Consider the following 71,470-nt stretch of genomic DNA (forward strand, 5'->3'; position numbering starts at 1 on the left):
ACCTCTCTGGGGCAGTCTCCACTATGAGGTGGGTATTCTCTGGGGCAGTCTCCACTGTGAGGTGGGACCTCTCGGGGGCATTCTCCACTCTGAGGTGGGACCTCTCTGCGGCAGTCTCCACTGTGAGGTGACCTCCTTGGGTCTCTCTCCACTGTGAGGTGGGACCTCTCTGGGTCTGTGTCCACTGTGAGGTGGGACCTCTCTGGGTCTGTGTCCACTGTGAGGTGGGACCTCTCTGGGGCAGTCTCCACTGTGAGGTGGGACCTCTCTGGGGCAGTCTCCACTGTGAGGTGGGACCTCTCTGGGGCTATGTCCACTGTGAGGTGGGACCTCTCTGGGTCTGTGTCCACTCTGAGGTGGGACCTCTCTGGGGCAGTCTCCACTATGAGGTGGGACCTCTCTGGGGAAGTCTCCACTGTGAGGTGGGACCTCTCTGGGGAAGTCTCCACTGTGAGGTGGGACCTCTCTGGGGCTATGTCCATTGTGAGGTGGGACCTCTCTGGGGCAGTCTCCACTATGAGGTGCGACCTCTATGGGGAAGTCTCCACTGTGAGGTGGGACCTCTCTGGGGCATTCTCCACTCTGAGGTGGGACCTCTCTGGGGCAGTCTCCAATGTGAGGTGACCTCCTTGTGTCTGTCTCCACTGTGAGGTGGGACCTCTCTTGGTCTGTGTCCACTGTGAGGTGGGACCTCTCTGGGTCTGTGTCCACTGTGAGGTGGGACCTCTCTGGGGCAGTCTCCACTGTGAGGTGGGACCTTTCTGGGGCTATGTCCACTGTGACGTGGGACCTCTCTTGGGAAGTCTCCACTGTGAGGTGGGACCTCTCTGGGGCATTCTCCACTCTGAGGTGGGACCTCTCTGGGGTATGTCCACTGTGAGGTGGGACCTCTCTGGGGCAGTCTCCACTGTGAGGTGACCTCCTTGGGTCTGTCTCCACTGTGAGGTGGGACCTCTCTGGGTCTGTGTCCACTGTGAGGTGGGACCTCTCTGGGTCTGTGTCCACTCTGAGGTGGGACCTCTCTGGGGCAGTCTCCACTCTGAGGTGGGACTTCTCTGGGGCAGTCTCCACTGTGAGGTGGGACCTCTCTGGGGCTATGTCCACTGTGAGGTGGGACCTCTCTGGGGCAGTCTCCACTATGAGGTGGGACCTCTCTGGGGCAGTCTCCACTATGAGGTGGGACCTCACTGGGGAAGTCTCCACCGTGAGGTGGGACCTCTCTGGGGAAGTCTCCACCGTGAGGTGGGACCTCTCTCGGGCTATGTCCACTCTGAGGTGGGACTTCTCTGGGGCAGTCTCCACTATGAGGTGGGACTTCTCTGGGGAAGTCTCCACTCTGAAGTGGGACCTCTCTGGGGCATTCTCCACTCTGAGGTGGGACCTCTCTGGGGCAGTCTCCACTCTGAGGTGGGACCTCTCTGGGGCTATGTCCACTCTGAGGTGGGACCTCTCTGGGGCAGTCTCCACTGTGAGGTGGGACCTCTCTGGGGCAGTCTCCACTCTGAGGTGGGACCTCTCTGGGGCAGGCTCCACTGCTAGGTGGGACCTCTCTGGGGCTATGTCCACTGTAAGGTGGGACCTTTTTGGGGCAGTCTCCACTATGAGGTGGGACCTCTCTGGGGAAGTCTCCACTCTGAGGTGGGACCTCTCTGGGGCAGTCTCCACTGTGAGGTGGGACCTCTCTGGGGCTATGTCCACTGTGAGGTGGGACCTCTCTGGGTCTGTGTCCACTCTGAGGTGGGACCTCTCTGGGGCAGTTTCCGCTATGAGGTGGGACCTCTCTGGGGAAGTCTCCACTGTGAGGTGGGACCTCTCTGGGGCAGTCCCCACTGTGAGGTGGGACCTCTCTGGGACTATGTCCACTGTGAGGTGGGACCTCTCTGGAGAAATCTCCACTGTGAGCTGGGACCTCTCTGGGGCATTCTCCACTCTGAGGTGGGACCTCTCTGGGGCATTCTCCACTCTGAGGTGGGACTTCTCTGGGGCTATGTCCACTGTGAGGTGGGACCTCTCTGGGTCTGTGTCCACTCTGAGGTGGGACATCTCTGGGGCAGTCTCCACTGTGAGGTGGGACCTCTCTGGGTCTATGTTCACTGTGAGGTGGGACCTCTCTGGGTCTGTGTCCACTCTGAGGTGGGACCTCTCTGGGGAAGTCTCCACTGTGAGGTGGGACCTCTCTGGGGCATTCTCCACTCTGAGGTGGGACCTCTCTGGGGCAGTCTCCACTGTGAGGTGGGACCTCTCTGGGGCTATGTCAACTGTGAGGTGGGACCTCTCTGGGGAAGTCTCCACTGTGAGGTGGGACCACTCTGGGGCATTCTCCACTCTGAGGTGGGACCTATCTGGGGCAGTCTCCACTGTGAGGTGACCTCCTTGGGTTTGTCTCCACTGTGAGGTGGGAACTCTCTGGGTCTGTGTCCACTGTGAGGTGGAACCTCTCCGGGTCTGTGTCCACTGTGAGGTGGGACCTCTCTGGGGCAGTCTCCACTGTGAGGTGGGACCTCTCTGGGGCAGTCTCCACTATGAGGTGGGACCTCTCTGGGTCTATGTCCACTGTGAGGTGGGACCTCTCTGGGTCTGTGTCCACTCTGAGGTGGGACCTCTCTGGGGCAGTCTCCACTATAAGGTGGGACCTCTCTGTGGAAGTCTCCACTGTGAGGTGGGACCTCTCTCGGGCAGTCTCCACTGTGAGGTGGGACCTTTCTGGGGCTATGTCCACTGTGAGGTGGGACCTCTCTTGGGAAGTCTCCACTGTGAGGTGGGACCTCTCTGGGGCATTCTCCACTCTGAGGTGGAACCTCTCTGGGGCTATGTCCACTGTGAGGTGGGACCTCTCTGGGGCAGTCTCCACTATGAGGTGGGACCTCTCTGGGGAAGTCTCCACTCTGAGGTGGGACCTCTCTGGGGCATTCTCCACACTGAGGTGGGACCTCTCTGGGGCAGTCTCCACTATGAGGTGGGACCTCTCTGGGGCTATGTCCACTGTGAAGTGGGACCTCTCTGGGGCAGTCTCCACTGTGACGTGGGACCTCTCTGGGTCTATGTCCACTGTGAGGTGGGACCTCTCTGGGGCATTCTCCACTCTGAGGAGGGACCTCTCTGGGGCATTCTCCACTCTGAGGTGGGACCTCTCTGGGGCTATGTCCACTGTGAGGTGGGACCTCTCTGGGTCTGTGTCCACTCTGAGGTGGGACATCTCTGGGGCAGTCTCCACTGTGAGGTGGGACCTCTCTGGGGCTATGTTCACTGTGAGGTGGGCCCTCTCTGGGTCTGTGTCCACTCTGAGGTGGGACCTCTATGGGGCAGTCTCCACTATGAGGTGGGACCTCTCTGGGGAAGTCTCCACTGTGAGGTGGGACCTCTCTGGGGCATTCTCCACTCTGAGGTGGGACCTCTCTGGGGCAGTCTCCACTATGAGGTGGGACCTCTCTGGGGAAGTCTCCACTGTGAGGTGGGACCTCTCTGGGGCAGTCCCCACTGTGAGGTGGGACCTCTCTGGGACTATGTCCACTGTGAGGTGGGACCTCTCTGGAGAAATCTCCACTGTGAGGTGGGACCTCTCTGGGGCATTCTCCACTCTGAGGTGGGACCTCTCTGGGGCTATGTCCACTGTGAGGTGGGACCTCTCTGGGGCAGTCTCCACTATGAGGTGGGTCCTCTCTGGTGCAGTCTCCACTGTGAGGTGGGACCTCTCGGGGGCATTCTCCACTCTGAGGTGGGACCTCTCTTCGGCAGTCTCCACTGTGAGGTGACCTCCTTGGGTCTCTCTCCACTGTGAGGTGGGACCTCTCTGGGTCTGTGTCCACTGTGAGGTGGGACCTCTCTGGGTCTGTGTCCACTGTGAGGTGGGACCTCTCTGGGGCAGTCTCCACTCTGAGGTGGGACCTCTCTGGGGCAGTCTCCACTGTGAGGTGGGACCTCTCTGGGGATATGTCCACTGTGAGGTGGGACCTCTCTGGGTCTGTGTCCACTATGAGGTGGGACCTCTCTGGGGCAGTCTCCACTATGAGGTGGGACCTCTCTGGGGAAGTCTCCACTGTGAGGTGGGACCTCTCTGGGGAAGTCTCCACCGTGAGGTGGGACCTCTCTGGGGCTATGTCCACTGTGAGGTGGGACCTCTCTGGGGCAGTCTCCACTATGAGGTGGGACCTCTCTGGGGAAGTCTCCACTCTGAGGTGGGACCTCTCTGGGGCATTCTCCACTCTGAGGTGGGACCTCTCTGGGGCAGTCTCCACTCTGAGGTGGGACCTCTCTGGGGCTATGTCCACTGTGAAGTGGGACCTCTCTGGGGCAGTCTCCACTATGAGGTGGGACCTCTCTGGGGAAGTCTCCACTGTGAGGTGGGACTTCTCTGAGGCATTCTCCACTCTGAGGTGGGACCTCTCTGGGGCAGTCTCCACTGTGAGGTGGGACCTCTCTGGGTCTATGTCCACTGTGAGGTGGGACCTCTCTGGGGCATTCTCCACTCTGAGGAGGGACCTCTCTGGGGCATTCTCCACTCTGAGGTGGGACCTCTCTGGGGCTATCTCCACTGTGAGGTGGGACCTCTCTGGGTCTGTGTCCACTCTGAGGTGGGACATCTCTGGGGCAGTCTCCACTGTGAGGTGGGACCTCTCTGGGGCTATGTCCACTGTGAGGTGGGACCTCTCTGGGTCTGTGTCCACTCTGAGGTGGGACCTCTGTGGGGCAGTCTCCACTATGAGGTGGGACCTCTCTGGGGAAGTCTCCACTGTGAGGTGGGACCTCTCTGGGGCATTCTCCACTCTGAGGTGGGACCTCTCTGGGGCAGTCTCCACTGTGAGGTGGGACCTCTCTGGGGCTATGTCCACTGTGAGGTGGGACCTCTCTGGGGCAGTCTCCACTGTGAGGTGGGACCTCTCTGGGGCAGTCTCCACTCTGAGGTGGGACCTCTCTGGGGCAGTCTCCACTGTGAGGTGGGACCTCTCTGGGGCATTCTCCACTCTGAGGTGGGACCTCGCTGAGGTAGTGTCCACTGTGAGGTGGGACCTCTCTGGGGCTATGTCCACTGTGAGGTGGTACCTCTCTAGGGAAGTCTCCACTGTGAGGTGGGACCTCTCTGGGGAAGTCTCCACTGTGAGGTGGGACCTCTCTGGGGCATTCTCCACTCTGAGGTGGGACCTCTGTGGGGCAGTCTCCACTGTGAGGTGGGACCTCTCTGGGGCTATGTCCAGTGTGAGGTGGGACCTCTCTGGGACTGTGTCCACTCTGAGGTGGGACCTCTCTGGGGCAGTCTCCACTATGAGGTGGGACCTCTCTGGGGAAGTCTCCACTGTGAGGTGGGACCTCTCTCGGGCAGTCTCCACTGTGAGGTGGGACCTTTCTGGGGCTATGTCCACTGTGAGGTGGGACCTCTCTTGGGAAGTCTCCACTGTGAGGTGGGACCTCTATGGGGCATTCTCCACTCTGAGGTGGGACCTCTCTGGGGTATGTCCACTGTGAGGTGGGACCTCTCTGGGGCAGTCTCCACTGTGAGGTGACCTCCTTGGGTCTGTCTCCACTGTGAGGTGGGACCTCTCTGGGTCTGTGTCCACTGTGAGGTGGGACCTCTCTGGGTCTGTGTCCACTGTGAGGTGGGACCTCTCTGGGGCAGTCTCCACTCTGAGGTGGGACTTCTCTGGGGCAGTCTCCACTGTGAGGTGGGACCTCTCTGGGGCTATGTCCACTGTGAGGTGGGACCTCTCTGGGGCAGTCTCCACTATGAGGTGGGACCTCTCTGGGGCAGTCTCCACTATGAGGTGGGACCTGTCTGGGGAAGTCTCCACCGTGAGGTGGGACCTCTCTGGGGAAGTCTCCACCGTGAGGTGGGACCTCTCTCGGGCTATGTCCACTCTGAGGTGGGACCTCTCTGGAGCAGTCTCCACTATGAGGTGGGACTTCTCTGGGGAAGTCTCCACTCTGAAGTGGGACCTCTCTGGGGCATTCTCCACTCTGAGGTGGGACCTCTCTGGGGCAGTCTCCACTCTGAGGTGGGACCTCTCTGGGGCTATGTCCACTCTGAGGTGGGACCTCTCTGGGGCAGTCTCCACTGTGAGGTGGGACCTCTCTGGGGCAGTCTCCACTCTGAGGTGGGACCTCTCTGGGGCAGTCTCCACTGTGAGGTGGGACCTCTCTGGGGCTATGTCCACTGTGAGGTGGGACCTTTTTTGGGCAGTCTCCACTATGAGGTGGGACCTCTCTGGGGAAGTCTCCACTCTGAGGTGGGACCTCTCTGGGGCAGTCTCCACTGTCAGGTGGGACCTCTCTGGGGCTATGTCCACTGTGAGGTGGGACCTCTCTGGGTCTGTGTCCACTCTGAGGTGGGACCTCTCTGGGGCAGTCTCCACTATGAGGGGGGACCTCTCTGGGGAAGTCTCCACTGTGAGGTGGGACCTCTCTGGGGCAGTCCCCACTGTGAGGTGGGACCTCTCTGGGACTATGTCCACTGTGAGGTGGGACCTCTATGGAGAAATCTCCACTGTGAGGTGGGACCTCTCTGGGGCATTCTCCACTCTGAGGTGGGACCTCTCTGGGGCTATGTCCACTGTGAGGTGGGACCTCTCTGGGGCAGTCTCCACTATGAGGTGGGTCCTCTCTGGGGCAGTCTCCACTGTGAGGTGGGACCTCTCGGGGGCATTCTCCACTCTGAGGTGGGACCTCTCTGGGGCAGTCTCCACTGTGAGGTGACCTCCTTGGGTCTCTCTCCACTGTGAGGTGGGACCTCTCTGGGTCTGTGTCCACTGTGAGGTGGGACCTCTCTGGGTCTGTGTCCACTGTGAGGTGGGACCTCTCTGGGGCAGTCTCCACTGTGAGGTGGGACCTCTCGGGGGCATTCTCCACTCTGAGGTGGGACCTCTCTGGGGCAGTCTCCACTGTGAGGTGACCTCCTTGGGTCTCTCTCCACTGTGAGGTGGGACCTCTCTGGGTCTGTGTCCACTGTGAGGTGGGACCTCTCTGGGTCTGTGTCCACTCTGAGCTTGGACCTCTCTGGGGCAGTCTCCACTATGAGGTGGGACCTCTTTGGGGAAGTCTCCACTGTGAGGTGGGACCTCTCTGGGGAAGTCTCCACTGTGAGGTGGGACCTCTCTGGGGCTATGTCCATTGTGAGGTTGGACCTCTCTGGGGCAGTCTCCACTATGAGGTGCGACCTCTATGGGGAAGTCTCCACTGTGAGGTGGGACCTCTCTGGGGCTATGTCCACTGTGAGGTGGGACCTCTCTGGGTCTGTGTCCACTCTGAGCTGGGACCTCTCTGGGGCAGTCTCCACTATGAGGTGGGACCTCTCTGGGGAAGTCTCCACTGTGAGGTGGGACCTCTCTGGGGAAGTCTCCACTGTGAGGTGCGACCTCTCTGGGGCAGTCTCCACTGTGAGGTGGGACCTCTCTGGGGCATTCTCCACTCTGAGGTGGGACCTCTCTGGGGCTATGTCCATTGTGAGGTTGGACCTCTCTGGGGCAGTCTCCACTATGAGGTGCGACCTCTATGGGGAAGTCTCCACTGTGAGGTGGGACCTCTCTGGGGCATTCTCCACTCTGAGGTGGGACCTCTCTGGGGCAGTCTCCATTGTGAGGTGACCTCCTTGGGTCTGTCTCCACTGTGAGGTGGGACCTCTCTGGGTCTGTGTCCACTGTGAGGTGGGACCTCTCTGGGTCTGTGTCCACTGTGAGGTGGGACCTCTCTGGGGCAGTCTCCACTCTGAGGTGGGACCTCTCTGGGGCAGTCTCCACTGTGAGGTGGGACCTCTCTGGGGCTATGTCCACTGTGAATTGGGACCTCTCTGGGTCTCTGTCCACTCTGAGGTGGGACCTCTCTGGGGCAGTCTCCACTATGAGGTGGGACCTCTCTGGGGAAGTCTCCACTGTGAGGTGGGACCTCTCTGGGGAAGTCTCCACCGTGAGGTGGGACCTCTCTTGGGCTATGTCCACTGTGAGGTGGGACCTCTCTGGGGCAGTCTCCACTATGAGGTGGGACCTCTCTGGGGAAGTCTCCACTCTGAGGTGGGACCTCTCTGGGGCATTCTCCACTCTGAGGTGGGACCTCTCTGGGGCAGTCTCCACTCTGAGGTGGGACCTCTCTGGGGCTATGTCCACTGTGAAGTGGGACCTCTCTGGGGCAGTCTCCACTATGAGGTGGGACCTCTCTGGGGAAGTCTCCACTGTGAGGTGGGACTTCTCTGAGGCATTCTCCACTCTGAGGTGGGACCTCTCTGGGGCAGTCTCCACTGTGACGTGGGACCTCTCTGGGTCTATGTCCACTGTGAGGTGGGACCTCTCTGGGGCATTCTCCACTCTGAGGAGGGACCTCTCTGGGGCATTCTCCACTCTGAGGTGGGACCACTCTGGGGCTATGTCCACTGTGAGGTGGGACCTCTCTGGGTCTGTGTCCACTCTGAGGTGGGACATCTCTGGGGCAGTCTCCACTGTGAGGTGGGACCTCTCTGGGGCTATGTCCACTGTGAGGTGGGACCTCTCTGGGTCTGTGTCCACTCTGAGGTGGGTCCTCTCTGGGGCAGTCTCCACTGTGAGGTGGGACCACTCGGGGGCATTCTCCACTCTGAGGTGGGACCTCTCTGGGGCAGTCTCCACTGTGAGGTGACCTCCTTGGGTCTCTCTCCACTGTGAGGTGGGACCTCTCTGGGTCTGTGTCCACTGTGAGGTGGGACCTCTCTGGGTCTGTGTTCACTGTGAGGTGGGACCTCTCTGGGGCAGTCTCCACTGTGAGGTGGGACCTCTCTGGGGCAGTCTCCACTGTGAGGTGGGACCTCTCTGGGGCTATGTCCACTGTGAGGTGGGACCTCTCTGGGTCTGTGTCCACTCTGAGCTGGGACCTCTCTGGGGCAGTCTCCACTATGAGGTGGGACCTCTCTGGGGAAGTCTCCACTGTGAGGTGGGACCTCTCTGGGGAAGTCTCCACTGTGAGGTGGGACCTCCCTGGGGCTATGTCCATTGTGAGGTTGGACCTCTCTGGGGCAGTCTCCACTATGAGGTGCGACCTCTATGGGGAAGTCTCCACTGTGAGGTGGGACCTCTCTTGGTCTGTGTCCACTGTGAGGTGGGACCTCTCTGGGGCAGTCTCCATTGTGAGGTGACCTCCTTGGGTCTGTCTCCACTGTGAGGTGGGACCTCTCTGGGTCTGTGTCCACTGTGAGGTGGGACCTCTCTGGGTCTGTGTCCACTGTGAGGTGGGACCTCTCTGGGGCAGTCTCCACTCTGAGGTGGGACCTCTCTGGGGCAGTCTCCACTGTGAGGTGGGACCTCTCTGGGGCTATGTCCACTGTGAGGTGGGACCTCTCTGGGTCTGTGTCCACTCTGAGGTGGGACCTCTCTGGGGCAGTCTCCACTATGAGGTGGGACCTCTCTGGGGAAGTCTCCACTGTGAGGTGGGACCTCTCTGGGGAAGTCTCCACCGTGAGGTGGGACCTCTCTGGGGCTATGTCCACTGTGAGGTGGGACCTCTCTGGGGCAGTCTCCACTATGAGGTGGGACCTCTCTGGGGAAGTCTCCACTCTGAGGTGGGACCTCTCTGGGCATCTCCACTCTGAGGTGGGACCTCTCTGGGGCAGTCTCCACTCTGAGGTGGGACCTCTCTGGGGCATTCTCCACTCTGAGGTGGGACCTCTCTGGGGCAGTCTCCACTCTGAGGTGGGACCTCTCTGGGGCTATGTCCACTGTGAAGTGGGACCTCTCTGGGGCAGTCTCCACTATGAGGTGGGACCTCTCTGGGGAAGTCTCCACTGTGAGGTGGGACTTCTCTGAGGCATTCTCCACTCTGAGGTGGGACCTCTCTGGGGCAGTCTCCACTGTGACGTGGGACCTCTCTGGGTCTATGTCCACTGTGAGGTGGGACCTCTCTGGGGCATTCTCCACTCTGAGGAGGGACCTCTCTGGGGCATTCTCCACTCTGAGGTGGGACCACTCTGGGGCTATGTCCACTGTGAGGTGGGACCTCTCTGGGTCTGTGTCCACTCTGAGGTGGGACATCTCTGGGGCACTCTCCACTGTGAGGTGGGACCTCTCTGGGGCTATGTCCACTGTGAGGTGGGACCTCTCTGGGTCTGTGTCCACTCTGAGGTGGGACCTCTCTGGGGCAGTCTCCACTATGAGGTGGGACCTCTCTGGGGAAGTCTCCACTGTGAGGTGGGACCTCTCTGGGGCATTCTCCACTCTGAGGTGGGACCTCTCTGGGGCAGTCTCCACTGTGAGGTGGGACCTCTCTGGGGCTATGTCCACTGTGAGGTGGGACCTCTCTGGGGCAGTCTCCACTGTGAGGTGGGACCTCTCTGGGGCAGTCTCCACTCTGAGGTGGGACCTCTCTGGGGCAGTCTCCACTGTGAGGTGGGACCTCTCTGGGGCATTCTCCACTCTGAGGTGGGACCTCTCTGGGGCAGTGTCCACTGTGAGGTGGGACCTCTCTGGGGCTATGTCCACTGTGAGGTGGGACCTCTCTGGGGCAGTCTCCACTATGAGGTGGGACCTCTCTGGGGAAGTCTCCACTGTGAGGTGGGACCTCTCTGGGGCATTCTCCACTCTGAGGTGGGACCTCTCTCGGGCAGTCTCCACTGTGAGGTGAGACCTCTCTGGGGCTATGTCCACTGTGAGGTGGGACCTCTCTGGGACTGTGTCCACTGTGAGGTGGGACCTCTCTGGGGCAGTCTCCACTATGAGGTGGGACCTCTCTGGGGAAGTCTCCACTGTGAGGTGAGACCTCTCTCGGGCAGTCTCCACTGTGAGGTGGGACCTTTCTAGGGCTATGTCCACTGTGAGGTGGGACCTCTCTTGGGAAGTCTCCACTGTGAGGTGGGACCTCTCTGGGGCATTCTCCACTCTGAGGTGGGACCTCTCTGGGGTATGTCCACTGTGAGGTGGGACCTCTCTGGGGCAGTCTCCACTGTGAGGTGACCTCCTTGGGTCTGTCTCCACTGTGAGGTGGGACCTCTCTGGGTCTGTGTCCACTGTGAGGTGGGACCTCTCTGGGTCTGTGTCCACTGTGAGGTGGGACCTCTCTGGGGCAGTCTCCACTCTGAGGTGGGACTTCTCTGGGGCAGTCTCCACTGTGAGGTGGGACCTCTCTGGGGCTATGTCCACTGTGAGGTGGGACCTCTCTGGGGCAGTCTCCACTATGAGGGGGGACCTCTCTGGGGCAGTCTCCACTATGAGGTGGGACCTCTCTGGGGAAGTCTCCACCGTGAGGTGGGACCTCTCTGGGGAAGTCTCCACCGTGAGGTGGGACCTCTCTCGGGCTATGTCCACTCTGAGGTGGGACCTCTCTGGGGCAGTCTCCACTATGAGGTGGGACTTCTCTGGGGAAGTCTCCACTCTGAAGTGGGACCTCTCTGGGGCATTCTCCACTCTGAGGTGGGACCTCTCTGGGGCAGTCTCCACTCTGAGGTGGGACCTCTCTGGGGCTATGTCCACTGTGAAGTGGGACCTCTCTGGGGCAGTCTCCACTATGAGGTGGGACCTCTCTGGGGAAGTCTCCACTGTGAGGTGGGACTTCTCTGGGGCATTCTCCACTCTGAGGTGGGACCTCTCTGGGGCAGTCTCCACTGTGACGTGGGACCTCTCTGGGTCTATGTCCACTGTGAGGTGGGACCTCTCTGGTGCATTCTCCACTCTGAGGAGGGACCTCTCTGGGGCATTCTCCACTCTGAGGTGGGACCTCTCTGGGGCTATGTCCACTGTGAGGTGGGACCTCTCTGGGTCTGTGTCCACTCTGAGGTGGGACATCTCTGGGGCAGTCTCCACTGTGCGGTGGGACCTCTCTGGGGCTATGTCCACTGTGAGGTGGGACCTCTCTGGGTCTGTGTCCACTCTGAGGTGGGACCTCTCTGGGGCAGTCTCCACTATGAGGTGGGACCTCTCTGGGGAAGTCTCCACTGTGAGGTGGGACCTCTCTGGGGCATTATCCACTCTGAGGTGGGACCTCTCTGGGGCAGTCTCCAGTCTGAGGTGGGACCTCTCTGGGGCTATGTCCACTGTGAAGTGGGACCTCTCTGGGGCAGTCTCCACTATGAGGTGGGACCTCTCTGGGGAAGTCTCCACTGTGAGGTGGGACTTCTCTGGGGCATTCTCCACTCTGAGGTGGGACCTCTCTGGGGCAGTCTCCACTGTGACGTGGGACCTCTCTGGGTCTATGTCCACTGTGAGGTGGGACCTCTCTGGTGCATTCTCCACTCTGAGGAGGGACCTCTCTGGGGCATTCTCCACTCTGAGGTGGGACCTCTCTGGGGCTATGTCCACTGTGAGGTGGGACCTCTCTGGGTCTGTGTCCACTCTGAGGTGGGACATCTCTGGGGCAGTCTGCACTGTGAGGTGGGACCTCTCTGGGGCTATGTCCACTGTGAGGTGGGACCTCTCTGGGTCTGTGTCCACTCTGAGGTGGGACCTCTATGGGGCAGTCTCCACTATGAGGTGGGACCTCTCTGGGGAAGTCTCCACTGTGAGGTGGGACCTCTCTGGGGCTATGTCCACTGTGAGGTGGGACCTCTCTGGGGCAGTCTCCACTATGAGGTGGGACCTCTCTGGGGAAGTCTCCACTGTGAGGTGGGACCTCTCTGGGGCAGTCCCCACTGTGAGGTGGGACCTCTCTGGGGCTATGTCCACTGTGAGGTGGGACCTCTCTGGAGAATTCTCCACTGTGAGGTGGGACCTCTCTGGGGCATTCTCCACTCTGAGCTGGGACCTCTCTGGGGCAGTCTCCACTGTGAGGTGGGACCTCTCTGGGGCTATGTCCACTGTGAGGTGGGTCCTCTCTGGGGAAGTCTCCACTGTGAGGTGGGACCTCTCGGGGGCATTCTCCACTCTGAGGTGGGACCTCTCTGGGGCAGTCTCCACTGTGAGGTGACCTCCTTGGGTCTGTCTCCACTGTGAGGTGGGACCTCTCTGGGGCTATGTCCACTGTGAGGTGGGACCTCTCTAGGTCTGTGTCCACTGTGAGGTGGGACCTCTCTGGGGCATTCTCCACTCTGAGGTGGGACCTCTCTGGGGCAGTCTCCACTGTGAGGTGGGACCTCTCTGGGGCTATGTCCACTGTGAGGTGGGACCTCTCTGGGTTGGGGTGCAGAACAAAGCTGGTAATGCCAGAGCTGGGGCCTTCACCTCAGAGCCATGCCAATATGCCGATTATTTATTCCTAAGTGAATTGTCTTTACCTCTCATAAGGTTCTCTTTGAAATCGTGTTGCGTACATATACATAAATGAAAAACCCTTCCGCTCATACAAACGAAACCATGAAAATAAGCCCTGGAATACGAGGGAATGCTCTGAGGTGGAGCTCGGCCTGCGTCTTCTCCTCACTTCCTCTAGCAGATTGTCCAGGCAAGAGGGCTGCTGCAGACAGCGAGCTCCTGGGGGCTTCGAGGCCAGGGTGCAGCTCACCTCCCATCAAGAAAAACAAAACACAAAGGGCGAGACTTTCTCATGGCTCAGAGGTCTTGAAGAAGAAAGGATTCCCTCCTCAGGGAGACTGCTGGCCCGTCCCTATGTCAGCACAGGTACCACCCCGAGCTCTGGGAAGCCTGACATTTGTGATGGCTTTTGGTAGCAATTAATTACTAACAAACACACCAAGGATGATTCAACACTCAAAGCAGATCAATGTGATTATCACGTTGAGGGAGGAAGAGGCCGTGATCATCTCTGTGTGCAGGGAGGCACCCAACCTATCCAGCACCCACGGCACCACAAACACTGCACACCCGGAACAGGAGGATGCTGCCTCCACAGCTGATCCAAGGCGCCCCTGGCTCGCTCCTGGCACGCCACCCCCTCTAGGTCAAGCCCACCCCCCTGTTCCTCCAGCCCCCTGGAGCTCCTCACCAGAGCCCCAGGGTAGGAATAGACCAAAGGCATCCAGACAGGGAAGGAGGAAGAGAACCAAGGGCATCCTCACCTGTGGAGAGCCCTGAAGACCCCCTGAAGGCAGTTGGGACTAATAAATGAATTCCACAAAATATCAAGATACAAAGTCACACACAAAAGTCAGTCGGGCTTCTCCAGGCTGCCAAAGAACAATCTGAAAAGGAAATTACAAGGGCACCTCCATTTATAAAAGCATCGAAAAGAATGAAATGCTTAGGAATTGACCTAACAAGAGAGGCGAAGGCCTTGCAGCAGGACAGCCCAGCCCGTAACTCTGCTGAAGGCTGTTGTTATGGAGATAGAGCACTTACAGGATAAAACCTACCACCTCCACCACCTCAAGTGCACAGGTGAGTGGTGTTACGCATATTCCTGCTCTCACCCTACCAACTTCCAGGAATTCTTCCTCCTCCCTTCCCCTTCCCCTTCCAGTCCTCCTCACCTCTTTCTCCTGCCCTTCCTCCTCCTCGGTCAGGATGCGGACGTCAGCGGGGAGCACAGGCTGGGTGCCCTTGTGCATCCCTCTCCTGGGCCCTGAGGTCTAGTCCAGTGAGGGGTGGGTCCCGGGGGGAACACCAGCTCCCGTCCACCTCACAGGTCAAGCTCCAGGCCAGAGGGCCCAGGGAGTGAGAAACACAGTGGAGTAGAGTCTAATGACTCGGATCTACAGCAAGCCTCTTAGATGAGGCTGAGGGCAAAGCTGACATTAATGGTCATTCTGGACTTCCTGTCTCCGAAGGATTAACACAGGGAAAGAACCAGTTTCAAAGGAAATCACAGCAACTTCATGAATTTATTGCTGATCTGGGTGACACCCAGGGTCATGTGGTGCCCCCGGCTGATGGATCCTAGGGAGTACTCTCGGGGTCCTCCAAGCCCACGCCCGACTGGCACTGCTTTTCCTAGACCTCGTTTAATGATTCATTTCTACTCCCAGCAGACAGTGGCTGCTACCCGTACAAGAGAATCAGCACACCGGCTTGGAGAACAAGGCGTCGGTACATTTCCATGTGTATATCATGGCCCAAACAAGAGAAAAATAAACTCATTGTTAATGCTCCTTGGGGTATGCAATCAAGTGCTGACATGACCCAGCTAGACCTTCGGGGCCTGATTCACCAAATCAAATTCTGGCTCCTTGGTGTCGTTTTGCCTTAAAGTTTTCTGGGAAGAAGAATAGAGGCCCCAGTGATCAAATTACCTGTTCTGCTTTCCAGTGCTACAAAAGCACTCGGCTCCACCACCAGCCCACTGTGAACGGGAGGCTGGGGTGGGCCAGACAGAAAGTTCAGGAAAACAAAGAAATGTGCTGCAGCCAGCGCCGTGCAGGCTGGGACACGTGAGCACATCTCCGGGTGCAAAACTCTCCTTGGGTGAAGCCCTACACCATGCGGCAGGTAAGGAAAGGAGAACGAGAACAAAACCAGAGCCTCTTCTTCATGTGACTTCTGTCCTCATGAATATAAAACTCTCCTGATCAAGAGAATAGCAATTAGACACTCAGTGCCTCAGGAGGCCAGGAGGCTAAGCTGGCTCCCTCCCGGTCTAGCCTCCAGCAAGGACTGAAGGGTTCTGGTTTTGTCAATAGGTGGAGCACTGCTTACTGCACTGGAGCTGTGGTCTGCCATGCACCCGTTCCTTCAATGTCAGCTGGAGACGTGTTTATTGATTCCCATGAAAATTTCTTCATTGTATTCTCAGAGTAACCACTTTGAACAATTAAACGTATGAATACGGGAATCACTGCTTTTCTGGATCCTAGAACGCTCGTCTCCGGTCATCCTACATAACAGCACAAAAGGCTTTTAATAGTCATTCCTGAGGCTGGGCTTTGAGGCCGACTTGGCTGCACTGTTGTTCCAAGGCCACCTATGTTGGCGCCCGACTTGCTGGTCTCACCCTTCCATTTCAGTTTCACGCGACTGTGACTTACAGCGCATGGGTCTGTTTGGGGAACGCCTGGCCTCTATCAAGAGGTTTTAGAAAGGGTCTCTCACCAGAGATTAAGACTGTTGGCATCAATTTGGCCTGCTCACACCAGGCCCTGGCTGTGGAGGGTGAAGCAGGAGCTAAGGCTCTGTCAACGCACTCTTGGCACCCGCACCGCAGGGCAGATGAGGATTCAGACGCTCCAACTTCCAAGCAGGAGGCACTGTCTCCCTCTGCATGAATGAGGGCCTCACTTATCCATGACCAGGTGCCAGGTGAGGACCCCTCCCCTACAACCGCTTGTTTGCCAGAGTTACAAGAAGCCGAAGGCCCACGCTGGGGCTTCCCCTCCCTGGCAGAGAGCTGGAAGGCTAGCAGGAGCAAGGCAGCAGCGCGGACTTCTGCAATATTTATGCTCCTGGAGTCACCTCAAGATGCCTGCAAGCCCAGGCACGACCCATCTCTCCCTGGAGCCGAAGGCGCAAGGCGGCTCAGAGAAGCGGGGCTGCTTGGTGCAGGCCGCATGCAGGGGTCGGTGCTACAAAGGGACCTCGTTTCCTGCACCTCCCTCCTTCCTCCTGGCTGAAGCCTTAACATTGAAAATTCCGTTTGGAGCTAGGCTGGAGAAGGGCGGCTCCGGTGCCGGCCGGCTCTCCTTCGCAGCTTTACAAGACACAAAGCAGCACGCGGAGTCTCCATAACGACGACTTCCACTTGCGAGAGGAACAAAAACAAACAAACTACACAATCTCGCTCTAGCTTGTCTCTGCCATTTTTTTAAAATACATTTACAAAAAATAACGTCCCCCCTGCTCCCCGTTGGCTGGTTAATCCAAAGAAAGTTGCTTTTCTCCTTGTGTTCCCTGCGGTATCAGCCTGCTAGTCATTATTTTTAGAGCAAAGTTGTGAAGTTTCCCATATGTTCCAAGAACTATTGCTCCCTGGACGGGCTGCAGTTTAAGCAGGTGGTCGCTTGGGAGGCTGTTCCCCCCTCAAAGAGGTGGCTGTAGTCCAGGAACTGCCTCCCTCAGAAGACGGGGAGGGGCCAGGCTGGTCCTTGTTTCTGGTTGGGTCTTGGGGGTTCAGAGGAACGCAGCCACCCCCGGTTCTCCTGGGAGCTGTGTCCTGCCCAAACCCCAGCTTTCCCTCCCTTCCTGTCCCCACCCTCCTTCTATCCATTTGGCATTCATTCCGTAAGCATCTGGGATGGCTCCTTTGGGCCAGATGGGCTGGGGGCGGGCTGCACCGAGGACACCAGGAGGTAGAACATGGGCCTTGCTTGTCAGAGACACCGAGGGCCAAGGAGACGGTGGGGAACAGGAAGGAGACATAGAACCGTGTTGCCACAGTGATGATGGCAGCTGCCACAGCAGCTCCCACGCCCCGAGTGGTTCCTCTTTTCAGGCCTTTGATAAAGAATGTCACCTGTGTCCATGCACCTGGACTCACAACCATCCCAAAGGAAGAGCATGTTGCCCCCACAAAGAGGGGAGGATGAGGATCAGAGAAAAGAAGAGGCCTCGAGGCCACCCACAGGACCAGGAGATGGACCTAATCTCGAAGCTCTACCTGCCTAACTTTAGAGTCCAAATAGTTACCGTGAGCTGCTGGACGCTGGACGGCAGGCAGCATTGGAGGACGCAGGAGGAAGCAGGGTTCTATCCTCTCAACTTGCCATTTTGGTTACCATGTCCACCACGTCCTTTACCCATCCTTTATTTACTGAATGAAAAGTTCGGAAAGCTGACCGTGCAGCCGCCTATTACAGGTCCATGGATGCAAATGTACATATTTAAAGATACAGGTGACTGCTCTATGGCTCTCAGAAACATGACCTTCACTAAATAAAGTAAACACCCTCCTGCGTGTTGTCCTGTTGGTAAGTAAATGGTCCACGGCAGCATTTGGGCAAAGCCCAGCTCTGTGATCTTCACACAACTGACACTGGACAATGGCCAGTGATGTGGGGAGATGCCCCACAGCTGGACACCAGGGAAGCCGCTAAACACCCAGTGCCCATTACAGCCCACGTGACAAGGAACTGTCCCTCCCAAATGCCCCCAGTGCTGAGCTGAGAAACCAGACAGGGAGTCCCTTGCTTAACCTGGGATGGTTGGAGATGCTGACTATTGCCACAATGTACCAAAACCAGACGTCCTCTCTGCCGTGCCTGTCAATAGTGCTGTGACTTGCTTGGTCTTTCCTGGTTTGTATAAGATTTCTTCCTTCACTGAACTTGGGACCAGTGGACCAAACGGGTGTGTCCTCTCACCTCCAAGTCCAGCCATTCAACTTAGAATTCTTGCAGTGCCCCTGCCTCTTCTCCAGCCCCTAAACTCCACCCACATCCCTGTCCATCGATCCAGAGCTGAACAGACTCATCTCCCCAAGTACAATTAAAGAGATTGACTGCCTGTTGGGAGGCACCCTGGTATCGGCTAATCTGAAATTAAGTGGGAGATATTTTGTTAAGGCTGTGTTTTGTTAAGCAAGCAAAATGTAAAACCTTCCCATCTCCAGTGATTGATTAATGACCTTTTAAAGGACCCTACTAAATGGAACAATTGAAGAATGTGGGAGCAATTAGGCACTTTTGCACAGCAGTTCACTTATCAAAATGACTCAGACAAGATTTCAGCGGGATCGTTGCCCCTTGTACCTTAACTGCTGTCAAACCTCATCCAACAGCCCCACGAAGGCTATTTTAGGCACATCAGCAAAATGCCACCCTGAACTTTTAGCAGTAATTACAGGCACAACAGACCCGGGCCACACTGAGCTTTGGGCTGAAATTCTGTGAGCTTCGATCTGCACAGCCCAGATGCCCGGCCGGCCCTCCCTCGCCTTCTGCTGCAGGTCTCGCTGTTCCGTTAGCATTTTCCAGATGGAGGCCACTGTCTGGGAAGGGGGAAAGCCAAGCTAGCTCAAGTGACATGGCACTTTGTCCCAGTGAAGCTTCCTTTGAAATAGCAATTACTGACGTGCGCCAGGTGATTTAAGGAAACAGAGCTGAGACTCTCATGGCACTTTGAACAGAAAGACCACACACAGCGTTTGCTTCTCCTTCCTTTTTCTTCCTCAGGCTTTTCTGTTTGATGGAAATGAGCTTGTTCCTTCTGAGGTTGCCCCAGACCTTCCTGTCAACCAGGAGGAGGGGCCTGCCTAGTGCCAAAGACCAGTGAGGTTTGCAAGGCACTGGTCCACGTTCTGGGCCCTTCTGGACAGAACTCCCTTTTCTCTTCCGGCCCTGGCCCTTGCTCCTTGGCTTGCACCAGGGAGAGCAGAAGACTGAACATCCATTCAGACGTGTTTACAAAGGCATGGGTGTTTAAAAGCACCCATGCCGAGGACATCAGCAAACCCAATTTCTCCCCTCAGCACAGTTAATGGATGAGCTGACTTCCGATTGCTTAGGAGGGCGAGATTTTCATTTTTAAATCCATGGCCACTTGGGAGGGTTGCAATCAGGCTCTGCTCTGGAATTTATCTGCACCGCTCACTGGAGTCTGTCTCGGTTGGTAGGAGGAGCTGAAATCTCAAGCCCAGCTCTCCACACCCCATATCCAGGGCCACCCCAGCTGCAGACCGGGCAGGGGACTTCGCAAGAGCCAATGCAAAGAACGGGGCTCGACAGGCCCATAACCCCCTGCTCTGCTGTCCTCCCCTCCTCTGGGCCTGCGATGCCCCTTCTTCCCGTTGTTCAATGTTCCAAGTCCTCGGATGACTGGGATCTTTGAAGAGTGTTCTTGGCATCCTGTTTTGGACAATGGGGACTATCTATCTTCTACACTTATGAGAACTAAATAAGATGAATCTGCCAGCCTCTTGCCCAAGGCTTTCTGGTCTCTCTGCAGGAACTCGGGGCAGGAATCTGGAGAGAACCGTGTGAAATACATTTGCCTGAATGCGATCATTGCAAAGCAAGCAGATTATTTCCCCAAATGCCAGCCACACACTGGTTGGATAGCACGGTGTGCTGAAGATTCTTGGATCTGCACTCTGTGGGCGACAATCTGAAGAACTGACGTCATGCATATCAAAGGTATTATTAATTCACTCGGAGTAATTAGGAAGTCAGTGCTGGGAGTTCAGCGGGAGCCGAGGATCCCCACAGGTCCATGGTCCTCCTCAGCCCACCTCTCTCAAAGCTCAACTTCACTGTTGGTGTTGTTGCAACTCTGGGTGCAAATCCTTCCAGAATGCTGCGGACAGTGCCCTCACTCTTCGTCCTTCCTCTGATGCACACGTCTGAAGCAGCCTGAGGCATGTAGCCAGCCAGGAAGCTGGCTTTGGTCCGGCATTGCTGGCTAGACCTCTTTATTCAGTGTCAGGGGTTTCTCCGTGAATTCCCTCTCTCTGTACCAGAACCCCATCAAAGATACAGCCTTGCCTGTGGTCACGGGCTCCTCGTCCACCCTCTCCCAGGCTCATCTACCCCGGGATCTGCAGACGTTCCTTCAGAGGTCCATACAGTAGGCGTCCAGGCTTCAGGTTAGGAGGTAGAATTGAGACAGCTCTGTCGGTTCTTGGGTAACATACAAAACAGAACCATTTGAAACTGTAAAATAAATAAATAAGAAAAGAGCCTCAGCTCACAGGTAGTAAAAAGATGCAGGCAGGTCTTGGTCCTCGGGAAGCAGCCTCTCAGTCGCATCTGAGTGAGCAGGGAGGTCAGCCTCCATCTCCAGGAAGGAGAAGCCACAAAGAGTGTGTTGAAAGCCCAGGGCAGATAGTCAACATCGGGCAGAACTCCAAAGTGACCCAAATGCCCGGATTCTCCCCAAAGCTTCTCAGCCATGTGTGGTGGAGGCTGCTCGGATCAGCCATCTCCGCGGAGTTCTCAGGCTCCTCTGCGACGTCCTTCTTTCTTCTACGTTCCTTACTGGAGATTCTTCTCTAAGGAAGAGCCATCCTCTGTCCCACGTACTTGCTTATTCCATCCATTTCTGTCAGTGTGAATTCGTGAAGACAGGTTTTATCCTTTAGGCTCCAATCTCATCCTGTCATACCTTGTTTTGTGGCTCAATCTAGTCTGTCCTTGGCCACTGGGGGCTTCTGCCACACAGTGGTCCTCACCCAACCCTTTCTCACTTTTCATTTTTTGGCATTGCCTTGATTTTCGGGCACTAAGCTGCTCCAGGCTCATCTGGTAATTTCCCTGACCCAACCCTTGAAATCAGCCATTTCTCCAAGATCCAGGTTCTTCTAATTAGAGAACAGAGTATAGAGAGCAAGATCTGGGTGCCCACTGCTTCTGGGATGTAGCCGTTCTTTGGACAGGGACAGGAAGTGCCCTCGGGTGCATATCTGCATCTAGACACTAAACTCATCCCCATGCAAGCACAGATATTTATTTCCATGTCTATCTGCAGGTACCCTGAAGTGACTTCAAGCTGATGAGGCTGACTCCAGCCTTGCACCTGAGTGTCCAGTTTGGTCTCCCCCTTGCTGACACACATCTTCCTTGACAGCAAACCCTGGCTTGTGGCCTGAAATTCCTCTGCTATTTGTTCCACTTTAGTAATTGTATGAAGCAGCCTCAGACTTGTGGTCCGCGTGAGGAGAAGCTCTGACATCTAGAGCGCAGCCATATGTGGGTGCGTTGGCCTTTAGCGTTCTTAGGCACGAGCCTGCCCCCAATGTGACTCTAGGTGACTCCTTCCCCTCCTCCTTCTGTGAGGCTGCAACATACTTGGTAACTCACTCAGACCCACGGCCACCATTTGCATTATCTCCTGGGGTTCTGATCTCCTGATTGATGGTGTTTTAAGTTATTTTATCTGCATTGAAGTCACTGTCCCTGATGCACAAGTCTACTGGTTTTGACAAAAGCTTCAACACTTGTCCATCACCAGGGGACCACACAGAATCCTCCTGTTGCTCTAAAACTCACCTTATATTGACCCTCCATGTCCGCCACTCACCCATGCCCCCCGACAACCTACAATCTGTTTTCTATCCCTACAGTTTTTCTTTTCTAGAATATCAGGTGATGGAATCACCAGGTCTGTAGCTTTCGAGGCTTGTCCCCTGCACTTAGCAAAGGCATTTCCGTTTCACAGCAGAAGGATAAGAGGCCTCCTGCAGCCTGCTCCTCACGGCTGCTGCCGAGGGAAACCTTGGCTGCCTCCCGTCTGGGGTAAGAATAACCGAGGAACCGAGGGCTAGGAATGCTGTGCTCCAGTGGAGAGAACTGCTGCTTTCCATGCACTGGCGCAGACGCCTGGAATAACACGGCTGTAGCAAAAGGTAGGCGGCCTCCAGCAGGACTGCCAGATTGCTTCCCGGGGCCGCGCCATTCGTCCACTGGCGTCTGTTTTCTGTCCTTTCCTCTTGTTTCGGCCATTCTCATCGGGGTGCAGAGACCTCTCCAGGGTGACGTTGATTTGCCTGTCCCTGATTTCCGATTTCAAAGGTCTTTGCCCGTGCTTATCTGTCCTCTGTGTACATCTGTCCAGATCTCCTGCCCATTTTAAATGGGTTGTTATCATATTACTGAATTTTAAGAACCATTTCACATTTTGAATGAAAATATGATTTGTAGGTATTTTTTCCTGGGCCGTGGTTGGCCTTTTCTTTGTCTTAACAGTATTTTTTCATGGAGCAGATTTTGACTTGAATAAGGTCCATCTTATTGCATTGTTTTTTTCCTGGAATTCGGGTGTTGACTAGAAAATTCAGTGCCACCGCAAGGCCATCTAGTTTCCCTTGCACTTTTTCTAAAAGGGACACTTTACAGTTTTGTGGTCTGCAATAGTTCTGGGATCCATTTTGGTTGATTTCTATGAAGGGTCCAAGGTCTGCATGTGGGCTCATTATTTTGGACACGATGCTCCATTATGCAGCACCTTCTGTCCACAGGACTCTCCTTACTCCACTGACTTGTCTAGGAGGCTTCGTGAAAGATCAGATGGTCACAACCCCGTGTTGTCCCTGGGCCCTCCCCACCCTGCCCCCAGATGTCTGTACCTTATGGTCATCTCTGTATTCCGGCTCCGTGAACCTTCCAGTTCTGCTCTTGACTCCCACTGGTTTTGCTAGCTCTTTGGTCTTTCCATGCGAACTTCTGAGTCAGTTTGTTAGCATCTGCAAAGTCGCTTGCCGAGGTGCTGCTTGGGATTGTGTGAACGGACAGTGACAGTGGGTAGTGGCTGGCGGCCGTCCCCTGATCCCCGTGGTGGGAAGCCAGTTGGAAAGGTCTCAATCCTTGTGATCTACTCACAGTCTTTCTGCTGATGCTGGAAGGCTCTGACATGCACTGATTGATTCTCAAAGACTGAGCGAGCCTTGTATTCCTGGGTAAACGGAGTGGATGTGCCGTACTGTGCCTCCAGCCCTGTGAGCACCTCTCCGGCTCATGGGGCAGGGTGCACTTTGTCACTTTGTATCAGGTATGAAGTCTCTGTCACCTTCTGGGGAGTTTGCTGCCCCTGTGGTCTCGACAGTGAGCCAGGGACATGCGTGGGTTTGACCAGGATTCTCTCCAGGATTTCCTCTCTGCTCTCCAGCTTCCAGGAGACCCTGGTCCATGCTCTCTTCAGACACAGCGGTGGGGTTGGAGAGTTCTAGTTTCCACATTCCTCACACACAGTCCTGTGACTGGCCACTCCTGTGCTGGGAGAGAGGCAGGAGAAAGAGAGGAGGGGAAGGAGGAGGAAAGCAGGGTGGGAAGAGAAGGATCCCCCATGCTCTCCAGCTGACCTAGGTCCTTTCTCCTGGCCCCTGGTCAGTGTGGTGGGGCTGCTCTTGGAGTGCCGTGCCCACATCTGTTGTGCATTTCAGCCACGAGGGTGACCTTAGACTACAGGTGGGAAGATAAAACATGGCGCCCCCAGCCTCTGGCCAGTCTGCCCGCTGTCCTCCACTTCAGGTCCCCAGGGCGCGGTTAGTTGTACTTTCTCTAGAGGTTTAAGTTCAGTCACTGTGAGAGACGGCTGCCAGCCTTCCTTCTGTGAGAAGCTTCTCTTCCCAGCTCAGGTCTTCTAAAGGCTGATGTAGTGATTTGAGCACTCCAGGGTCCACCATGGACAGGTTAGCCCTCGGCTTCCAGGTCAAACGTGATCCACTTCCAGGGTTAAAAGTGATGAAGAAAATTCAATGAATGCAATTGGGCAAGAGCTGTTTTATTTATTTTTTAGTTGAAAAGAGTGTTAAAGAGCCATTAGCTGGCTCTGTCTGTCCCGAGGAATGCGGACACCCAAATCATGTCCCTTAGGAAGCAGAGAAGATATCCATCTGTCAGTTTGTCTTTGGGGACGAAGACCCCAGGGATTGGTTACCAGGGATCACACCCAGCTCCTGATACATCCTCTATTAAGAGAGATGCATAATTAGCCAGGAGTCACAGCTTCTGTGCTGCCACATAGTCACTCCATTTAAAAGATCTTTTCAAAGTGACAAAATTTCCCCCAAGGACCTGTAAAAGTCAAAGTCATAGGAAACATAATGGATCTAGAAAGGTTCAGAACTGGAATGTGGGTTTGGCGCTAGGAAGCGGATGCTCCAACCCCAAATGTGCAAATATTTCATCCTTAGCAATGGATCGATTACCACTTATCCACACACACACCCCTGCACACACATGCCCACACGGACACACACTGACACTCACAAAATCCATTCAAAACAAAAGATTTCTAGATAAAATGTCAATGGAAAGCAGAATACAGTGAGTTGTTCAACTAATTAAACCATTGACAGGTAACAGAAAGCAAGTATTCAAGACACAAATAAGCAACCATGAAGCAAAGATTACCCTCCCCTCCCCCAAACTGGGAACCTTTCAGAGATAAAACTGGACAGAGGGGATTAGAACACAGACAAACCTCAGCTCATTGTAATGTGAGACGCTTGAAGCCTCCGTTGCCTGTGGCCCTCCAAGGAGAGCCCAGGAGACCGGCAGGAGCTGGGTCATTGCTTTCACAATTTCAGTTCTGTCACGAGAAAAACACGACCACAGTGCTCACACACCCCACACGAGTTGGAACTCACTATTCCACAGCAAACAGAAGCAATAAGCTTGCAGGTTATAGAAAGTCAGTATCACGTTTTACTCCTTCTGCAAATTTAAATCTACATGCACTGAATTGCTCTATTTTAAATAAAGCGTGTGCTCAAAAATAATAGATGAGCTTAAGAAAATGGCCCCACTGCCCCTCCCCTCCAGATGCTGGCAAAATTTCGGGAGTGCCCTTCCGTGTGGACTCCATGCACCGGCTGAGAGGCTTCCCTTGAATGTCTAATGAGGGTTGAGAACTGGCCTGTGAACTGAAGTTCAAGGCCAGTCGAGTTAGCGCTCTGGTTTCAACTTTCCGAACTTTTAAAGCCTTTTATTTTAGCTGCTGAAAAGAAGAAAAATGATCTAATTCTCATTTGTGGCCTTTATTCAACAGCTCGTTGTTACAGCAGTAAAAATTAAGTGCCCACTAGGTGTGCCCATCAGGACAAGGGACTCAGTGACATCACAAAGATCCTCTGAACTCGTGGATGGAAGAGAAGACAGATGTACAACAATGTCACAATAATGGTCTGGCTCTGGTGCTGAGAGGTGGCCAGGAGAAAGACGGGCATTGGGGGGGCTGTGTGAACAGGGAGCCCCGCTCAGAGGGAGGGTGCTCTTCCTTGAGGAGGGGCACGTGAGCGGGAACCTGGGGGTGGACTTGATGCTGCTTGTGGGTGGGGAAGAGAGTGTCTTCTAGGCTCAGGACCATGTGTCACTCACCCACGAGGCCAAGGGCTGGAGACGCAGCAGCCCCACGCTGGGACTTTAAGAGCATACATTCCTCATGGACCTATGTCCATAGATACTGAGTAACTCTTATCTGCCAGGCTCTGCTCTGGGTCCTGAACTCCACTTGTCAAGCGGTGGCCAGGGTCCCTGTGACCAGGGAGCTGACATTCCAGCCTCAAGCTCTCCAGTGAATTCCCAGATTAGCAGCTTTCTTGGCCACGTGGAATAGAAAGGGTCTGGGAAAACTCCCCACCTTGCTGGGCCTGCAGAGCACGGGATTACCCAGGAGGCACAGTGGTCATCATCTCTTGTGTCCCCCCCCTCCACGTGCTGACCATGCATCTGCTGGTGTGCACGTGCAGATGTGCAGTGCCGCGTCCTGCGGGCGGCATTTGCGACAGAGGTGGGACATGTTCCGGCCGACCCACACGGTGGCATGTGCATCTCCCATTCACCACTGGCCTAGCGCTCCCTGGAGATCACGGTCAGCTGCTCACTCTCCCCTCCTAGGTGAGTTGCTAGAGGACAGTTCAGGACACAGGTCCTAGAGCTGAGCGACTGCTTCTGATTACTTTGACGAAGCCATGTGGGTGCCCCTGGGCTCTCTCGCTGGCAGGGCTGGGGTGCCGGAGCTCCTGTGCCCGTCAGCCCTTGGTAATCCTGGTCCTCTGCTCCAGCCCCACAGGGTGTTCTAGCACTTCCTCCCTCAGTCCCCACAGGGTAAGCGGGTCCCAAGCTGCTCACCCATCGGGTCTCCTCTCCCACAAATCTTCAGCTCAAACCCCTGTCCGTTTCCTAATAGAGTTGGTATTTGCGTTGTGTTCTTTCGTAATGTTTTATTTTTTCCTGATGTAAATCTTCTGTTGGTTTTAGACACTGACGTTGTCTCCTGATGATCACTTTCCTGTTAACTTAGCCTGGGCACCTTTATTCAGCAGAATTCCTTCTTTCCCTCTCCGTGGCATCTCACACCTCTTCTGTCCTAGTTGTTGTAGAGTCTGTGGTTTAAACTTTTGTTTAAACCGGTCCTTTATTTCCTAAGTCACAAAGATAGGATCTAACATTTGTTTCTGCAATCTGCAATTTCCTTTTCACATTTGGATTCTAAGCAATGTGTAGACAGCTTATATCATGTCATCAGGTGAGGATCCAGGCTTCTTCCTTCCACCCTCCCTTCCTTTCCATCGTCCTCAGCCTGTGAGCTGGTTTTCCTGACACACCCACTAAGTGCTGTCCCAGCTCCCGTGACTCTCGCTCCTCCTTCAGTACACTACATCCCAGAACAGACACTGGCAGTCTCTGAGCCAGAGGTTTTCTTCTGAATATGCAGAATTAACTCTATGCTGCTTCTCCTCCACATGTTCATCTGTTGTTCAGCCACCATCCTGGTTTGAGGTCAGGGAAACATAGGACTGCAGTGTTAACACTCACGCACGCCCCGTTAGCTCCAAATCCACACATGCCCCATCCGCACCCCCTTCCCCAGGGTCCCAGAATCGTGAGGGCAATAGGTCCCACTTGCTCACTTCTGTGGCTCTCTCTCCCTCTTCCAGATGTGTAATCTGCAGGCCTGGAGCGAAACTTCTTCTTTCTTATTTTATAGTCCCTAGCACAATGTTTTGCATTTAGGAAGCATTTGATAATTGAGTCTGTAGAACAGTCACTCAGTTTCAAGTGTCAGCAGGACAATGAGATGAGTAAACAGATACACTGGTATTACCATCTGAATTAGGCCAGCTGTGGTTTCTCTTTGTGTGAAAACAATACACATTCAGTAAAAATCCTACCTTGCATTTTGAATTGTTGTAATAGGGGTTAACAGCCAACTTTCCGCAGTGCACTGTGTTGCTAGGCTGTGATGTTCGGTGGGCTAGGTCTATTAAATGCATTTCAACTTGCAATGTCTTCAACTTATGATGGGTTTATCTGGACACAGCCCCATTGTGAGTAGAGGCACATTTGTTCTCTGGTTTTGGCATGGGAATACCCACCCTGCAAAGCCCAAGGCAGGAAAATAGAGAGAACCAGACCACAGTCTGCTAATTAAAGACAAGGAAAGTAAACTTGAAAATAACAAAATAAGTAACACAGCAGGCACAGGCAAACGAAAATGCAAGTCCTTATAATAAGCCACGGAGCCCAGGAGATGGTGAAATGATGCCTATGGGTGCTGATGGAAAACTGTGCAGAATTCTGTGCCTAGCCCAACTGTCCTTCAAGATGAGCTCTAGATAAAGATCTTCTTATACACATAAAAGCTGAGGGGATCCATTGCAGCTGAATGACAATAGAAGACAGGAAAATTCCTTGGGCAGAAGAGAAATGATTCCAAATAAAAACTCAGTTCTACAGGAAGGAATAAGAAGAGTTGGACTGAGAACTATGGGGGGAAATGTAGAAAATATAAGAGCTTCTATTTTTTTCTTCTCTACTTTCCTTAAAAAGAAAACTAACGGAGAGTCTCTTCTAAAATTAAACATGTTCTTACCGTAGGGCTTAGTAGTTCTAATCCTAGATATTTATGCAAAAAGCTTGTAAACAACTGCAAAAAGATGTGTATGGATGCATTTATAGCAGTTCTGTTAAAAATAGCCAAAGCCCGGACGTAGCACATGGTGGAGCATGGCCCGTGGCAGAGAGCCTGGGCTCATGAGGGCCTTCCCGACGTCTCTCCATCTCTCAAAGGCCAGCAGCCCGTGCCACCGCTGTTCTCTCTGACCTACAAAGTGCTCAGCGAATCCCTCAATGACATGTTGTGCAGCAATAAAAATGCATGAGTCACTGACAGAGCAACATGAGTGAATCTCAAATGCCTTATGTTGAGCAGAAGGATCCCAAGAAAGGCCATGTGTTCTATGATTCCCTCCTCAGAAAATACGATCAGACGAGATTGATCTATGTGGGTAGACACCAGAACACCCACTGTCTCAGACCTCTAAACTTGGGGGCACACAGGGCTCCGGAGTCGGCTCTCTTCTCGACCCACCTCGGTTTCCCGGTGAACATCAGTCATGTGGCTTTAAGTAGCAGGTAATTCCTGCAACTTCATTTCTGGCCTGGGCAGGCTCCCTAATTCCAGGTCTGATATCCAAGTGCCCAGTTCACCTATTCTCTCATGATGCATCAACACTCAGAACTGACCCCCCACATCTTCTCTCTTGGCTGTCCATCAGCACATTTCCCACCCCCTCAACTCCACCCAGCATCCACCTGTCCTTTCAGCCTCCCCGCTACTGCCACTCCTCTCCCCAGCCCACTTGCCACGGACAGCTGCACATCCCTGGGCAGGTCTCACTGCTCTGCCCTGGCTCCCTGTGACCTCCTTCCCCTTCCACAGTGGAGTGACTCTGTTGGGACAAAAGTGATCTGTCCTGCTTTAGCTTAAACCTCCAGCCTCTTCAGCTTCCTCCAGATCCCCCCAGGGCCCCCCAAGCCCTCCCTACCTGACCTCACCCACAGCCCCTCTCTGACTCACCCCAACCACTCTCCTCTCTGCCCACATCATCCACACACTTAGCCTAAGTTACTCGAAGGCAGGACCAGGTTCCTATCAGCAGCTGCCCGCCACACCCGGAATGTGACAGACACCCACGTGATGAGTGGACGACTCTTATTAGATACTCCACACGTGGGAAGCCTTTGACTGGCTTCAGTATTATTGTTTATGTTCCCATTGTCATAAATAAAAGAAAGCTTTGAAGGGAAGGAAAAAGTGCCCCTGGCTGTGTGAGGACCGCTGCCCTCTCTCCAACCCCACACACACCCCACACACACCCGAGAGTGACAGGATCCTAACATCCTCGGTGCATTTACAGGAAGTGGATTCAGGCAGGTGATGCTAAGAACAGAATCTTTAAAGACCCTAGGGGTGTCAAGTACAGTTCCTTAGCAGGCTACTGACTAAATAATATGTTGGCCCTCAGGCAAATAGTCAAACTGAAAATCTTGCAGCAGGGTGCTCTTGTGTTCCCAATCTCATCTTATCTCCAGTGAAGGAATGTTACAATTAGCAATTCAGAAACTCTTTTACATCTTAGTAACCATGCATACAAATTAATTCAAGCAAAACCTAATTTAGAATAATAATAGCGGCTTTCCCAATGCTCCCTACATTCATCATGGCTTACACGCCAGGAGAGCAGCACTGGTGGAATTGATTGGATACAGCGCGCCTTGCTACAGTGTGATTCTCTTCTGAGAGCGCGCCTATTTGTTTAAGCAAGAGAGAGAGAAACCTAAGGGACGCCTTCCCTTCCCTCTGAGCTAATTTAAGGTGCGATAGCAGACCCGGCAAAAGTAATAAAGGGCTGTTTGCTCTGAGGGGAGGTGGTGGTGACCTTTGTTTTTTATGATTAGATTAGATTCAAATGTGCGCTCTCACCTCTCTCCTTGCTCATCTGCAGGAGAAAGGCACGGATGACTAGGCAGTTGACAAAGGAGGGACGCTCCACACACTGGACCTGGCCACTCCCTCCCTTGGCAGGGAACCAAGTTCTGTTAGTCAGCTTTTCATGGCTGGGACCAAAATACCTGACAAGAACAACCTAAAAAAAAAGTACAACCCAAAGGAGGAAGGACTTAAACTGATTCACGTTAAACATCTGGGAAGCTGAGAGACACAGACGAGGGAGGGGCGGGGGATGAAACATGGTCCCCTGGGCACACCACCCAGGACCCTACTTCCCCCAGCTCCACCAGCCATCTACAGTTTCCGCCACCTCCCTGTGGTCCATTCAGTGGTCAACGGAGGTCAGAGCCCCTGTGATCCAGCCGCTTCCAAAGCCCCACCTCTGCACAGGGAGGAGGCCTTCAGCAGGGGAGGTTTGGGGGACATTGCAGATCAAAATCCTAACTGAAGCCAAACCTCACTTCTCCCACAGAGAGCCAAAGCCGTGTTCCAGGTCACAGTGAGGGGTGCCCGGCCAGCAAAAGCATACACAGCACGTGACCACACAATGGCTTTCCCAAGCTCAACCAAAGCCTCTGGGTTCTGGTGCTCAGTGCAACACCACCTGGGCCCTGGGTCTCTCCGGGTGGCCTACAGGTCCGTCCAGGTAGCCAGTGTTTAAAATGTCCATCCTGGTGCTGAGGGAGTCCCACTTAGCAAGACCCATTCAGGGCTGGGTCCAAATCTGCACTGTGCCACCAATGGCTGTCTCACCTCTGGTGAGTCAGCTGACCCCTCAACACCCTCCTCCACCCTGGCCAGCTCGCCACCTGGGCCTCGACATGGGGACTGGGTAATTCTGTGGTGGAGACCATCCTTGGCATGGTGGTCTGTGGCAGAATCCCTGGACTTTTCCCACCAGACGCCAATAACACTTCTAGAATTCACACAATCAAACGTCTACAGCTCTTGCCACACATTCCCAAGGGACAGAATCACCCCAACTGAGAATCACGGAACTGTGAAACAGAGATGCCATGTAGACATTGTTGCAAAAATTAAGTGAGACCTGCCGCCTTGGAGGAGGGTGGGCACCACGGGGCAGAGACACAATGGCCCACAGGTGGGGAGAGTGGACCTGGGGAAAGTCCAGACATAGAGTGAATCCTTCCTCATGGAGAGCACAGAAAGGTCCTCAGAGAATTGACTTTCCACCCAAATACTTAAATACCCAGGTCTGAGTTGTGAAGGAGAGGGGCCTTGTCTCCAGACCCTCCCCACCATTCTCACAATTAATGGAGAGTTTGGTTCAGGTGAGACAAAGACCTGTTTTAGTCAAACTCTGGCAACACAAGCAAGACACATGAGGTTGTCGGTGTCCATCAAATGGCCAGAGAGACACATCCCTGAAGGACACTTTCCTGGATGTGCCTCCTGCCACTTCCCACTGTCTGGTGGAGAGTCCTTCCTGCCTTGCCTTTTTCTCTTCTGCAAGTCCCAGAACAATTTCAATGAAGAACTTTGCATTCTGCAGCTCACTGAAGACTCCTGTGCTGTGGGTATCACTCATTTCCAACACTGGCGGCCACAGGTGAGCCCGTGCTGGACTTCCTCTGGGGCTTCTGTGGCTGAAGGTTCTCTGCCTACGCGGCTTGAGTTTGGATATGTTTTAAATATCAGCTACATATAATCCTATTATATCACTGAGTCTTTAAAATTAAATGTTTTGCTTTGACACAAAGATTCCGGTGGAGTTTTGAAATTCCACATAGCAACTCCCGAGGTCTCCATCCGGTTCCCCCAGTAGAGACATCTGTCAAAACTACAGAACAGTATCACGGCCGGGATGAAACATCGATGCAATCAAATAAGAAGCATTTCCATCACGACAAGAACACCACAACCACATCTTGCAATCTAGCCACATCCTCTTGCCTCCTTCCCAGCCCCTGACCACCATCAGTGTCTTCCTCATTGTCACAACCTTTTGCAGGTTGAGGAAGGGTGATGGTTAGTTTCATGTACCCTGTGTGGGGCAGGGAGGATGCCCATTGGTTGGGCATCGTTTCGGGTTGTGCCTGTGAGGGGTTCCCGAGGAGATTAGCTCTGGCTGGCAGATGGGGCAGAGTGGGCCACCTCTCCATATGGGCTGCCTCCTGCGGGATCCTGTGGGTGAACAGGAGAGGAGGCAGAGGAGAGAGGAGCTCACTCCGCCTGGTGGCACCAGCTGCAGCATGGGTGGAATCCTACCTGTTTTAGGCAACTTTGTTACTGCTTCACCAAAATACCTGACAGGAACAGTTTCAGAGGAGGAAAGGTTTCTCTGTGGCTCATGGTCTCTCAGTCCACGCATGGTGGACGCTGTAGCTCTGGGCCCAAGGTGAGGCAGAACATCATGGTGGAGGGTGTGGTGCAGAAAGGCAGCTCAGGACATGGTAGGAGGCAGAGAGCAAGCTCTGCTCCCCAGGGACAAACTCCAAGACATTCCGCAGCGACCCACTTCCTCCAGCCACACCTTGTCTGCCTACAGTTACTACCTAGTTATCCCTACTCGTGGGTTAACTAATTAGGCTAAGACTCATAGCCCAACCATTTCTCCTCTGAAAACTCTTGCATTGTCTAATCCAGGAGCTTGTGAGGGACATCTCAGATCCAAGCCATAACACTGCCCTCGGGCTGGGATCCACACCTCTGTTCTCGGGGTCCTCGGCCCCCACACTGGGCCCGACACGGACACCTTTGGCTCTCAGTTCCAGCCTTTGGGCCTGGAGTGGAGTTCATGCCATCATTTCTCTGGTTCTCCTGATTTAAGTCTCGGACTGGAAGCACAGGACCTGGCTTCCGGGGTCTCCGGCTTCCAGTGACAGACTGTAGCTCTTCTCAACTGTCGTGGAGTCGCCTGTACTTAAACTTTGGGATGGTTTACGTCCCACAGCACAATTCCCCAGAGACACACGCATCTTACCAGGAGGGAAACAAGTGAGCTGTTCTAGGGCTGAAGCTTCCCCCATTCACCACCAAGGCCCCGTAGCTGTGCAGCTTGACGCTCCCAGGCACCCTCTGCCATGAAGGTGCTCGTGAAGTCTGTGCTCTAGGCTTTCTTTCCCTTCTTGGGACCAGTGCCTCGGGACACAGGGCTGGGGAGACGGCAGGCTATGGCAGAGGCCTGCTGCCGCCTGCTTCCCCACCAGCCGGGTGGGACCCTGGCTCCTCTCCCCGGCCAGCTTGGCTGTTGCGGTCATTTTTAAATTAGACTGTCCTAACAGGTGTGTGGTAGTATCTCGCTGTGATTTTGGTTGGTGTTTTCTGTGGGCTAGTGATACTTAACATCTTCTCATGTGCTTGCTTGACATTCTCACAGTGTCTTTGGTATAATGCTTCTTTTAGTGAGAGGAAAAGCCCGGATACCCCACTTGGCTTCCATTGACACCCTGGAGAGTGCCCATGACTATGGTGTCCTGGGTGGTAGCTCCTAAAGGACCCCCTGTCATCTCCCTGGCTGAGAGGACAGCAGGTCGCATTACTGCTCCCCAAGTAACCCCACCCCCCAATAAAAAATACATATGCTGTGTTAGAGCACACGGGGTGTGTGTGTGTGTGTGTGATGTTCCAGGGTCTGCACCACTGGGCCTGAGGAATGGCAAGCTGCAGGTCCACTCTATGTTCTGGAGATGGCCCCCGACGGGGCCTCAGCAGGCTCAGCTCAGGGAGCCGCCGGCCAGGCCCGCCCATGCATGACCAGCTCTGCTGTGAGCTGGGGACACAGTCAGCTACTCTGAACTCAGCTTCCACCTGGGAAAGGGATCCCCCAGAGCCTTCCCTATGCCGTTCCCAGGATCAAGAGCCAGGCTGATCATGGCGGCCACCACTGGTCATGAGCAGGAGTCTCTGGACTACAGGGGGCATCTTTTTTTTTTAAGAGAGAGAGAGAATTTTTTTGAATATTTATTTATTTTTTAATTTTTATGTGGTGCTGAGGATGGAACCCAGCGCCCCGCACATGCCAGGAGAGCGCTCTACCACTTGAGCCACATCCCCAGCCCCAGAGTGTGTCTTCTTTGTTGAGCACGTTGCTCCTTCACCGAGGGCAGATGAGCAGAGAATAATAAATGCAGGAGGGGACCACAGCAAGGAGGCCCGTTCTGTTCTCTCTTGGGATCAGCATGATCAGGTCAGTGGCCTCCAAGTCCAGTCCAAGGACAGCAGCCTCACCAAGAAGCTGGTAAGAAATTCAGAAACCAGAAGCCAGGGAGAGAGTCACCCAGTCCTGCCGACTCTCCACTTTAACAGGAGACCAGGGGCTTCCTGTGGACACTGCAGTTTGAAAAGTGTTGGCAGAGAGAGGAGCAGGGTGGTGCTCCCCACAGTGCTCCCTCAGGGCAAACGCAGCCTGTGCGCCACCAGAAAGGTGGCACAGCCAAGGCAGAGGACCAGGGTGCCACTAGGAAGGTGGCACAGCAGAGGCACACAGGCAGCAGGGGCCGTGGGAGGGGATTGTGGTGCCAGGAGCCCTCTGTGGGAGAGCACAGCAGCACAGGAGCTGGGGCCCAGGGTCAGGCGCTCTCTGCCCCTTGCCCGTCCGCCCTGGGATCCCACTGCTCACACTGATGGCCAAGGGCGCTGGCTCACCGTGTCGCTCCCCTCTGCCTAAGGTGGGCTCCCTGGCAGTCAGTGCAGCTCCACTTTCTGCAGCAAAGCCCCCAGGGACCTCTCCGTCTGCCCCCGCCCACTCCTGGTTTTGCTATAAAGGTGAGTAAGTGTGTACGCAGAAGTCACTGCTCCTCCAGGAGAGCAGGAGCCTCCCCGGTGACAGGACAGCCAAAGGCCACGTCATTTGCAAACTCGACCAGAGGGATTGACTATCCCCCAGGACTGGCCAGCCTTGAAAACAGAGATGGAGAAGGGACCAAGGACACGGGAGAGGATTCTCCCTGGCAAGAGGCTGAGATAAGAAAACAGTGCCGGGTAAGGAGGCTCACCGTGTCACCGAGAGCACCAGACACGGACTTTGCTGCTCAAGCAGGAAGGCGGCCTGTCCCCTCTGACAACCCCCGGGACAGGACGTCCCTCCTTCCTCTGTCCTCCCCTCCAGGGAGGCGACGTCGGAGTCTCCCTAAGCCCGAGCAGCAGCAGCCACCATGTGCCCGGCAGCCAGGACACGTGTGTGGCCTGTGTGGCTCTTTGTGCCTCCCTGTCAGTGGCCCCGCAGTGGCCGAGGGAGGTGCCCGGGCAGTGAGTGCTCTCCTGCCCGGCTGGGACCTGCCTCGGTGCAGAGAGAGGACGGAGCACCTGGGACCCAGCTTTCCCTTCCACGGGAACGTAAGAGCTGTGGCTATTCAATATGGAAAGGAAGAGCTCAAGGAGAGAGGCCCCGGGGATGGACAGGCCTTGGCCTCCTGGGGCGCCTGACCCCCCCCCCCAGCTGTCCACCTGGCAGGGCCCCTGACAATCTCACTGCCCGAGACTTACTGGGCCCCTATGTCCCCCACTTCTGAAAGCCAGGGGGAGGGCTGCCCACCAAGCCCCCTGCCCCTGGCTTGCAAACCCACCCTGCCCAGCGTCCCTCCAGTTGGAGTAGTGGAAAGGATACAGGGAAAATACAGAGGTCCAGTGGGTACAGCACAGAGGTCTAGTGCTATTCACTGGAAACAACAGAAAGAACTGTGAGGACAGGGACTTCCCAAGGCCAGTGTGTGCATGGCCACATCCTGTGTTGGACCCAATGGAGTGGAGTGTCCCTGAGGCCTGTGAGCTAGAGGCTCAGTCCCCAGCCCGTGGCACCGTGGGGTGGTGGGACCTTAAAGAGGTGGGGCTGGGGGAGGTCTTCCCATCCTGTGAGAGCCCTCGAAGGGAAACTGGGAGTCTGCCCACACTCTTTCACCTCCTGGCTGCCAGGAGGTGAGTGAAGGTGAGTGACGTGCTCCATCATGTGTTCCCACCCTGAGGTACTGCCTTGCCCCAGGCCCAAAACAATGGACTGAAACCTCCAAAACCATTGGCCAAAATAAACTTTTCTCTTTTTAATTTGATTGTATCCGGTGTTTTGTTACAGTAACACAGACCCTTTCAAAAGCTCTCAAGAAGAACTAAAGAACAGAACAAAAGAGAAAACTGACCTTGAAAAACTAGGAGGAAAAAGAAGTGCAGCTCACTCACAGATGCTCCCTTCTTGGGCACCTCTCTTGGTGGTATCCCTCGCCGCACCCACTGCCCAACAAGTCTGCACTCCAAGCTGCCGGCTGAACGCTCACCCACCAGGGCTTCTTTCAGCGTTGGCCTCTGAGGAGCAATGACCCTCGTCAGCGCCGTCCTCCGCCTTGGGACGGACACCTTCCCCTTCTCTTCAAAGTGTCCTCTTTTCCTTGCGTCCGACTTGGCTGAGGAGAAGAAGCCGCTCATCACAACAGGGCTGCGCACAGCTCCTGTCTCACTGACTCAGTGTGGGAGGCCAGACCCGGGGACTGGGGAGCCCTTTCTACAGACTCCCAGGGCACGGCTCTGTCCTCGAGGTGGCTCTGCAGTCTCCTGCCCCCTCTGCTGCGTTACTGCTGCATCAGGATGGCGTCAGAAGGCGTTCCTTCTGATGGCATTGCAGTCATTATTTCCAGTGGCAAAAACATTGGATATTTGTCTAAAAATGAAGAAGACCTATGGGGATATGTCCATCCCTGGAGACGAGACACCTTCCCGTGCATATGAATGAGCCTCGGACCCAGACCTGGGTGCAGGGCGACAGGCAGGTGCTGGCAAGACTGACCAGCCAGCTGTGGCCCTGCTGTTTTCAGAAGGGCCAGGAGTGGGCTGGCCATGCAGCCCTGGCGCCCGTTCAGGGACACCACGCCTGCTGCAGATGACTCAGGGGTGTCAGGAGCAGTCTCCTTCTGCATCCCACCTGTCCACCTGAGGAAGATGAAAGGTCGCTGTAGAGCCATGCTGTGGGACTGGAGGGGGCTTTGTCACAGCACACCCAGGTCAAAGGAGGGGGACCACTCGGCCTGGGCGTGGAGGCTTGGCCAGCAGCCGGGAATTCAAAGAGGCCGAATCCCTAGCATTTCACATGGGAACTCAGGAAAGGGAGGCTCTCTCTCTTCCTCCAGGGCCAGCGTGGGCAGAACAAGGCAGGCGGCCGCTGTCTGCAGAGCAGGTAAGCCAAGTCCGGGGAGCCGCGGTGCAGAGACGGCCAGCACCCACTCAGCACACCTGCATCTTTGCTAATGGGGTCACGGTTCCCTGTCAGCTTCTTTGGGCTTGCTTGAGTGAGTCCTGGTGGGGTTAGGGCTTTCCGTCAGAGAGCTCTGCCCTACGATAGCACCCAGTGGCAACTGGGGGGAAAGTGCACTGGAGGGTCCCAGGAAGTGCACACCATGTGGTTGATGTTTGCTTTGATTGTTAAAACTGAATCGTACTATGAAAAGGGGTAACAGGAAATGGGGGAGAGAAAGAAGATAAAGCAGGACTTGGAGAAACAAAGGAATAACTGGGGAGAGGAACATTTGCTGAAATCCATGGCTGTCACAGGGAAAAGGCTGGACGTGTGGCCGAGGCAGGCCAAGCCTCCTGCTGGTCCCCTCCTCCAGCAGGTCCTGCGGGCAGCCAGGATCTGGAGAGGCAGCTCAATAGCACCTTGACCACAGTCAGTGTGACCCCGAGCATGGAGAACACCCTGTCTCTGAAGCAACCATTTCTCTGTCCTATTTCCCCTTCCAGGGGATCCATGGCCTCAGAAGGTCACAGGTGTCTCACCAGGCAAGGGGACTGACCCCCAAGCTGGTGCTGGAAAACCCTCCTGTGACATGTGCTCTCACATCTATGAGGGATGGATGGACAGATGATGGACAGATGTGATGGATGACGGAGGATAGATGAAGGGGTAAAGGGATGGATGGATGATGGGTGGATGATCTCTGGGGATTACAGAGCTGTTCAGGATGCTGTTAATTTGTATATAAATGACGGGACATTGCATATCATTCTGCTACTTGCTCTCATTTTTTCTCAGGATGATCTTAAGACTCAGCAATGTTGCTCTGCATGATTCAAGTCTGGTTGTTTCTGCTAAGAGCCAAGTATATGATGCATGGCATTTTTGGTTGAAAGGTGATGCCAGCTAGCCATTGAGATGATATGATTATGTTAAGATTTACATTCATATGGATATTGGACTCCTGCTGTTCACCTCGGGCCTGCATCGGGACTCCTGGAGAGTTCCCATTGGTTGGGGAAGTACAGTAGGGGGGAGTTCCAGGGGGGAGTTCCGGGGGAGAAACTCTCTCTGGCGGTTCCGGGAGGAGGCCGCGCGTGTGGATCGAAAATCTTCCAGGGCGCGTACTGGACATTGGCGGCAGTTTCAAAAAATAAAGTTTGTTCCTGCTTGAGTGGCTCGTGATTTTGTGCCCAGCCAGACTGCGGCAGTCTCTAGGTTCTGAAGTATTTCTTTGTGTGAACACATTAGAGTTCCCTCAATATTCTTCAGTTGGTGGCTTTTCCCTGACATTTTTCTCTCCCAAGCAATGCGTGCACCCTCATCCTGCTGTCCCCTTGGCCTGTGTGGACAAGGTCCTCTGAAGGAGACCAGGGGTGGAGCAACACAGATGTGTGTGGCCTCACCTCCTCCAGCTGTGCAGACTAGCTCTCTGGAGAGGCCAGGCTCATGGAGACTGCACTGTGAGAGGGTGGGACAGGTTTCCTTGGGCTTCAGTCTCTCTATCTGGTGTCAACAGACTCAATAGCTGTTCTCAATCTGATGCCCAGGCAATGTGATGTGCTTTCTGAATATTTTAATTTACCTTTGGCTGATGCTTGTGAGATGGAGTCTCTTTCTACAGCTATGTTGGCCATTTTGGAAACTCCTGTGATCTGATCTATTTGCTGTTGGGTTGCTTTGGATATTCTGGCTATTAATCATTTATTTTAGTTTTGTGCATTGAAACTACCTTCTGTCAATTTGGATTTGCTACTTGTTTTGCTGATGGTGCCTTTTTCACACTAGTTTTATGTTTTAAGTTACCAATCCTTAACTCTATGGCTTGCGGATTTTTTGCATTTTGTTTAAGAAAGCTTTCCCTGCACCCAAGGTCAAATAACAGTTCTCTACATGTTTCTAATAATTTAGTTTGTTCCCTGCCTTTAGATTCTCAACCCACACAGAATTCGTCTTTGAGCAGCACATGAGCTGGGGATGTCAGCTGCCCCAGGACACTTATCCAGTGGTCTCCTTTCTTCTGTCTGTGCCACCACCTCTGTCATATTTCAAAAGTCCACAGGCACAAGGACCAGTTCCCAGGCTGTGTCTGGTGCTGACTGATACCCCAGCGGCTCAGGACTGGCCCTGGTTCTTCAGGAGGAGCTGCGATGATCTGCAAGTGCTGGTGGGAGTCGGGGGGGGGGGGGCAGGCAGAAGAGGGAGGAGCACAGTGTGTGGTTCCAGTAAGGACACTGCAGAGTAGCCGGAAGAGGGGCAGCCCCAGGCAGGCCTGCTGAGGTGGACGTGGGCCTGTGTGAGGAAGAGGAGCCAGTCTCTAAGGACTGTTTCTAGTTTCATCCTGAAAGACAAAGCAAAATGACGGTCACTGTGAGCACCGAAGGAGGGGCCGCTGGAAGTAGGAGAGGTGAGCCTCGTCCTGGGGGACAGGTTTTGGCTGGTGATGAGAGCTCACTAGGACTTGTGGCCTTCCTTCCAAACCCACTGGGAATCACAGCACCAGAGAAACCCATGGGTCTGCACCCTCCCCTCCTGATGAACCAAAGGGCACCCAGGCTCGGATTCCACCAGGTCCTCGGCACCCATCTGTGTGGTGCTCGGATCACGCTGTGGATCTAAGTTTCTCCTGATGTCACCGTCCTATCGCTTTGTTCTTTCCCGTGTGACACCAATGGGGTTGGCAAACAGCGATGGCCTTCTCAGTCCTCACCTCGGAACAAGGATACCCTTTCCTCCTCCCGGTCCTCCAGCCCTGGGGGTTCCCATGGCTGATCTCCGTGTGTCCCATTAGAACAGGAAGAACAGTCTTGCTCCCGTGTCCAGGATGAGAAGCCAGTCACCCCTTAGAAAGTGAGGACAGGGGGCTGGGCAGGTGGCTCAAGTGGTAGCGCGCTCACCTGGCATGCGCGGGCGCTGGGTTCGATCCTCAGCACCACATTAAAAAAATAATAAAATAAAAAATAATTATTAAAAACTCTCTCTCTCTCTCTCTCTCTCTCTCTCTCCCTCCCTCCCTCCCTCCCTCTCTCCCTCCCTTTAAAAGAAAAAGAAAGAAAGTGAGGACACAGCCCGGGTCTCTCACACCAGGTCCTGGGCAGGCTGAGCGGCTCACTCGGCCACGGGAAAGGCTGGAACCAGGAGCCCCACGGCTCAGAGCCCCACGTGGGCGCTGGTTTCTACTGCTGCTCAGCATGGTTTGGGGTAGGAAATCCAGGTCCATAACATCCCTGACTGGTCTTGGGCCCTGAACTCCCTGCACTGACATTACAGGAATCCGCACAAGGCCTACCCATGACACTATCGCCCTCCCGAGCCACCAAGGATGAGCCCAAACACTCAGACAGTGCTAACCCACCCTGTGTATCTCAGCGCACTGGTGAGGCGGAGAGCTGGGGCCACTCTGGGGGGGGGGGTTGCTCTGCTCTTTCTCAGGGTCCTTCCACCTGCTGTTCCCTGGGCCTCGGCTAAGCTGACCACACCTCCCTTGGCAGGCCAGCAGCCACCTCAAACAGACCAGGCCCTGAGCAACAGGAGCTTCTGGTATCTGTAACCCAAAGCCCAGGGAGGCTGTGACCAGGCTCTTCTGGACCACCTGCTGCACACCCCCAGGTCCCCCCAACACCCATGGAGGTGACAGTATGCCATCATGCTTTAATTTACATGCTAAATGAATAATCCAATGCTCCTCTGTCTTGAGAACAGCTGCCTTTGGGGTGTGGCTGGAGAGGTGAGCAATCTGAGGCCGGTTCTGAGTGTGAGGTGCACAGTGTCCCTCCCTCTGCTGAGCAGCCCTTTCTATCCGCAAACACAATCAGCCTTAAAGGTAAAGAAGGGCGCTCCTGCAAAACGGCGAAAAACCAAAGCCTTGGCTTCCCCTCTTAGAGGGGAATGGGAGCTCTCGGGTGGGAACAGGTCAAACAGCAGGTGCACTCGGAGGAATGTAGGGCAATTTCCAGCGAGGAAGGCACCCTCCTCCCTTCCCCACCTGCTTTCCTGAGCCCTTTCCCATTAATGGTGAGGAAAGCCCATTAACACCTAAGCGATTCTGCAATCTGCCCGCAAAGCTCCGGAATCTTAAAGTTCAGCCTCGGAGCACTCTCAGAGGAGCGTGGCCGTGGGCAGTGCCAATGTCATCTGTCCCATCAGGCAGGAAACATCAGAGAGGGCAAGTGTGGCCAGGTGCAAATGGTGTTTCTAAGGGCGGGGGGGGCGCCAAGGGATGGGCCCTGAATAGAGCCCAGGAGCCCTGCCCAACTCCCTCCTTCCTCCCTTCCCAGCTTTCACAGTAAGACAAAAGCTCTCTGAAGGAGCCTGTTCTCCAGGGTGCGCCATCCCCAGCGGGAACCCATCAGGGCTGCAGGCTCTCACCAGTGGTCAGAGACCGCGAGGGCGAGTCGGAAAGGCTGCATTGGCTCCCTCTCTCTGCACTGCCCGCTAGACGACATGGGCACCTTTTGCGACCGCTGTGGAGCTCAGTTGGCCTGCTGGCACTCTCAGGCCACATTCCTACCTAGTGATCACTGCAGGACTGAACTGAGAAAGGTGGGAGCAGCCCGGGCCTAGGTTTGCTTGACAAGTGCCCTTTACCACTTTTCCATGTTCGGGATCCTGTAGGACGGGGAGGGCTCATTTCACCAGGAAACACTGCCCTCCATTCCAAAGCAAGACTCAGGCACCCCTCAGACACCTGTAAGCTCCGTCACCCAAATGCCTAGTCTCCCCGTGCACGTGAGTTATGTGTCCACGCACTGGGGTCTAGTAAGTGCTCGATGGCACAGTGTCTGGACCAGCACATGCGCCTTGGTTAAAACCGCTTTACTGTGAAGGATGCTGACAGTCCTCAGCTGTGTCCGTGACCCACACAGGCTGTACAACACCAGGGTTTGACCTGAGATCTTAGGAACTGCAACTCAGGAGGCCCAGGTTTTCAGGGGAACTGAGAGAGTGCTCCAAGGAGAGGGCAGGTCGAGGCTCAAGAAGGCCAACGCCACAGCTCCACAGCTCTTCAGGAAGAGCCGCAGCTGATGGGTCAGTAGCAGTCTTTGGTCACAGTTTCTGTACCCTGCAACACAGGAACTCCGAGAACCAGCTGGCCGCTGTGAGTGGTCCCTGGGCTTCCACTGAGAACGAAGAACTTGACCAAAGCAGTCCCATCTTAGGTGGAACTTAGGTGGAGGGTCCCACCCGAGGTTGAAAGGGCTGACTGATGGGGTGGCGGTCACTGAGGGCTGGGGTGGCGGTGGCCGTCTTCAAGACAGTGAAGCGCTGCCTCGGCTGACTCTCCTCTTCACAGAAGATTTCTCTGTAACGTTGTTTTACCCACAGCAGAACTTTCAAAATCGGAGTCAATCCTCTCAGACCTTGTCTCTGGTTATCAGCTAAGTAGCTAAGTTTGTGCACTAATCTAATTTGTTGTCATTACAACCACGTCCACAGCGGCTTCTCCAGCAGTGGACTACGAAGCAGCTCCCATCCGCTGAGGCCTAACCCTGGATGCAGCAGCAGCCACGTCTCCACATCCTCTTCTCACCCCCTCTCTGCCATCCCTCCACACCTGCAGTGACCCTCCACACCTGCAGTGACCCCCTCCACACCTGCAGTGACCCTCCACACCTGCAGTGACCCTCCACACCTACAGTGACCCTCCACACCTTCAGTGACCCCCTCCATACCTACAGTGACCCTCCACACCTGCAGTGAGTCCCTCTGCACCTGCAGTGACTCCCTCCATACCCACAGTGACCCTCCACATCTACAGTGACCCTCCACACCTGCAGTGACCCTCCACACCTTCAGTGACCCCCTCCACACCTGCAGTGACCCTCCACACCTACAGTGACCCTCCACACCTGCAGTGACCCTCCACACCTATAGTGACCCTCCACACCTTCAGTGACCCCCTCCATACCTACAGTGACCCTCCACACCTGCAGTGAGTCCCTCTGCACCTGCAGTGACCCCCTCCATACCCACAGTGACCCTCCACATCTACAGTGACCCTCCACACCTGCATTGACCCTCCACACCTGCAGTGACCCTCCACACCTGCAGTGACCCTCCACACCTACAGTGACCCCCTCCATACCCACAGTGACCCTCCACACCTGCAGTGACCCTCCACACCTGCAGTGACCCCCTCCATACCTACAGTGACCCTCCACACCTGCAGTGAGTCCCTCTGCACCTGCAGTGACCCCCTCCATACCCACAGTGACCCTCCACATCTACAGTGACCCTCCACACCTGCATTGACCCTCCACACCTGCAGTGACCCTCCACACCTGTAGTGACCCCCTCCATACCCACAGTGACCCTCCACATCTACAGTGACCCTCCACACCTGCAGTGACCCCTCTACTCAGGCCTTGAGCCCCCAGGCCATCCAGCAGGGTTTTGGAATCTACTTCTTCCAAGCTCCTGTATGTGTTGATTTGTGACTTTACCCCAAGAGTCACAAATGTCCTTTATGTCGTCTAGAATGCCGGTCCTTTCCAGAGGTTTTCAATCCACTTTGCTGAGATCCATCAGAGGAGTCCATCTATGACATTCAAAGCTTGAGAAAATGTATATGGTAAGATTTGGGTCAGAATCACTCCTTGGTCCCTGAGTTACAGTGTAGCTGTTGTGCTCTTAGGGACAAAAACACCACCACTGTCACCGTGCCCTTCCATCACAGACTTGGGGTCACCAGAGCCAGACAGAGCAGAGCTAATGGAACTCCTAGGGCCTAGGATCTTCAGAGTGGTCAACTGGCTTCAACTTCACATCACCGGCTGAGACTGCCCGAGAGTCAGCCTGAGCTTTGAAGCTGGAAGCCAGCACTGACCTCTCCTCTAGAGCTCTGACAGCCCCCAGTGGCATCTCCCACTCCTGAAGGCTGTTCCTCCTCCACTGGAAACCCACCACTCAGGGCAGCCCCTCATGAGCTCTCCCACCTCCCGTCTCCAGCCCCTTCACCTACAGACTCAGGGAGGGAGGCCCCGCCAGCCCCGGGCCTCTGAACAGCCTCTGCCAACTTCAGACGTGTCCTCTGCAGCCCCCTCGCCCTCTGGGCCCTCCCAGGTCTGGGGAAGCTGAGGGCCTTGCTCTGGAGTGGGCTTTGGCTGTTTGACCTCCAGCCAAGACCCCTGAAGCTGTCTCCCAGAGGCAGGAGGCTCTGCTTCCTTATCCGCTGTGCTTATGGGGCAGCTCCTTGAGTTTCCTTCACGACACCTTCCTTCGCACCCACTGCCTGGAAGCGGATGGCCTGCTCATGGCCTTTGCTGGCTCTCCCCGCTACGCTCCGTCACTCCCAGCTTTGGATTTAAAAGGAGAGACTGGTCCTCTAACTGGAGCACTGGGGGTCATTGTGAGGTATTAATTGGCCCAATTTCAAAATCACGTGTCTCAGTCTAGGGAGGCCAGAGGAGAGGGAGAGAAATGGGGGTGGCCAGTAGTGCAGCCGTGACAGCACAGACGGCTCTTCGATCCATGAAATTTGTCCTCTGGGTGCAGCCCGTGGTGTCCCAGGACCATAACCGTAGATCACCACGACACACGAGTGCTGATGGAAGTTTTGAAATTATGCAAGAGTTACCACAATGGGACCCAGAGACGTGGAGGGAGCACACCCTGCTGGAAAACCTGGCCCGCGGGTTTCCTGAGCACAGGCTGCCCCACGTCGAGTCTGCAAGACGGCCTCCTCGGCCACCACAGCCCAGAGAAGCACAGAGAGCCAGGCTGCTCTGGGCATGGCTCCCTGTCACACCGGCCGTCACAGGCCCTTCTGGGCATTGATTCTTTAACATGCAGAAGTTTTGTTTTCAATCAGAAAAGGTCATTCGCACATCAACAGTTTACGTCCAGTGCGTGATGGAATGAAGGACGTGGCACGGGGAGATGGACCTTTGCCGCCACTTCTCTGCAAGGTAACGAGAAGCATTAAAAATGCATTTGGCCCTGATAGGCTGAATTCATTTTAACTGGCATAAATAGGACAGATGAGCTATTCAGATGTCTGAAGAGCACCATATAATGAAATATTGATCATCTTCTCATGACTCTGGCAGGAGGGGCCGATAATTTGTTTTCTCTCAACATTAGTATTTGGTGGCACCAGTAATGAATTATATATGGTCAGCTCATATCCTGCATCCAGTTTTATTTACCTATACAATCTGAAACTCATCTATCAAAGTTTAGAGGGGGAAAGATATAGCTTAAGTTCATAATCTTTAAAGATTTCTGCATTGGTAATAGGCACTTTCTTTGGCTATTGGTGGTCAACAACCTATCTTTTAGTCTCCTAGGATTATTCAGCCATAACAACTGTTTATTCATAGTGCCTTTTGTTTTAAAATTTAGAGATGTGGAGACTGGCTGCTTCTATTATTTGCCTTTAAAATAAAACACAGAGGATTTGACACTGCTGAGCTGGAGTGGCATTGTGGGTGAGTCCTCAGCAAGACAAGCTCGGCACCTTCCCAGGGAGGAGACTCTGCTGGTGCAGATTTAATTTTATGACATTTCTTTGGAAACCCAGAATCAGTGGGTTTTTTCCTTTACTGCAAAGAAAACTCATCTTAGGATGATAGACCCTCCAGATCCACAAGATGTAATATATGGATGCAGACGGATTTTGTTACTTTTCTCTCCAGGGAACTTGAAGCTCTTTCTCCGAGGCTGGATTTTCAATGCATGTAAAGGTGAGTTCTCAAGTAACAGGACGGAAATCCCACTCAGGCACCATAAGCTCCACTCCGCCAGCTGTTCCCGCAGGCAGCCTCCCAACACACTGCACGCTCCAGAGCCTCCCTCAGGATCTCCTCCCACAGCGCCTCACCCCAGCCAGAGTCCTGGGTCCACAGGTCGTGTGTGTAAGCCGCTCTGGGAGGAGTTGGCACCTATCTTGTGGCTCTGAGACCCTTCTGAGCTTGCAAGTGTGGCGTGGAAGCATGGGTCAGTGCCACAGGCTGCAAAGGGCTCTTCCAAGCCAGCCTTCCTCCAGCAACCTCTACAAGAAGGACACCAGTGTCACCGGACAAAGTTCAGCCCTCACCTGCAAATCTAACCAACCACTTCCTGGCCCGTTCACACCTGCCCCACTCCCAACCTCGGGACCCCAGAACCTCGGGTCTTCTGCCCACTGACAGCATCTCCAGCCTGTCCTCTTGCTCTGTGTCCAGATGCCCCTCCTGCTGGACCACCATCCCTGTTCAGCACTGCCTCCTCGTCTCCTTCAGATGCCGCAGCCCAGCCAGGCCCCTGCACCCAGTTCAGCTCCTCTGATGGGTTCCCACCCTCCGACCAGAGTGCCCAATAAGGCATTGCCCTATAAATCCCCTAGTGGCTTCCCCAAAGTTCCAAACCTTAATGTGGTCCTGGGCCTGCTTGTCTACCTGCCTGTCCACCTGCCTGTCCACCTATCTGTCTACCTACCTGAGCCCCTGCCTGTCTGGGTTCATCTCACTGATGCACTTCTATTCGTCCTCTTCCTCCTCAGGCCGTGAATCAGCCCTTTGCTCCTCGCCCTACTGTCTCCCCTTCCATTACCTCATTGCCCCAGCTTCATGCTCCAGATTAACCCTCACCCCAGGGGCATGGCCCTCTCTGGGGCACTTACAGTCCCTCTCTGAACATTTTTTAGGTCTCTGGACCTCTTAAAAGTCTCCTCCACCTGGTCAATAATAGTCTCCCCTGGGCTTGGAATCTGCATGCTGTCTGGGGCCTGCCACGTCCCTCACTGTGCCCTGCCACATCCCTCGCTATGCCCTGCACCCCTGCCTCCCCTGCAGTGCCCATAGGTAGCACAAGCTCAGCACATGTGCCCAAAAGGAGATGAATGCACCCACTTCACACTGACCTTGCCTAGCCCAGCACTAATGACCCACTCCCAAAGAGTCCAGAGGCAGACCCTTGGCCAGACTTCTACCAAATCCTACTGGTGGCCCAAATGCATGTTCAAAAGTGACTCAAGCTCTACCAAGGACGAAGTCCGGCACGGGACAACAGCACGTCTCCACCTGCAGGGGAGTGGGAGGGTGACCCAGGGGAGAGGCAAGGTGTTTCCTCACCAAAGAAATACCTCCCCTGCAGACCTTCAGGGACCCGAGGGTCCGCATGAGGGCACACCCACGGTGCCGAGCTCGTGCCGTCCCTCCACATCTGCTGGGTCATTACTGTCCCCAGTCCTCACGTGGAGCCATCCTGAATGTGTCCTTCCAGCTTGCTGAGACTCACGTCCTCGGGCTGGGACTGCTCCCAGTCCTTCCCGCCAAACCTGGGTTTTCTCGTGAAACTTGGTGGCTCACTGTTTTCTGGGTGCTCCCTCTTCAGAAGCCCCGGCACCTGCAGGAGCGTGTTTGTGTCTCTGCTTGGAACCTGGAGCTTGCCACACCCGGTGCCCACCAAGACCTGGGACTCAACAGGCTCCATGAGCTCAGAACTGAACTGGGGGAGAGGGAGGGGGACAGGATGCAGCAGAAAGAGCGTTCCAGGGGCAAGACGTCGTGAGACCCGCAAGTTAGCAGAGACTCGGAGGAACTGAAGTCAGGGAGGGAGGAGAGACCTGCAGAGATTCCAGGGGACACCCAGGGGGATGTGACAGGCACATGGGCCCTTGGGCCTCAGAGCCCCAGTGTGATTGTTTCCTTGTTTCAAGAAGATACTTGAGGTCAAAGGACAACGAGGGTCCACTCGAGGACAGAGGCCCTGGGTGCTCAGGGACGGTCTGAGGATGCAGCACTTGGAGCAGGGGCTGGAGGGCTGGCGGAGGTGAGGACATCCCAAGGGCACAGAGCAGAGTGACAAGGGGCGGCGGCTTCCGTCGCCCTCCTGAATGGCTACCATTTCTTACTCACTAAATGGCAGACGTTGCTCTGGTTTCCAGATGGGGACTTTGGCTTGCCCGGGGAGGAGGAGTTGGAGGCACTTGTACACTAGAACATGCTGGGCTGGTGACAAAAGCTGAGAGCTGTCGGCACACAGACGGGGATCCATTCGTCAGCAGTTCACTACAAGAGAAATGTTGATCTTGGCTCTCGGTTCTGGAGGTTCCAGTCCAAGAGCCGGTGGCCCCAGGGTGTCGGGCCTCCGGCGAGCACAGCACCCAGAGAGGGAGCAGGGGCAGAGCCAGCTCCTTCTTGTGACCCAGGAAGCAGAGAAAAGGATGCGGAGGTGCCGTCTCCCAGTGCCCCAGGTCACGTCCCCAGTGCCCTACATCCCTCCTCCAAAAGCCACCACCACCTCCTCGCAGCTGCTGGGCACCCATCCTTTCCAGGTGGGCCTCAGGGGCACACATCCAGACCACGGAGTGGGCGCTGTGGCCCAGGCCCTGAGGAGGAGCCCAGGTCCCGAGCATGAGCACCTGGCATCCCAAGAGGTGACGCGGTGGCTGGAAGGAGAGGCAGTGGGAGCCAGCCACCCTGGCTTAAGTTTCAACCTACTCGTAGTGTCCCAGGTGACCTGGGAGAGGCTGCTTCCCTCTCTGAGCCAAAAGCACTTCATCTGTGACTTATGAACTGTATCGTCACAAGGAAAAGCATCTACTGAGCAGGGAGCCTCACTGTGGACCTTCTCTGCCTGGAAAGAGCTCATCCCCCCGCCTCTGAGCACCATGAGGAAGACCCCGACACACAGCGAGGAGATCCAGGCACAGACGGGACGGGAGCCCATCTGCTAAGTGGCTGGGCTGCGGTCTCAGACGTTCAGCCCACCCAGAGCAAGACCCCACAACTCCCACAGACACCTAGCATCTGACAGCCTTAAGTAACCCAGGCTGTAGGGCTGCGGAGAGGGTGACAGATAAAACATGAGCCCAATGCTTAGCACCTGTGAGCGTCCAGCCCTTGATCATGGTCATCATGAGACCCTCAGCAGGCTCAGTGAATCGCAGGGCCCTGAGGGGGAAGGCGGCGTCAGGCCGGGTTCTGACGCTGCCTCATGGGAGGACAGTCCTAAATCAGGGGGTTCCTCAGCTGGAGGCTCTCTCCAAAGGCAGGAAATGTCCAGAACTCAGGCCAACCTAGAGGAGAGGAGGGGCCAGCAACTGCAGAGACCAGCCTGTAGGGGAGACAGCGCCGGAGGCAGGAGGCTCTGGATGTCATTTCAACTGTGTATGATGGAAAAGAGGGAAGACCGCCGGCCTTGGAGGTGAGGAACAGAACCAGGAAGCCACCCCAAGTGGCTGCCAATCCTGAGGGCCAGGCCCATGTTTGGTGAGTAGAACCAAACCCAGCTCTCTCCAGATGACCAGGGCAAGCCCACTGTCCTCTCAAAGATGCAGCTGCACTGGTGAGGGGGACCACTGCGCCAGGCGCCTGAGCCTTCCAGGCCAGAAGCAGCGCGGGCCCCGGACGGCGTCTTCTCCAGGTGCACGTCACCTTGCCTACCCACCACGCAGGAGGAAGAGGGCTCCGCGCTCTCCTTCCCTTCCCTTACATGTGTCCAAGGTCCAGTGCCTCCTCGTCCACAGCGCCCATCCATTGTCAACACGCGGAGGTCAGGGGACCTGTTCAGATGCCACCAAGTCATGATGCGGCTTTCTGCTTCAGGTCCTACTGGGAGTGTGAGAGAGGACCGTGGGCGCAGGCTGTTTGGTGCCTAACAGGAGGACGGAGGCTCAGTACCTTCTGGCCTGTCTGCCCGTACGTGCGTCTGGCGAGCATCCAGCCGTTAATAAGACGTGCAGCCAACTAATGGCCCAGAAAGAATAGAGACTGTGCTGTGCAGGGTCAGATCCCCACCTCCACTTCCACGGGGCGCTAGGGGAATCTCCTGTCTTCTGTCCTCTGCTATGAAGAGGTTCTCATGGGAAGGGGAAAGGATTGGTCAAATCAAGTGTCTGGGGAAGGAACACCTGCCCACAGGTGAGCACTGGGTGCCAGGCAGCCAGGCACTCAATGGCACTGGCAGGCAGCCTGCCCCTCCCACCACTGTGTGGCACCATCTTCTGTTGCCTTCTGAGTGTCACCAGTTGGTCCCCAGAGGAGTTCTGTGGGATGTGGCTGCACTTGTCCCCAGCAAGAGGAGGAGCTCAGCCTGGTATTTAGCCAGAGTCCCAGCAGGTGGCACTGTTCCCTCTAACTTCTCCCCAACCCAGAAGAGGGGCACCTGGGATGGGCTGGCTTGGCGGGGTCCTCCTGGGCCACAGCGGCCTGGGCCAGGCAGAAGAAAGGAAGGGCTTGTGCCTCAGCAGGACAGGTCTGAGCCCTGTGCTCACTGCAGCGATTCCTCCACCGAGTCACAGGAGCTTGCTCAGAGCCGGAGGGAGACAGGATTCCATCAAAGCCTCCCCCGAGGGCAGCGAGTGAGAAGATCCTCCCCCACTGAGGTGGACTGGCCCTCTGGAGCTGGACTCTCTGGGACTCTGATTCTGACCCCACCACTGACAAGGCACAACGAGAACCCCAACTTAGCCTCAGTCTCTAGAATGGAGCCACTCCCGTGTCTAGAGCGGAGACGGGCACGGAAGCCGTCTCTTACAGCAGCTGGGTGGGCAGAGGAGGTGTCTCCCGGGAAATGGCAGCATGTCAACACTGTGACCACCTGATGACAGCACTTGCCACGTTCTTGTCATTGTCACTATTGTGGTTATTATATCCCTGCATGCAAATGCCACTCGCTCTGTTGACAGGTGCCGGGCTCTGGAGCAGACAATGGTAATACGGATATCATGGCACCGTCTCCAACTTCAGGACTTACACAGGAATGTTATTTCAAGAAAAGAAGTAAACACTTCACAGAAGAAGAAATACAATTGATCAACAAATATATGAAAAAGTGTCCAATGTCTCTGGCAATTAGAGAAATGCAAATCAAAACCAAAGATTTCATCTCACTCCTGTCAGAATGGCCATCATCAAGAATACAGAAAACAACAAATGTGGGCGAGGATGTGGGGAAAAGGTACACTCATTCATTGCTGGTGGGGCTGCAAATTGGTGCAACCAATATGGAAAGCAGTAAGGAGATTCCTCAGAAAACTGGGAATGGAACCACCATTTGACCCAGCTATCCCTCTCCTTGGTTTATACCCAAAGGACTTAAAATCAGCATACTACAGGGTCACAGCCACATCAATGTTTATAGCAGCTCAATTCACAGTAGCTAGACTATGGAACCAAGCTAGGTGTCCTTCAATAAATGAATGGATAAAGAAAATGTGGCATATATACTCAATGGAATATCACTCAGCTTTAAAGAAGAGTGAAATTACGGCATTTGCCAGTAGATTGTTGGAGTTGGAGAATATCATGGTAAGGGAAATAAGCCAATCCCACAAAACCAAAGTCCGAATATTTTCTCTAATATGCAGATGCTAATTCACAGTAAGGCGGAGGGGGGCACTAGAGAAGAATAGAGTTACCTTAGATTAGGTAGAGGGAAGTGATGGGAGGGGAGGGGAGGGGATGTGGGGATAGGAAAGACAGTAGAATGACACAGACGTTATTACTGTGTGTTCATGTGTATATATGTGACTGTATGTACATATGTGACTGCATGACCAATGTGACTCAGAAAAAATGAGAAGTTATATCCCATCTATGTATGATTCATCAAAGTGCATAAATGCATCCTACTGTCATGTGTAATTTGACAAATCTTAAAAATTTAAAAAAACAAAAAAATAAACATAACAAAAATATCAGAATAACAAAGGAGGCTATGACTCAGTACTGGAGGAGGGACGCAGGCGGTCTTCCTACAGGCCAGGGCAGGGAGAGCGGTGGCCAGAGTGCCCAACGAGGACCGGCGTGAGGAGGTGGCAGAGTCTATGCAGTCTGTGCAGAGCCTAGGGAAGACTGTTGTGACTGGGAAATAGAAGGTGAAGACCACAAATAGCTAAGGCCACGCCAGAGTGAGGCTGAGAGCACGTGGAGCTGGCCAGAGGGAGCCCACGCGGTCCCAAGTCTGCGTGCCCCTCTGGGGAGACTCCCCTTGGGCCTCTACAGCCCTGGCCCATCCTCCATGTGCTTCAGTGAAGGTCGACTCTGCAGGTCCAGGCCAGTCCTGCAGAGGAGGGCAGGAAAGGGACAGGTGAGGGTGGTGGGGAGTGGAGGAGAGTCCAGTGTGCAGCCCAACAGTGCCCCCTTGACTCCTGTCTCTCCTAATGAACAGATTTAGGTAACTCCAACGTGGGGAGCAGCAAGGTTTCTGGGCTCCACGTGAGGGATGGAAGGCAGACTGCGGGGACAGGAGGCGGGGAGCTCCTGGAGAGGGCTGGGGAGGCTGGTCCAGGGACTCAGGGTCATGGCTGCAGGTGGGGGCAGCCAGGTGAGCACAGGAGAGGTTCCTGGCTCCTGGGAGCTCTGAGTATGAGGGAGGCTTGGCTGGGATCTGTGCAGAGTCCAGGAGGAAAGTCCAAATGTCTCCTGGAGCACTTTCGCCCGCCTCCTGGCGAAGTCTGTTTTGAAGACCCACCAGATCCACAGCTTAGAATCCATTTGACCCAGCTATCCCACTCTGTCCCTCACGAACAACCATCACACCAGGTGACAGCATTTACAGCATGAAGAGCATAAATAAGCAAAATGAAATGCAGCCTCTCCCACAGGGGACAGGGGAGCGGCTGCTGTCCCACCTGCCCCTCAGACACACCCACATTTACTGGACGATCTTCTTCAAGTCAGCCCTACGTGGACCAGAATGTAAAGATTACCAAATAAAAGGCTTCTCTAATTTTAAAAATGTAGCATTTTCTTAATAAAATATATAAAGTTTAGATCTGATAATAACAGTTAAACTTTTTTCCCCCCGATAAACACCACGACTGTCAGGCAACGCTTTGCAGAAATTGTTTTATCCCCACGTCCCCCTGAGCAGCACCCGCACGCGGCCCTCCTACAGTCCCTGCAGCACGGAGGCCGGAGCTCCACTGGGCCTGCTGGGCCTGGGTGCAACGTGGGGTGCTGCCGCGGGACACACCGCGCCTCTCCTGTGCTCTGGGCCCTGCTGGGTGACTCTGTTTGCTCCATTTCTGTCACCCGTCCCTGCACCTTTCCGTTGTTTCCAGTCCTCCGACCCAAGCCGGCAGCCTGAGCTGCAGCTCGCTGCCCGATAAGGGGCCCACAGTCCTGCTGTGGCCAGCGGCCCACAGAGCTCGCAGCCCGCAGCAAGGTCAGCAGAAGGGCTTCTGGTGGTCTGCTGCAAGTGCCCCCGACACCAGGCTTCCCTAGTGACCTCAGCTGGCAGGAGCACCCCCTCCCCAGAGCCAACCACAGGGAGAACCTCAGTGTGGGGAGAAACCTAGAGGTCACCCCCAACAAGCCCAGTGCCCTGCCAGAGAGCAGGCGGGGCTGGTCACTTTCTCCACTTGAGACACTGGACCATTCCAGCACCAAGGTCATTTCAATTCCAAACCACGGAATCCATAGCCATTTAAAACCAGCTTCTATTTTAAGAATAAAGCGAGACCCTCCAACCCCCTTAGGGCTGCTTTGAAATTCGTTTGCTCCTCTCATAAGCAGAGGGGGAGCCCTACAGAGAGGAGCAGGTGCGCCCAACCAAGGATTCTCAAGATGACCAGTCGTGGACAGCTGTGTGCTGCTAATACCCCGCCCAGCCCCGACTGAAGAAGAGAAGTGCGCACACCGAAGCCGCCAACCTCAGCACTGTCTTTAAAACCAATGATCACCATAATTCAGATTGTTAGGAAGACTCTGATGAGAGGAACCTCCTGAGGTGACCTACACGTGACCTACACTTGACAAGGGCTGTGGGAGGGGCAGAGGGGGTTGGTCCAGGCACAACTGTGGGCCCAGAGCACTGCAGGCTCTCCAATGTCCCTTTGAACTTCAACCCCAGTCCCCCAGCCACCCGCTGTGGCCCCACACTCAGCTTAGGACCCAACCAGTCCAGAAGCAAAAGCCACTCCCCATGCTCTGCCCGCCCCCGGCCCTCCTCCATCTACGTAATGTGGCCTTCAGGCTGAACACACGTGCCTTCCTCGCCCACATCCTCACCATAAAAACGTGCCTTGAACTCTGGCTTGTGGGGTATTTCCAGCTACTCCCTAGTTTTACACCTCGATGGGAATGCGTCCCAAGACCAGGTTCTTCTCTGTCTGGCATCTAGATGGGCTCCGACCATCCTTTAATTTCCAAGATTCCCCGGGCTCAGTCTGCTGCTGCTGGTTTCGCTCTGTTGAATCATTTCTGGATCCAGGTCATGATTTAAAAAATCTTATGAAAATGAAATGCCTTGGTAAAATTTTGCCGTTTGTTTATCTTTTAAAATTTGCATGTACATAAATCCCCAAATTAGAAATTAAAATATTTATACTAATGTGATTTTTTTAATTGGGAAAAGAGGATTTAATATTAGTCTTTAACTTGTATTTTAATTAAAAATAAAAAAATAGAGCATATGCATTTTCTTCCCTCTGAATAAAAAACCTTCCCAAGAGCTCAGGTTCTGCATAGTTTGCACGTGTGTCCAGAGCCCGTGCTGGTCATTTCATGGGAATTAATGTAGTTAGGAAGCGTCCCTTGTGAACAACCATCACACTAGGTGAAAGCATTTACAGCATGAAGAGCATAAATAAGCAAAATGAAGAACTATGATCGCACTGTTTACCAACAGATCCATAATTACAAAACAAATTAGCCATGAAATGAAACGCTTTGGGTTTTCTGCAATATTGTTAAAAAAAAGATTGGGTAATTTTTTTTTTCAAATTAATTATGGGAAAGCTCAAAGGTAAAATAGAGCATTACAATATTTTTTAACATATCAGAACACATCACTGTGATTCAGAGATGCACGAGTCCACGTGCAGAGCTGGGGCTGCAAGATGGCCACTGACTGTGAACAAGAGGCCAGGAGTGCCCGGCAAAAAGCCTGCCCACAGGGACTTTGTAGGTCTCAGGGCAAAGGTGCTTCCTGGAGTCTCCCCAGCACCAGGACAGCAGCTCCCACCCCCAGTCTCCCCGGGAGTGTGAGCATGTGCTGCCGTCTGTCCCAGAGGGAACCTCAGCGTGCACAGGACATAAATGTCTCCTTGCAGCAATGTGGCTCTCAGTTCCTGCTGTAAGAACAGAGTACAGGAAAGCAAAATCTTCTGGAACAGAATTGCAAGCCTCTTTCTTTCTTTCTGTTTTGTGTTTTGGTAAGTGTTCTGTGTTTGCTTTGATTATTTTTTAAAACTTATTGACTTACTCTAATTCGCTATACATGACAGCAGAATGCATTTCAATTCACAGCACACATATAGAGCACAATTTTTCATCTCTCTGGTTGTTCAAAAGTAGAGTCACACCATCAGTGTCTTCATATATGTGCTTGGGGTAATGATGTCCATCTCATTTCACCGTCTTTCCTAATCCCCTGTCCCCTCCCATCTCCTTCCTCCCCTTTGCCCTATCTAAAGTTCCTCCATTCCTCCCATGCTCCCTCCCCATCCCTGTTTTGGATCAGCTTCCACATATCAGAAAACATTCAGCCTTTGGTTTTGGGGGATTGGTTCACTTCACTTAGCATGGTATTCTCTAGCTCCATCCATTTACCTGCAAATGCCATGATTTTATTCTCTTTTAATGCTGAGTAATATTCCATTGTGTATGTATACCACAGCATTTTTATTCATTCATCTACTAAAGGGCATCTAGGTTGGTTCCACAATTAAGTTATTGTGAATTGTGCTGCTATAAACATTGATGTGACTGCATCACTGTCACATCACATATTTTTAATTCCTTTGGGTATAAACAAAGGACTGGAATAGCTGAGTCAAATGGTGGTTCCATTCCCAGTTTTCCAAGGATTCTCCATACTGCTCTCCATAGTGGCTGCACCAATCTGCAGTCCCACCAGCAATGCCTGAGTGTGCCTTTTCCCCACATCCTTACCAACACTTATTGTTGTTTGTATTCTTAATAGCTGCCATTCTGGAGAGAAATGAAATCTTAGAGTAGTTTTGATTTGCATTTCTCTAATTGCTAGAGATGTTGAACATTTTTTCATATATTTGTTGATTGATTGTATATCACTTTCTGAGAAGTGTCTGTTCAGTTCCTTTGCCAATTTACTGATTGGGTCATTTGTGTTTTTTTGTTTGTTTGTTTGTTTGTTTGTTTGTTTGTTTGTTTGGTGTTAAGTTTTTTGAGTTCTTTATCTCTCCTAGAGATGAGTGCTCTATCTGATGTGCATGTGAAAAATTTGCTCCCATTCTGAAGGCTATCTATTCACCTCACTGACTGTTTCTTTTGCTGAAAAGAAGCTTTTCAGTTTGAATCCATCCCGTTTATTGATTCTTGTGCTATAGGAGTCTTATTAAGGAAGTCAGTGCCTAATCCAACATGATGGAGATTTGGGCCTACTTTTTCTTCTATTAGGTGCAGGGTCTCTGGTTTAATTCCTAGGTCCTTGATCCACTTTGAGTAAAGCACTATACAGATTTAATGCAATTCCAATCAAAATCACAATGATATTCTTCATAGAAATAGAAAAGGGAATCATAAAATTCATCTGGAAAAATAAGAAAACCAGAATAGCCAAAGAAATCCTTAGCAAGAAGAGTGAAGCAGGGGGCATCACAATACCAGACCTTCCACTATACTACAGAGCTACAGTAACAAAAATGGCATGATTTTGGCACCAAAACAGACATATAGACCATTCCTCCCATGCTCCCTCCCCACCCCTATTATGGATCAGCATCCACTTATCAGAAAACATTCAGCCTTTGGTTTTGGGGGATTGGTTCACTTCACTCAGCATGATATTCTCCTACTCCATCCATTTACCTGCAAATGCCATGATTTTATTCTATTTTAATGCTGAGTAATAAGTTATTGTGAATTGTGCTGCTATAAACATTTTATATATATTATTCCATATATTATATATAATAGTGTATATAATATTCCACTGTACATATATACAGAATAGAGGACCCAGAGACACACCCACATACAGTTATCTCATACTAGATAAAGGCACCAAAAACATTTCCTGGAGAAAAGATGTCCTCTTCAGTGAATGGTGCTGGGAAAACTAGAAATCCATGTGCAGCAAGATGAAATGAAGCCCCTGTCTCTCCCTGCAAGCCCCTTTCTGAGCCGCAGAGCACCCCACACAGTCCTTCTTGGTTGTCCAGGTGCCTTCTTTTCTTTTGCTTCCTAAGTTTTACTTTGCATTCAGCACCAGACTTTAGCTTTATTAGATCCCTGCTTGCTACTGGGAACCCCAGTTGTGCCAAACTCGCAAGAACTGGACAGTGGGCAGGGCTGGGGCTGGGGCTCGGCACATGTGAGGCACTGGGTTCCATCCCCAGCACCACATTAAAAAAACTAAATAAACAAAATAAAAGCATTGTGTCCACCTACAACTAAAAATGTTTTTTTAAAAATGAATGGCAGGACACAGATCTGAGTTCCCACAGGGAGAACCTGCACATCGGCTCCCCTGGAGGCTTTCACCTGCTCAGAGGGTCTCCAGGGACTTGGCCACAGACACCGGGCCTGTGGGTGAGGGCGACCAGGCTGCTTCTGAAGTGCTCCCGTCTGCTGAGCGCTGGGCCAAGCACTCAGCTCTACCGTCCGCATTTCCCCTGGCGCCCGGAGAAGGGGGATTATGCAACGCCAGACGCTTCTCTGGCTCTGCAAGGAACTGTTGCCAGGAGGTTAATTGAAAAATACAGTTAAAAGGAGAAGCGTAAGAATCACACTCACAATCTAAAACGTGCGTTTTAACTGGCAACCTGAAACACGCATTCATTAGCCAGTCTTTACAAGTGACACTAAAACCTTTCAAGTCTGGCCATGACAGCAGGTCTGAAGTGCTTCTTCCTGACCCTCCAGCCACCATCACGAGGCACTCCTGGCTCCTCACAATTCCGGTTTCTGACCCTGGCATGAGAAAACTCATCAGAGCCACCTCCACCACAGCCGCGACCCTTTCTGAGGACACGTCCCTTCTGGGAACTCACTTTCCAAAACATGGGACTTAGTTTTCATAAAAACAATCCTCTTTTTGTACACCCGTGCCATGGGTGTACACAGTATTTAGTCAAATTACATAATTACAACAAGATGCACAATTGCATCAAATGATTTGGGAACAAACACAACTGAATCTCATTAAGCAGAGGCTTCTGCTGGAGGCGTCAGTCTGGGTGACAAGTGCGTGGGCTGCGGGCAGAGGGATGGGGATTTTAGGCCTTGTTCTTGTCCATATGTGGCCAGTGTAGAGAGTGGTGCTCACCAGGGAACCACGTGAGGATGGGCCTCCGTCACACCTGTTACCACTTGGGGCCAATGTGCAGACCCAGAGGCCCCACAGCCAGCTTGCAGCCACTCCACAAGGCCTCAGTTGCCATGGGTGGCACCCTGCATTCCTACTAGCCAGCTACCCTGGGGCATCTGTCCACCCATGGCAGCCTCTGAGGCCCAGGAAACTCCCATACTGCCACCGCGTGGGGCACATCCTTGGAACAGTAAGGTTTCCAAACAACAAACCGCTATCCTGCCACTTGCCAGTTCAGCCCTGCCTTCTTACTAGGAGCTAAACTGTACATCCCCCTCCCCAAAATCCATATGTTGACATTCTGACCCCTAGGAGCTCAGGATAAGTCCATATTTGGAGACAGGGTCTTTAAAAAGGTGATTAAGCTAAAAACTACATAAGAATCATACTTGATAGTTAAACACCAAAATCAGGAACAAGATGGGAGTATCTACTAATGTCATTATCATTCACATTTCATGGAAGGTTCTAGAGATGTGACAGGGCATAAGAATGCATCAGTTCAACCACTTGGAAAATGTTGATGGTGTCTACTGCAGCTGAACACAGCCACATGGACCTGGGGCCCTAAACAACCTAAACAGGTGTTTGTGAAGCAGTAGGTACACTTAGGGACGTCCACGTTGAACTATTTGTAACCATCAGCTGGAGACCATCCCGTGAGCCTAGTTCAGTACGACACGTACAGTCCGTTCACAGAGTGGAAGGCTATGAAGCAGGAGTCAACCACCGGGTTCTGTAGGCGGCCAGATAATAAATACTTTGGGTCTTTGAATGAAGAGGCCAAGCCGAGAACACCGTATAGGTTTCATGTAGCCACTTAGATACACAAAACCACGGCTTGCTCACGAGTCTGTGCAGATGCTGTCCACAAGGGACTCTGTGAGGTGAAGCCCAAGCCAGCAACCTGGGGAGGTGACAGGAGAAGGAGGGGGACACTAAAGGGTGCAGAGAGGGCCCGGTGACAGCGGCACCTTGTCCTCGGATGGCAAGCTATCCAGTATGCTCATTTGTGCAATTCATCAAACTGAAAGCATAAGGCTTATGCATTCTGCCACATGTAAATTTAACTTCAATTAAAAGTTTTGTCAAAGAAATTATAGGTGGATGTTTACTAGCTGAAAACAGAAGCAGACATCATAAGTGGAGAGGAAAGGGAAGAAGCTGCAGAGGAACAGACCCTTCCAATCTGTTTCTAAGCAACTCTCGTGGGGACGTAATCAAAGTTCTCTCAGGGCTTTATATAAACAGATCATTATTTCAACATTAAAAAAAAATCACAAAAGTTGGGAGCAACTTAAATGTCCCCAACTTTAGTATTATTAAAGAAATTGTGGTATAAACACATGACAGAATATTATGCTTCTATTAAAACAGTGTTATTAAAGAAGCTCTAGCCAGAAGGAACAATCCCCACAGGATGATGTTAGAGAAAAAAATCAGCATATAAAACACACACCCCCATAACGTCGGGAAAGCACTACACCAACCTCTTATCTCTGAGTTGTAGATGTAGACATCAGATTTTTCTATTTAAACTCTCCTATGTTTTTTTTCTCAAATTTATACAATAATATTTCATCTGTAATCAGGAAGAAGAAAAATGTTTTTAGAGAGAATAGATTAGAATGAAGAAGAGTTTTGAAATTATTGTTCTGATTTGTGAGCTTTGCCCTGGGAAATAAAATGCCTTTATAACCAGAAAGAAAAGCTCCACCGTATTAACTCCCCGACCTTGTAAGGGACAGTGCTTCTCAATGCCTTTGCTGATGGACACAAGGGTCGTGCACCTGGAGAGCATCAGTGGGGCCCTGTGGAGAGTGAGGACGTCCTGCCCATGACTCTGTGCACAGTGGACATCTTTCCATGAATGTTTCCTGTTGCCTGTTCTGGGCCAGGCTCTCTCTTCCTGGCACGGGGCACAGGCAGGCATCGGCCACACCCTAGAGGATGCACAGACTAGTGGGCATCAGAACCTTTTCAGAAAATCCCGTTCACAAAAATAAAGCTCATCCTCTGACCCGTGACGATCATCAGTGCCAGGCTTGCAGCCCTTACCTAGATCACAAAGCCGTCTTCAGCATGCCATGTTTGCCCCCTGTGCTGGCAGCAAACCTCCCATGTGTGTTATGCACCCACCAGTTCCCACCTGTAACCACACGCGTCTTAGGGCTATGGGAACCCAGGCCTGCCAGGGGCTCGCCAAGGACGGATTAGCTTCGTTCATTAGAGGAAAGTGAGGGTGAGGGGGCCAGAGTGCAGGAGCCGTCGTCCCCTCCTATGGGGTCAGGTCCCCGGGCCAGAGTGCTGGGCAGAGCAGGGGGACCAGGTTGAAACCCGATGTTGGAGGCCAGCAGACATGCATCAGTACTGTGCTGGGAGGGTAGATACACCGAGGCCCACCTTCCATTTGACTAATTGGTTAATCACAATTTTCTAGGTAGATGGCTAGACTACAGCGTGCACCTCGTGGGTCTCACAGAGCAGAGGAGAAGGAGGGAGCACCTCGGGGTGATGCTGGTGATGCTTAACAAGGACACGTGGCAGGCTCTAGGAAGCACAAAGAGCCTCCAGACCAGCTCAGGGCAGGGGACTTTGGTCTGGAGACCAGGGCCAACACCAGCCACTGGATGCACATGGTGGGACCAGCTGGACTTCCAGGACCTGAGGGAAGGAGCCTGCTGTACCTAGATCTGGACTGTCTTCCACAGGCCCCTGACTGCTGGTCCCCAGGACAGCGCAATTATTGGGAGGCCAAGGGACCTCCAAGAGGCTGGCCTCGAGATGTCTGGTCACTGGGACTTGCCCTCAAAGGGGACAGCGGACCCTGCCTCTTCCTCACTCTTTCACGTCCTGGCCATGAGGAGAGCGGCCCCTGGATGGATGTCGTCCCCGCTGCCTGGACTACGCGCTGCCTCTCCACGGGCCGAATGCAGCAGGACCACCCAACCACGGACAGGAACCTCAAGACTGTGAGCCAGAATGAACCTTTCCTCCCTCCAGAATGTGGCCCCGGCCTTCCGCCTGAGGGAAGCTGGTCCACCCAGCTGCCACGCCCTCTCTCAGAGTGGTTTGTGCTGGTGCCGAGGAGGAGGGCTACAGGTAGAAAGGGTCCAGGAAACCAGGGGAGGTGGAGGACGGCTCGGTGGTGGGGCCTGGGTCCAGGCAGGCCAGGCGAGGTGGGCAGGAAGTTCTGGAAGCCGGAGCTGTCAGAGGCCTGGCCTGGCACGGGCACAGCCACGTCCCCCTCACCGCAGCGCAGGCTGCGAGAGCCTCGGCCTGTCCAGCATCTCCCTGAGAACCTCCCTGGGAGAGAGGAGCGGCAGCTCTCCTGCGGTGACCGATTGTGGGCAGTCACCCCATCTCCTGTGGACAGGCAAGGTGCAAGCCGCACTGCCTGAGTGTGCCACCCGACTCTGTCACCCTGCCGCAGGGCGAGGGAGGCACCAGAGCACCCTCTTCCCTCGCTCGCCTGTCAGCGGTTCTGAATTCTGGGAGCCTTGGAAAGGCAGTTACAGCCTGCCACAGTCCCCGGAATCATCCCCTTCGGTAGCAGAGAACAGAAGGTGACAAAATTGGAGGTAACTTATTCAGTTGCTTCTCTTGGCCTCTGTGAGGGCTTCTGTGCTGCTGGGGAGCTCTTCGCATTTGTCCTGCCTCGCCTGCCCGCGGCTGCCCCCTCGGGCTGATTGACAGCCGTCTGACAGAGCTGATCTGGAGGAGCAGGCAGCACTGAGCCCCGTGTCGACAAGCAAACTTTGATTCAAATTCAGCTAACATATTCTGAGCTCCCGCAGAGTGTCAGGCAGCGCTGAGCCCTTCAGCGGCGGGCGGGTGAAATCCCCCGGTAATCCTCCAGAACAGGAATCGCGGCTCAGCCAGCGGAGAGACTGCGTGCTCGCCCGAGGATCACCCACAATATTTCCCAAGGAATCAGACGGGGTCAGCCCTGCAAGTGTGAGTTCAGAAAACCCACGGGTATCACTTAAGTAGGGGAGGCTATCTTCCCGAGGCCAGCTACTGCGCTAACCACGCTGGCAACGGCAGTGCCCAGGGACTCTCAGGCAACGGGGCTCGTGGCGTCCTGAGGAAAGGCAGTATCTCCCCCAGGTGCACACTCGCCCTGCTCCTGCCAACTCTGATGTCCTCCACCAGGTCCTCAATCATGGAACCAGACGCCTCCTGGGTCAGCACACGCCAAGTCTGAGCTAAGACTTCAAAATCTCTCAGGAGAGCCTCTTGCAGAAAGGTCCTACTTTTGCTGGTGGGTGGATGCAGATGCAGGACACGTGGAGGATCCCCCAGTCCTCAAGGCCCCCTGCATCTCACTCGTACTGGGGAAAGCAGGAGCCCAGGGCTGATGGCAATCTGAGTTTCCCTGTGTGCTTGACTCGCCTGGACCCCTGGGGACAGCATGGCCGGGAAGCACCCTGACCAGCCAGTGGGCTGCTGTTACTGGGCCTCGTTTTTAAAATTATCCCATTTTCCTTGTCACATCTCTGCATAAAAACATAAAGACCTCACACGTGGCCTGGGAGACTCCCTGACAAGCCCCACTTTGGGTTCTGTCTGCTCTAGACCACAGTCAGAGCTCACTTTCCCTGCAGGGATCGCTATGGAAACCTCTGGGAAAAGCAAGTCAGGAGGATTTTCACGCATGGAGATTCACTTTGATTTCCCCTCAGCCAGGTTGCTGTGTGCCAAAACAGCCCTTGGGTGGAAGCCCAGGTGTGCTTCCCAAGCAAGAGCCCTAGGGACAGAAGCGGGGTGAGGACGCCACTGGTGGGGACGCTGCAGCCTCCAGGTGGCTCCACCTGTTCACAAGGCAACCGGGGCTGTTAGAGACCCTGAGTGGTCTTTCCAGGCCCAGCCTTGGCACCTGGCAAAACCCAAACACAATTCCAGGCAAACAGCCCTGAGCCGTAATCACACTGGCAGGAGCAGGGGTCTCCACGGTCAGGTAAGCTTGCAGGAGGGCTGTAGAACCAGGAAATACCTAGCTTGAGGGTGGCTCACCTGGCACTGATGCTCAGGGACGGGGGACACTAATTCCCTGGAAAACCAATGAGACTAAACCCGTGAGAGCCGTCCCCAGCAGCGCCAGCACTCTGCCAGCATGGAGCTTGGGACATCTAACCTGCACACTTCCTAGGAGGTTCAGGACCTCCACTTCCTGTTCCTGCTTCCAGAGGCCACTGAACCTCTGTGACCCCACTGCTTTCAAAGCCCTTCTGGCTACACTGGCCCACCTGGAAACAGTCCAGATAAGGACAACACTCACTCTAAGGTCCCCCCCCCAATCACCACTGCCACGGACCTTGGACACATGGGGTGACATCTCCAGGTGGCAGGGGTTAGGATGTGGAGCTCTCTAGCCTACCTAGCCTACCTGTTTGCTTCTGTGTGTGTGCTAGGCACTTGGAGATGGTGTTCTTTACCTTCAGCTTATTTCTCATTAAAGTCTGTATAATCTTACCTCTGGCTGGTCTCCTAATGCTGAACATTGAGGAAATTTTTGTGCTCTGAATCACAAATTCTGGGCCCAGAAACAGGGAGACTATGGCCAGAGGGGACCTTGGGCTCCCTCTGGGCTGACATAGGCCCGCAGCCAAGCCTGGGAGATCGATGACACAAACTGTGAATTAGCTGTGAAGTCTCCATTCAGAGACTCCGAGTCTCCAGTTCACACTGCGGACGGCCCTGGCCCGGCTCGCTCACCACATTTTCACAGAGCAGAGCTGCACTTGAAGGCGGGGCCAGAAGTTGCCTCCTGCCAGGAGTGAGACCCTGCGTTGACAATTCCGGTCACAGTCTGAGGGTACGGTGCCACCTGCACTCCACAGAAAACCAGGTGGGCTCCAGTCCTCAGCAGGCCATCTTGGAGAACCAGGGAGATTCGGTTTGGATCCGGATGTCCACAAAAGCTCCTGTGTTGAAGGCTTGAACCCCTGCCACCTGGAGATGTCATCCTATTGCACACAGTGACCGGTCCTTTGGGGAGTGGCCTCCTTGCTGTTAGGAGAAGGCACTGGCTCACCTTGCTCACCTCCCAGCACAGCAGCGTCCAGAGGGGGGCTTGAGGAGGTGATTGGATGGATCATGAGGGTTCTGACCTCATCTGTGAATTAATCTCTTTGATGGACTAAAATGTTGAATGGACTCTTGGGAGATGGTGGAAACTACATGAGGTAGGGCACAGTTGGAGGAAATCGGTCCCTGGGGACATGTCCTGGGGGACTCTATCTTGTCCCTGGCCTCTTCTTCCCCTTCCTCCTGCTTCCCAGTTGCCATGAGCTGAACAGCTTCCCTCTGCCAAGCCCTTCAGCCATGATCTGCCTACTTCCCATGGACTGACGCCTCTGAAACCGTGAGCTCGCGCCAACCTTTCCTCCTCCAAGTTGTTCTCTGAAGACATTTGTCACAGTCATGAAAAGCCGACTAACACCCACTGGAGGTCTTTGCCGCTCTCCTAATAGATGTTCTGACACTCAGCAGGCAGCAGCAGGACAGAGCGTAGAGTTAGCCCATGGAGCTGAAGGAGGGAGGAGATGATCATAGGGAAGAGGGAGACGTTTGCAAGGGGCCAGCCCTCCACTCAATTACTGTGAAAAGACTTCATCTCCGTAAGTCTGCTCAGCAGGGAGCAGCTTTCCAAATTCAGTCTTCTGTCCTAGAAGTAGATGGCCGTGGTGGGAGACCAGCCACTGCCCTGGACTGCTGGGCTATTGCTGCACTTCTTCCAGACCCGTTGCGCACAGTGACCCGTCCTTTGGGGAGTGGCCTCCTTGCTGTTTGGAGAAGGTGCTGGCTCACCTTGCTCACCACCCAGCCAGCCAGCGGCTTATGCATGAAACAACCATCCATGGGATAAACTTCTTTGTGCTAACAGCCTGGACAATAAGCTCACGTGACATGGGAGGTGTCCTCTGGGCATTTGCAGTCATCTTTGCTCCTGATCCCGCTAATGTCCCTTGTTATATTTTTGTGACACTTACTGTGACTTAAGCATCTCCGTTGTCTTCATTTCCCAGAGCTGCTTGGGTATTCATTGGCTGTATACTTACAGTGTGGATTGTTATTTAGATCATCGTGGACAGAGCCAAAGGGCGATACCATGGTTTCTGGTTCTTGTTCTTTCTTAAACTTCCTTTTCTCCATTTATAAGAGTCCGTTGCTTTCTAAAGTTTCAAAAGGATTAAATAGAATCTATCTCCTATGTTGTTAGAGAGTCACAGTTTGCTCATTACCGTGGAGTTTATCGATATCTCTGAGCTCTTGAAGATTCCACAGAAATGGAACTGCTCGATTCCTAGGCTACAGAAAAGAGCCAGCAGGATCTTGGAAAGCCGATTCTTGAAGACAACACTCGAGAAACTCCAGCAGACGTGGATTCTGACAAGTCCCACCGTGAAATGTTCCTAAAACTATTGCTGCTTCAATATCATTCCAATCAACTAATACCATCTGCATAATTTCATTAAAATAATTATTTTAAGTAACACTTTAACAATAGGAAGTCCGGACATGATTAATGTCCAGCTGGCCCAGCCCTTGCTTGAAGCAGCCATATGGAGGGGCTGGGGGCTCTGGGTGTGGCACCACGGCCCACGGTGAAGGGCCCGTGGAGACCCTACTGCCTAAGACGGCTCTGTTGGGACACCAGCAAGGTGACGGGAGAAAGCCTTGCCAGCAGCTCAAAGATCCACTTACACCTTCCCCAGCTAATTTCCAGAGGTAGGATCTGTGCACAACAAGATGTGACAGCGTCTAATCTTCACAATTACTTTTCTCAAACTGAGAGGGTTCCACTTTCATCACCCGAGCACTTTCCACGGCTTCTGAAAATGAGCCTCCAAATCCCAGACACACACTTGAAAAGCTAGTTTAAATATTTCAACAATGAAATTAAGTGAAGTGATAGGGTGGGCCCCGAGCATGAACCTGCTTTGCCAATCCTCATTCCAGCAGGGACCAAGGGTCCTCGCCAGGCCAGGGCTTTCCCTCCGTCAGCAACCCTCTTCCCCTGAACACAGGTGTGGCTGATGGCTCTCCATACACCAGTGAATCAGCTGTCCCTTCAGGCCACCCTGTCCTGCACCTGAGCCTGGAGGGTCTGTCCCTCCAGGGCTGGCTGCACCCATTAAGAAATTAACCCTGGAGGTGACAAGGACAGAGGAACCCAAGATGTGCAGCCCACTTTAGTGCTGCTCCCAGCCTAGGCCAAGGGCCTGGGGTCGGCTCCACCTTCCCTGGGCCCTAATGCCCTCAGGTTTTCCTCTCTCCCGGAAGCACCCATCTCCTTGGAGCCTGTCCGGGGTGTTGGGCGCTTCTGGGACACGTCCTGCTGCTGACCTCTGCTCTGAGGCCTCGCCAAGGTCCTCCACAGCTCCCGAAATACCTGCCTCTCCATTCTCAGAAGCCACCCCAGCCAGGCGCTCCGAGCAGGCGACGCTGCGTGCAGACCAACTCCTGGGAAGCTCATTGAAACTCAGGTCCTGCCAGCTCTGGGATTCTGGGGGTCTGGGAATGTGCGTCTCTAACACTCCCAGATGGTGCTGCTGCTGCCAGCCCAGACCCTGTTGGCAAGATGCTGTGGAAGAGCCGTCCCGTGCTTCTCTGGCCTTAATGCCCATGAGCCACGCAGGGACTGTGGAAAGGTGGGTTCCAGTTCAGCAAGTCAGTGAGCACGAGCCCCTGCCTCCCTGCCAGTGTCCAGATGCTGCCCACCCTGGAGATCCAGAGCAGATGCCCTCAGCCTCTGCAGCTGCCTGTCCCTCTCCTCCAGCTGGACATTCCAACCTCCATACCACTCCTTCAGCCCCTTCCCAAACCGGGTTCTGTTAGGGCATGGTTGGCACAGCACAGTACAATAATGAGCCCCAGGATGTGCGTCCTCCTGTGCCCACAGCCACAGCAGACGCGGCACATCCTCCTGGAGCTCTTTTGTGCTGAGGCCATGCCCGGAGACACAGTCCTCTTACCAGAACTTTCCAGGAAGCCCCCCCATCTCACCAGCCGTCACAAGCCTGCCCTCGGGACAGCTGAGAGCTGCTGTGATCTCTGAGGTCACTCTGCCCAGCGAGCCACCTGGACCAGCGAAGCTAGACCATGCATGGCATTAGAACACCACGTCACCCACCCTGCGTCACCCGCCATGATCAGGACCTGACCCTCTGTCACTGTCCCTCTGTGCTGGTCTGACACTTTGTGTGTCAGGCCACAGAAGGCAGCACAGCCTGGTTGATTTGGGGTGAGGGTGGGACTGAACACAGGTGTGGGCTGATGGCTCTCCCACACACCATCTGAGGGCAGTAACCACGCCAACCAGCCCGGCCCCTGTCTGAACCAACCCAGTCCTGACTAGGTCCTGAGAAAGCCTGCAGCCAAACACAGGCCCCAGCATGTCACCTGGGTATTGTTTGGGGATATTTGTCACAGCAACAATGAACCAATGCTGCCCTTGTTCTGCTCAGGAATCAGAGAGGCTGCAGGGAAGAGCCAAAGCTTCCCAGTGCTCCTGACAAGGTCACAGAGGGTCCAGGAGGGGACAGGGTGTCACAGGAGGAGAAGCCACAGTAACTGGCTGGACTTCCAGCAGATGACAGATGCCTCAACAGGAGAGCCAGGTGCAAGGGGCAGTTCAGAGAGAGTCTACAAGAGATGGAGAGCCATGCCGGAGTGACATGCATCTGGGAATGAGTGGCAGCATGGGGCAGGCACAGGCAGGTGGAGCCCATGAAGCCACCTGGCCCCCACTGGTGGCCATTCCATAATCCCCAGAGAAAATAAATCAACTATGTAAATGAGGAGGACAGAAGAACCCAAGGAGGTGACCTTGAATGTGACTAAATGTTAAAACTGAATCAACTGAGACATTACCACATTAGAACCCACTTGGAAGTGACTCCACGAACTTCTCCTTATTAGAGGAAGAAGCATGTTGTGAGAGTCTGGAGCCAAGTCCTGGAAATGTGACAAGGTCACCTTCCTGCACACCCACATTTCAGTTTCTCCACGGCAGGAGATGCATGCCCAGGACACAGGTGGATGCTGGCTCTTCTCAAGTCCTCCTCTTACGCATCTGCACCTCCACAGGCTGCGGAGCCGGGAAGAATTCCCCCAGGAAATTGACACAATGTATCAGAGACAAACATCAAAGCAGCTCTTCTCTGAGACCCATCTCCCCATGAAACAGGTGTGAGGCTCCCCTCCAAGGAGCTCACAGCGGAGGAGTTGAAGGGACAGTCCGCCTTTTTCTGGGAGTTAAGCTGCCGCTGTCACATTCCTTTCAAATGGTCGATTCCCCAGCATGTGAGGCTCTGGGTTAGATCTGAACCGCAGAGCACTGGTTCAGAGCCCAAGATGAAGGGCACATGCCTCACACCCCACCTGCCGCGTGCCTGGGCTTGCAGGCTCCCGTTCCCTTGCTGACTGTGGGCACAAGGATGCAGAGGTGGGCTTTCTGGCAGTTCACTGTGGCCGTGGGAACTGTCCCCTTCAGACAAGCGAGGTCTGCAAGGTACCCTAGCCTCCAGGTGCACGTTCGCCACACAGCGCCATCCATTCAAGAACAGCCTCCCTGCAGGAGGGGTGTCCAGCAGCCCAGCCAAAGCCTCGGGAATCAAGGCACTGGGAAAAGTCGCCAGAAACCGCCTGAGTAGATCCAAATGCTTCCAATAAGCAATCCTGATTTAAGGCTTTGTGTCTCTTCAGTGCAGCAGATGCTTCTGAGACAAGTGTTGAGGGGAATCATTTCAAATTGGATTGTGAAGTGGCCACAGAAGTTCTCCATGACGCACACCCACGGCAGGGGAGCCACAGGTCGCGACTCTGCGACCGGAGCTCGAATGAACGAAACAAGGTTCCGCTCACCTCCCTTCTCTTTCTCTCAGTTGTGTTCTCTGGTTCACACAAGAAATCACAAAGTGTCGGCCAAGGAGCAGAAACATGGCTGATGGAGAAGAGCAAGGGGTCACAGACTCGGGGCTGGAGACGTGGGCTCAGCCTGACTCACACACACCTCTGACCTGTTTTCATAATGTGGAGGACACACTATAAACAGAGAAATCTGGAAGTTTCCTTTAAAGTCTTGGAGAGAATGGTTACCAGGCCGGGCAGCTCCCAGTGGACTCTCTGGGTTATTTAGACTGAGAAGGAATCAACCGAGAAATCTGGTGGCTCCTCCCTTGTGGATGATCACGTGGTGTCTCGTCCAGTCACCTGGAACTCTTCTCCAGGATCTGTCAGGTTACAGGAAAAAGCACCATTCTCCAAAGGATAGGACCAAAATGCCACCTCAGCCCTGGGGCATGATCCGCCCCGTGATGGCGTCATGGATCGTTTTGGTGGATTCCTCTCCTTCCTCGCCATTATTGTCTACTTGCATGTTGGTCTTTGCAGTTGTTAGTGGGGTTAGAGCAAAGGTAGCATGCAACCTTGAGAAGGTGTGGGTTATCCAGAAATCTTGGCCTCTGCAGCCCCCTCTGGCCAGCTCAGAAGCGCCTGCCTGCCTGCCTGCACACACAGGTTAGAAACACGGCTGTACCCCAGTCTATGAGGACCAGAGAGGAGGAGAGAAGACCCAGGGTCCTGTGCACCTTGTTCCTCCTCCCGAGTTCTCTCCCTCCAAGACTGGTGCACCTCCAGGATCTGTGTATGTCCAAATTCCTCCTCCAGATTTCTCCAAATTTTCTTCCTCACAGACTGGGGCAATGATCCTCTCCTCCACAGAGGCTGCCACTGGCCTCCGGTGCCCTCCATTCGGCCACCCACCCTGGACCGCATGTGACTTCTGCCTCTCTCCGGTCAGTCCTCTCCTGCCCATGCCTTCTACTTTAGGAAGCTCATCAACCTCTGTGACGTCCTTGCCCCTGTCCTGCCCCAAGCCCCTTTGTCACATCAACCCCTGTTGCTACTGCTGAAAATGCTGCCGCAGCTTCTCAGGAAGAAGAGCCCAGGGTCTCAGTGAACCCTTCAGCCCTCCAGTCTCAGGAGACCTGCTAGGCCACATCCCCAGGGCAGGTTCTGAACGCAGCACTCCTGGCCAGCAGGGACCAGGGAGCATAGATGGTCTCCAGCCAAAAGCTGTGGCCACTGGGCAGCGTCAACTCACTCTCCTCCAGAGTTCTCTGCAGGCAACAGGCAGTGCTCAGATCCTTTTTGGATGAATGAGTTGGGGAGCACAGACATATTTGTACACCTCCACACCCATCAGGCTGCACGTTTTTATCTCCACACTGTTTCGTCTGGTTTCCACACGTTCTCACAAGCCGTAATTTGGATTTCTTCTTGTCTCTGCTACGGTGATAGATTGAGCTAGAGCTGCCTCTGCACCCACAGCTCTCTGTGCCCACACCTAGCAACGTGACGCCCCCCTCACGTGGGCTTCCTCTGGGCAGAAACAGTCTCTTCCTGTCCATCGCAGCCACTGCTTGGTGGCCGGCACACCGTGAGCACTCAGTAAACATGACACTCAGGCAAGCTGACCCACACGCCCAGGTTTTCCAGAGGAGGCTGGAGCTCACATTGGTTAAGTGACTTACATAGGTGACACAGCAGCACAACAACAACAACATAACAGCTTCCAAAAATATGTGACATTTTGTGTTATCAAGAATACTCCCAGCATTCCTAGCAGGAAAAACAAAGATGCAAGTGTGAATAATCCAGGAGATGAGAGGGCGCCATGTGCCTGCTCCAGGGCCAGCCACAGGAACAAAGCCGCGGAGGCACAAGGGGGCCCTGGCTGGGAGCTAGAGGATGGGCTGGCCGGCCTGACCCTGCCCGTGGTAAGGTGGTCATTCAGCTCTGCTGGAGGCCAGGCCTTCAGAACCCACAACAAACGGCTCAGCACGGGCTCTCCTCCCCCTCCCCCCATCTAGCCACAGGGGACACTTGCAAAATGTCTCAATAAGAATAATAACAACAAATGAGGCTCATATTGATAAGACTTGATAGTCTTGAAGCACGATACGAAAAGCTGATTAGAAATTTAGACTTACATGGGCCTGAACACACACACACACACACACACACACACATTCATACACATATGTACGTGAGGCATATAGATGTTTGTGTGCATGTCTATATGAACATGTGTGTGTACATATAAAGTATATAAAATTTAATGAGGACTTACCTT

This window comes from Marmota monax, unplaced genomic scaffold, assembly GCF_021218885.2.
Source record: "Marmota monax isolate L192 unplaced genomic scaffold, Marmota_monax_Labrador192_F-V1.1 WCK01_AAM20220418_F8-fsc00014, whole genome shotgun sequence".
Taxonomy (NCBI): domain Eukaryota; kingdom Metazoa; phylum Chordata; class Mammalia; order Rodentia; family Sciuridae; genus Marmota; species Marmota monax.